Here is a 70980-nt window from a genome sequence, read left to right as displayed (position 1 = left end):
CTTCCTTCGGCCTTCATTAGCTTCTCCTTTCCCACACACCAGTGCGAATGGCATCAAGGTATTCATTCGAAGGCGAGTAATTAACACCAGGGCTGCGCTCAGAGTCTTTCTTCACTTAATGAGTTCACCACGACCGTCCCCTGCCGACCCGACGCATCTGTGAAAAAGTTAACTTTTGCAGAGTTCACAGACTTTAACACCGAGCTGCAAATCCTTCAGATGAACCTTCGCTCTGTTCTGGAGAGTTTGACGTAAAAGGACGACGCCGAGCTCGGCCTTTTCAGCAGCTTCTGTTTGCCTCACACATTCACGTTCAGCTGTTAAGCATGAACACATTAACATTGCCACTGTGAGCTTGTTAGCACGCTGACTCAGCATCTGGTTTGACCCACAATGTGCTGCAGACCCGTTTTTATTGGGTCACTAATCAGCAGTGAAACGTTTCCCTAATGGAAATGGATGAAGGGAGGACTGTGCACACACTCCCAGAGCGGGGATTGTGTTTACCCCCCTGCAGAGCAGAGGAGAGGCCTCGGTGTGTTTCATGTCAGCCAGAACTGACCGGTGGTGACGTCACTTCCCCTCTGCAAACATCAGGAAGTGCCCGCATCATCGTCACACAGCTGCTCTCATCTCGGAGGATATTTCATCCGGTTTCATGCAAGTTACTGAAAATTATTTTAAAAAATGTAAACTCCCATCAGTGCACACAGAGCTGTGTTATTCTAGTGTTGCTGTGGCACCGTGAGCGTCAAGTGTCATTACTTATCGATCGTTGTTGCCATTATCTCATGGTGTTATTAATACTCCTGACCACCAGAGGGCAGCAGCGACCAGTGTTCGTACCTGTAAAACAGACAGACCACATGACGCTGGATGTACACGTTAACACAGTTTTACTACAGTAGTTAATAAATGATTCAATTTGATGAACACAAGTTTCTTCAGCTCAGCTCACGTTGTTTGATCTGTCTGGCGCCACCATGAGGTCAGGTGACATCAGGTCACTGTAAAATCCAGGATGTAGGCTGTGTTTGTCTTCTGTCCTCTGCAGCTGCCCACCACTTTCTGGGCAAGACAAAAATAACGAGTAACGAGACCATTGAAATGAAATTTTGTTATTTAAGTTTTTTACATTTGACATTTTTTACATTACTAATTATCACCAAAAGCAGTGGAATTCCAGCAATCCTCCTCCAATCCGCACACGTTTCCATCATCACGACCCGACATTCGGTTCAGTCTCATCCTGGATGATCTTCAGAGGCTGGTCGACTTTGTCTTCGTCATTTGTTTCGTTCTTATCTTCAGTTTTAAGATCATCAATATTACAATGCTCATTTTAAATCACATATTTTTCTCTGGGTTTGTTTTGATTTTACACGTTTCCTCCAAAGTAAATTTCCCCTCTCATGTTTTATTTTCTGAATTTTTGGAGCTCTGTGTTTCTTGCCTGGATGTGACTTGTTTCTAACACTTTTTCACAAGGTACAAAAAAAAGTTGTTTCGTGTCTGAAATCAAAGACTCGGGCCTGAAAGGACCTTGATGTTGTAAAACCTTATCAAACGTATGTTCAGGGTTATTTGGGTTCTAATTCTTTACAAGCTCCTCTGCTCCTTCGCTCTGAAACTGATGAAGATGAGAGCAATCAATCCCCTTCACTCTCCTTTCTACATAAAACAAATCTGTGCTGCCAACTGGCACCAGCAGACAAAGGCTTTTGGATGAAGGCCGCCGCCCTCCCTCCTCTTCTGTCTCCCTTTCACCGTTCAAAGATGTTGAAAATCCTTAAGAATGGAGAGAACAACTGAAAATGTCCACGTGAGCTATTGAAAGTTGTGAGACTTTATGATAAAGAGTTCTGAAAAAGATCTTCAAGTCTTTGTGAAATCGTGAATTTCATCCTCTTTTAAAAACTCATAACTGCTCCTCAGCAAATATAAAAGAGGGATCTTCTCAATAACAGGAAACACTGGCCTGCAGTGTTTTCTCCTTGTTAAACTTTAATTAACAGATTTATCTAATCTAATAAAGGTGTGACCTTGTTCATGACTTGGTAACATTTATCCTTCACAATAAAAAACCATCCTGCGCCGACACGAACACTAAACCTCAAATATATCGAAATGTAAACGAAAAGTTCCAGTAATTTAGAGCTGAAACATCATTTAATCAATTAAAAACCACAAATAAAAGTACAGATTGTTTTATTGATTAGAAGTTAAAGCTGCTCTAATCAATATTTTAACAGAAAGAATCGTGTTCAAAATGGGCTCTAATATGTTCGAAGGAGGGTTTGATCAGTGTGATCAGTTACATCATGAGAAATATGAGATGATTATGTATTGATCAGTGTCATATGAGCTTCATACAAATTGTTGGATCCATATTTAAACAGAGATTACAGAGGAAGTATTTCTGCTTCATTACTTCTGGACCAAAAACTAATGGATCTCAGGATTTAATTTACTTTATTTATTGGTTTGTTTGAATGAATCTAAAGAGTTTGTCCTTTCTTTTCTGCAGATGAAATTCCAGTGAGGGTGAAGTGCAGGTCAGGAGGATGAGGCTGTGCGCTGCACACGGTGCATATGTGATGCTTTTACCTAAATTATTAACTATATTTGAACTACATTCACCCATAATTTCAATCAGAAACGCACTCTCCTGTTATTTGATTAATGCGTTTTGACATAAGTTGGTGCAAAGACATTCAGTTTCTTTGATATGTGTGAAATGTCTTTGGGCTGCACTCATGCACTACATCTGATATCAGAGGGAGCGAAGCCGATGCCAACCAAGAGATGAAAACTTCTCCAGAACTCAGACAAGGACGGAGAATCAGAGGCGACGTCTTCAGTCGTCTGGTGGTGAAATGAAAGCCTTCGTCTTCTTACTGAAGGAGCTTCACGTAGCACAGCGTGAGTTCGATAGATGTAAAGATGCTAAACTTCAGGCAGAAGCTGCCATAAAGATTCGGCTCTGCTCCTCTCAGCTGTTATTGGATCCATCAGTGTTAATGATCTCATCTTCAGGGCTTCATATAAAGTCAAATGAAGTTATAATATCTTGTTTGAGCTACTTTCACTGGAGGACACGATGGTTTGAAAAATGACCAAATCTTTGAAATAATGTACTCCAGTATGGTAACACATCAAGTACTTCTACATGAATGAAGCTTTCAGGCCCTTAAAGCCATCGTTAGTGCTGCTGCTGCACCACATGCACGAGCCTAAAGCAGATGACTCATTATAGCTCCTGGATGAAGCCAAATATCAGCAAGAAGATCTTCGTTTCATTAACTGAGAGGAGTGATGTTCACATCGACACTGTGACTTAAGTGTCAGTGGTTTCCCACCGCCACAAAGCCCCCTGAACGCAGCATCGATTAGCACTCCCCTCTCTCATAAAGCACTTGTGAAGTATCATATTTAATACATGTGCCTTTGTGGAATTTATCACCTGTCACATGTGTTTCTCAGGTGATAAATCCAGGTGTGCTTTTTTTTTAAGGTCTGACATTAGCAGCACAACAAGAAGATGAAATGTTCCTGCTGATGAATTAGCTTTCTTTATCGCGACAGAGGCGAAATACTGTGTAGAAATACTCTGTTACGAGTAAAAGTCCTGCATTCAAAACTTTACTTGCGTGGTAATACGAAAGCATTTGCATCAAACTATACCTTTAGTGCAGGTAAAGATTGTTGTTGGTGAGAAAAGGCAAACATTAGCTGCAGGTCTGTGATTGGATGTAAACTCCATCCACCCTGACCTCCACCACCACACTGTCTGCCCTGTGGCATGCTGGGACCACACAGAAGCAAACTTCTGATGGTTTTTGAGGCGGTGAAAGAGGCTTTTAATTTGAAATTGATTCATTAATGTGCTGCTTCTCAATGTAAATCCCGCCGCCCCCCCATCCATACACACAGGTCCTTCCTCTAATTGACGCACAATTGATTTTCACCTGATGGATGAGCGGCTGCTGTGAGCCCGAGGTGGGCCGAAGGTCTGACATTAAACCAGCATCACTCAGGACGCTGCTGGCCGGTGTCAGGGTGATTGGTGGGCTTGAAATGAGAATCACTGGTGCTGCTCCTCTGACGAATCTTCTTCCTTTTAATTAAAGCATCATGGTAAACCACCATGCATGGAGTAAACTTTACTGCAGTAATCTTGGGTACACAGTTTCAAGTCTGTTGTACTTTTGCTCAGAAGCAGCTGTGGAGGTAGCTTGGGTTCGGGTTTGGGGAGGATCTCGAGGTGGATGGTTGGTGTCCAAATATCGGACACTGAAGCTAAAGACCGCGGTTCAAATCCAGTCTCTCACTGAACAATGGTTTCTCCAACCTCAACCAAGTGGTTTTAGCTGCCTCAGATCTTTATTCTGGGTGATTAGACATCGACTGAGGTTGAACTACGGTGGGAACTACGTGACGTCAGCACACTCCAATACGCCTAAAGATAGACATGTAATTTGTCACTTGTCCTGTCTTAACTTGGCTAATTATCGGCCTAAAAAGTTGATCAAACTGCTGTAGAAACAGTGTCTGATCACCGAACAAGAGAAATACATCTGAAACAACAGTTAACTGATTCATGAAAACATGAGCAGTAAGGCACAAAAACAAAGCTGAACGCATTTAAAAAATTAAGTTTCTCCTCTTATTGCGGCAAAATATACAGCTCAACACCGTGAATGTTTAATTCTCGGTTCTTTACAGTCAGTGCAGAATATTGGAGGGCTCTGAAAAGTGGAATCAGCCTCACTCTCCGTCTTTTACGCCGTCTTTGTCCTTCTGTCCTCAGTTCTTCTCCGACTGGGATCCAGCAGCATGTCTTCCACCTGGAGCCGTCTGTGCCGACACTGGTGGTAAACATGTTGCACAGCTTTGCGCTGTGATCAATATCCTGTTGATGAATGAGCTCCCAGTGCGAACAAAAGCCAGCCCGTCCTTTTAATAAGCTGTCAGAGCTCAATGTGCGACTACTCGATAACAGTAGGAATAATACATGTGAATCTAGCTCTAATACATCTGCCGGTGGGGGGGGGGGGGGCAGAGTCCCCCTATGAGAAAAACGAGGTAAGAAAAATGTCTGAAAAGGGGTCATTTCAGGTCTGTTTCCACTTTCTCCCTTTTCAAGCTTTTTCAGTCCAATAGTTTTTATCCGAGATGTTTAATATTGATCAGAACTATAAATTCTTTGAAATAGAGAAATGTGTCTTTCTCATCCCTTTTTAATAGAAAAAGATAAAGGTTTCATTTCTGAAAATCTTTCAGTTTGGTCTGAACTGAAAACTTCAGCGACCGCTTCCTTCCTTTTCTTCTGCTATCATCAGTCATCTTGAAAAAAGCTGCTGTCCCCTTTTTGTTCTCGGTTTTCAGATGAGATTCCTCGAGATATTTGACGGCTCATAAAGAAGTTTCTCCTCCCAGAGGTCGGTGATGAATGACCTGCCATCATGGAGCGTTTTTGCTGTCATTATCAACTGATATCACTTCCTGTCTACGGTCTGGAGACTGGCTGGCCTCGGCACGTGTACTTCTGATGAACTCAAATGAGCAAATGATAACAGTATTGGCACCTGCATACTGTCTGAATGAACTGTACACAGTATATTTACTTTTACAGTCAAACAAGGGGCAAATAAAGCCGCGCAAGCCGTCAACTTTGTGTGAGTTTAGTGAGGAGAAAATTCACTTTGCATTCCGTCTGAACTTGCGTACCGTACCGAAGATAAACAGAGGAGGGAACTTGGAAAGAAGGTAAAATGTACCATGTGGAGCAGGTTGATTAGAGCCAGACAAGGTTAAAGAAACAGTTTCCTTCCATTGATTCTTCTCCCTCTGGACACTCTCTGATGGACTCTGATAGACTCTATAATGCAAACATGCTGGTCTGCATCAACAATGAAAATCAGTGTAAATATAGCCACTAAATAGAAGATATTTACATTACAAACACACACTAATCTTCACTTCAGATGCCACCAATTGTTAGGTTAAATTGACATGGTACACATCTGTGCGAGGGGAGCGCGTCATTGGTTCCGATGTATTTTTGGGACTCTTGAAAATCATTTCCTCAGTCGTTTTATCTCACAGGGACATCTGGAGCTTATCAAACCTTTTCTGCCGACGGGTTCACCTTCCAACAGTAAACACTGGCCTTGGAAAATGTGCTTTCAGGTATGCTACTCTATCAATTATAGTCAATGCAGTTATTTCCACTCCAATAGTTTATAGAAGTAACATAAAAAATAAGAACTAAAATTGTCCATCAAAGATAAATTGAAGCCTCCAGAAGTTAATTACAAGATATTTTGAGGTTTGTCAGGTGACCGTCACAGTTTGGTGAAGTTCAGGCAACAGAACTGCTTTAGCGTGACTTCCTCCTTTGTTCCTGTCATAATTACTCCAGCCACAGACGAGCTATCAGGTCATTTTTACAGCCTGCATATAACACTTTTAACAGCACTGACAAACAAGATCAGAATAGGCTCAGGCAAAAGCCTCCATCTTTCTGCCGACTTCGTATAGAAGCGCACTGCTTCACATTCAGCCTGAGCAGCTGAAGGACTGTAAGCATCTACAGTGGTGATGCTTGTCGTTCATAACGATCATAAATATCCTCAACCCTGCTAAAAGCTGCCAACATTCATCAGTTCACCCGACTAAACATGATTTAAGTGGAGGGACTTTACGTGAACTCTCTGATGTCCCTGCTGTCAAAATCAGGGGTCACACTAATAATAATAATAATAATAATAATAATAATAATAATAATAATAATGATAATAAATCAGTCTTGTACAGTGCATTTCTAGGATCCAATGCGCTTAAGAACAAAGAAGGGGAAAAAAGTCTGTAGCAAGCTGGAGGAGCGAAGGGTGCGTGTGGGCCAGGATACAGTGATGAGTTCTGATAGGTAGGAAGGACTGGTGGAGTGGATGGCTTGGTAAGTGAGAACAAGGACCTTGTAGTTAATTCATTGGCGGATGGGGAGCCAGTGAAGACAGATATGCTCATGAGGAGAGGTGTGAGTGAGAAGCCTTGCAGCACAATTTTGGACGTATTGCAGCCAACTGGTGGTCTTGTCTGTTGCCCCCACAAGAAGGGCTTGCAGTAGTCATTCCAGGAGGATATGGAAGCGTGGGTGAGGCGCTCTGCGGCAGGTTGTGAGAGAAAGCAGTGAATCCGAGCAATCTTCCTCAGATGGAAAAAAGAGACTTTGGTGACATACTTGATGTGAGCCTCAAATGAGAGTTGGCTGTCAAGGTACAGTCCCAGGTTATGAACCTGGGTTGAGGGGAGGCCCTTACGCCATCAATCTCAAGAGAAGAGTTGGCAAGCTGTTTCAGCGTGGTCTTGGTGCCAATTAGGATCACCTCTGTCTTGCCACAGTTAAGCTGGAGAAAACTTTGTTGCATCCAGGCTTTGATGTCCTGTAGGCAGCTGGCGAGGAGCGAGGTGGCTTTATGAATGGCACTGTTCTTCGTGGACACATAAAGCTGCGTATCATCAGCATAACAATGGTAGCCAAGGCCATATTTGTGGATGATGCTGCCCAGTGGAAGCATGTAGATACAGAAGAACAACGGCCCAAGGACCGAGCCTTGTGGAACACCTTGGCGTATCTCCATACTTTGACATACTGGACAAAATGGTGACATGGTGGGAGTGACAGCTTGGATGGGTTGGCACCTACTTTTTTGAGAACAGGAGTGACAGCTGTCTGTGGGATCATCTGGAACAATCCCAGTGCTGAGGAATGTATTGATAATGGCCGTGATGGAAGGCACCAGAGCACGTAGGCAGATCTTGACCAGAGATGTTGGGAGATGGTCAAGAGAGCAGGTGGTGTTCCTCATGTGGTGGGCCAATTCAGACACAGCAGACAAAGATGGAGAGACCAGTGACTGGGAGGACAGGAGATGGCAGCTCCACAGCAGTGGGTGTTATTGATGGAGTCAGTTTTGCTCTGGAAGATAATGAGTTTGTAATGAGTTTCTTCAGATCGAGGAAAGTTGAAGGAAAAATCTAATCTGTCATACTCCCACACTATCACATCAATCTCAGGTGTTCAGTGCTTTCCAGCATCTGTTTTATGATGAAGCCTTATTGCGTTTTTTGGGTCTCCTGCACTTCCCAGAAATATTTCGCCGACTCTCTGGGAGGAGTGATTAAACTCCCTGCTTTAAAAAAAACCTTTTCTGTGCCTGCATCGTATTCAGAGTCATCACAAGTTTGCATAAGCAGCTCAGTTTGCTTCTTCACGGGTGAAATGTTGAGGACTTTAACTTGGGATTTCCTAAATAGACATGAAAACTTTTGAAACTGGTGTTGGGTAACTCTCTGAAAATGATAAGGAGGCGTCATCAGACAGACTGGTGGTGGATCAGTCTGAAAGAGAAGAGCGAGGAAGTAACCTGTAGAAGCAGCTGCTGTGTTTGTGACATTAAATGGACACTGAATGATGCCATTTTCCTTCTATCCAGCAGCCTCACACTGCATAATGAGGTTCTGACTCGTGCAGGTGAATTCACATGAGCCGCTGAGAAGAAACATGTGACCTCGAACAGACCCTGCAGTGTTTGTTATACACATTAATTCACGTGGCGTTGATGAAGGTCACACAGGCTCGATCCATTTGGCTTCTAGCTAAACTCGAGATACGAAATGAGTAAACACAGCTCCTGAAAGTTCATTTTTCCAGCTTTTCCTTTATTAACATTTGCCTGTGGGCTGTGTGTGGAGGCATTCAATCGTCTGCCGCTGTGTTCAACACCTGATTCTGTTTGCCTGCATTACCACCAGTGTGTTTGTGTAAGAATTTACATGTTTGCCCATAATCCCTTTGTGCACATCATCACGTATCATGCCGTGTCACTGTGTGCAAATGAAGCTCCCCTCACCCCTGCAGACTTATTCACATCTCCTCTGTTGTAAACAAAGATCAAGGCACTCAATTATCCACCTGCCTGCCTTGAGCACTGCAGGATCAATGCTTGTGATTAACATGTTGCAGGTCTGAAGATAAATTAAACAGTCAGGGTTGTGTGACAAGCGGGAAACTGTAAACATGTTGTGTGTGACCTTTATGTACGCCGTATCGCGACAAATAACTGAACTGTAGCAGCTTCGATCACTACTTAATCTGTAATATTTTGTTAAACTTCTCCTCCTCTTCTCTGGGTTCACTAGTTCAGCCATGATGGTGTGTGTTTTTGACAAAAGTTGTTCTTGTTCTCTTTCTTCTGTGAGGTCCTTTTTTTTTTTTTGCCACACATGTGATGAGAGGTAGAGATCGTACCATCAGGGTAAAACCAGGCGGGGGGCTGATGGTCGACACCTCTGAGTGATTGTAGCCACATTTCTTTTCTTTTCTTTTTTGCTTGATTTACCTGTTTTGTTTTGTATTTTTAACACTGGCCCTGTACTTTGTGCCAATCAGGCCAGACCATCAGGAGGTCTCCCACCTCTCCAGACCCCACAAACCCACCTCCCCTGACTAAAACCAGCACTCACATTCAACCTGAGGGGGGCAGCCCAGTGGCAGTACAGGAAGAGTTTTTTCTTCCTGCCCTGTTTTCAGGGAATTTGTCACACAACCCGAAATCCCCATCTCTTATGTCCTTTGTGTGGTTTGCTTGGTGGAATAGCAGCCTAAATTTGAGTTGCTGTCTCTTCCCACATTCATAATTAATAGCTCACAGCATCAGCCAAAGTTGAGCTGCTCTGTTAGCAACCAGTGGCCCAGATGCTGCAAGTTTGGGTTGACTCTCAGCCCCTAATCAGCCTCCCCATAGAGTTAATATATGGAGTCATATATGGGCCAGAGCTGGCTGACATTTAGCATTCTGTTATCAGAGCGCAGCCGAACGTGCAGACTCAGCTGGTCACGTTGATCCACGTCTGAACAGACCAATGCGACAAAATGTTCTGTCTCCACAAAATGCACTAGTGAGAAACGCCTTCTCAGTTCTGTTGGCTCAAAGGACAGCTGGAGAGCATAAACGTCGTTCGGGCTTCTCAAAATATGCCACGTATAATTTGAATAAAGAGGAGATAAATCGCAGCAGTGAGAGGATCAGGAATTGTCATTTCCAGAGCTGCTATCGTGGGTCGAGGTCACCATCACCATGAAACCTTCAGCCTGTAATTCAACGCTACGTGAAGGCGTAATTACAGCTGTCATCAGTGATCCCATCTCAATGAAAGACAACGATGCCCCGAGGGTTTAATGGCTTGAAATGATCCACGGACAAAGGAACAGCCAGCATGCATCCTGAAATGATGGGACGGATGAGGTCTGCCTTAAAGGACACGCTCAAACAAACAGAATGTATAGACTCTAAAAGACGTCTGCTGTAACACAAACCATGGGTGAGCCCAGATTTGGCCCCTGACAACTCAATTTCATGTCAGGTGACCTCCATAGATGACTTCTGTGGTTACGTTTCACGCCTGTTTCACCTCTCACCTGTAACACTGAGTGTGCTTGGCTGTGGTCAGAAGTTTGCTCTTTTGCATCATTAACCACACCTAACAGCGACGTAACAGGGTCCTGGACCACACCTGTCCATCAGTGCAGCACGGTGAGAGGCCAAACCACAGTTATCCTTTAAAATAAACAATACGTACTCTCCATATATAGCACAATGTAGGAGATGGTGAAATTGTAAACTTAAAGCAGAGTTGGAGCAGTAATCGTAACGGTTAGCAGTCGAGCTCTGAAGCTGAAATCCATCTATCCAAAAGTTGAGATCTTTCAGTCTCATCTTCTTTGATGTCTTTGCAGATGTGGTACATTAAGAGGACGTTGATGAAGTCTGATCTGCTTTGTTCTGAGTCTGAGTTGTGAGTTTTTGGTTGAAACTCATCTTGGTGTAGAATAAAAATATCAAATAATGACATTTTACGTCCGCGTTTAAACAGTCTGATTTGGTTGTGTGACGATTCAGATCTTCTCTCTCTTCTGGCGCCTGGGGGAAGTTTCCACTTAAGAAGATTATCTTTTCATGCTCGATGCTACAAATGACCTCCGTAGGCAGAGAATCAGGTTTTAAGCAAAGTTAGAACTAAATTTAGTCAAAATACTGTTGATCTTCTCTAACAGGTGCTGCTGAGCTCCGTGAATCGACGTGATTTTCTGTTCATTGACTCTAACTGTAAACAGTTCTTTAAAGTTAGAATCAACTGCTCATTTGTATGAATAAAGTTTGAGTTGAGTTTGTGTCAACTCAAACCTGCGTCTCCACAAAATGCAGCAGCTTGGGTTAAAATGTCCTCCCAGTCATGTCGGCTCAAAGGAACTCGAAGGTCCCCAAAACGTTCTGTCCATCAAAGCAGGGATTACCCTACAGCCTTCTGCACCTTATTAAAGATCTATTGAAGCTAAAGATGGCCGAGTCTCTCCTGAGTTTCTGCTTCGAGCTGAACTCGTCATGTGATCAATGTCTCCGCTGTACATGTTGTGTAAGACGAAACGAATAAGCCAGAAATCAGTGGACCTGCGGTGGAGACTCAAAACTTGTTTTTCTCATCTTTTTCTGGTTTGCCCTGAACATTCAATATTCCTTCATCAGTCGTCTCTCAGATCTTTCTTGGCTTCTTTTAACATCAGCTTTCACAGGACTTAAAGTTTGTTTTAAAAGGCCGACACATCGCAGACGTCTCACCAAACTCAACGTCTGACACAAATGAGTTTGACACCAATACGTCTTGATTAACAACTGATCAGTGCTTGGGCATTGCATGGGGTGAGTCATGGATGACTCACACTTTAAAGGGCACATGCATCCAGCACATTTTGAATACGAATTACGGCAACACGCCTACAAGCTGAATCGTCTTTGTGTGCTACAAATATTAGTCTGCCTCCATCAAAAACAGCTTCCAGTCAGTCAAAACTGCCACGCATGCCAAAATATCAGCCGTCTCTATCAAATCAGGAAGATGGCCCAACAGAATCGGCGTAAATGTCACACCAACCTCTGACTGCACTGAATCGCCTTGCATCCCAGATATGGTGCTCTGCCGCTAGCAAATCCTTCTGCCAACCGGACTCGCTCTGTATGCTGCAAATACTGTCCTGCCTTTATCAAATCGACCTGCCAACTGGTCAGACCAGCACTGCATGCCGGAAATAACACCCAGTCTCTATCAACTCGACCATCTGACCAGGCGGAATCACTCAAAATAATATCACTGTGCCTCCTGCAAACTGATGTCTGACCAGACAGAAACGCCCTGCATCCCCAAAATATTGACCTGCCTCTTGTACCCACCATGACTGTCCTGTATGTCCCATAAAATCTACTGAGCAGTCAAAACTACCCCACATCCCAGAAATATCAATTAGCCTCTATCAAACTTTTTTTTATTGTTTGCTTTTATTTTACATTTAATCGTGTGAAGAATAATCAAAGAGCAGCTCCTAAAAACCTAAACCTAAACTCCTAAAAACAGCAGATGATGCAGATTGGAGGGAGGCGACATGCTCTGCAGTGTCACTAACCCGACTCAAACTGGGCCCGCTGGGACGCGGCATCAAAGGGCCCCAGGGCTCCAACTGAAACGCATCACATCTCAGACATCAAATAGCAGACTGAAGAAGGAGACGTCTGAGGCCCGGGGCTGATGAAGATCAGACGCTCTGCATCATTTTCCCCTGAAAGATCGTCTCCTCAGGTCTCTGTTGCACTCATAATAGAGGGTACAGATACAGAAATGAGCTGCAAATCTAACACATGTAACATCAGCGGCAGTCAGTTCAGGTCGCTTCATATGTAAGAGAGGACGTTTGCTGTCAGTGTGAAACAACTTGAATATTATTCAGGAAGTTAGCTGAGACGATCTGAATGTTTGTGATGGAACGACACAGATTACTTGTGTGCATCATTAGATACAATAAATCCAAGAGCGAGGGGAGGGGGAGCCAACGCTGGGCATGTAAAAATTACATTTACAGGGACGTGTCTGTGAAAACCGGTTCAAACAAACAACAGCAAAGACTCTGAGAGAGAGAGAGAGAGAGAGAGGGAGAGAGAGAGAGAGAGAGAGAGAGATTCAGCAAATGTTTATCAGGTACAATGTGGCAAATATTAGTATGTTAGCATTGTCGTTGTGAGCAGGTTAGCATTTAGCTCAAAGCGCTGTACCATTAACACAAATTAACCAACTGCACTTCTCAGTATGATGAGTATCAGACTTCCATTCCCCCTCTTGCTTTGTGTTTTTAATATTGTGATTTCTGTCATCTTATAAGTTGGTAAATATCAACTACACAGACCGATTGGAGTGAGCTCACGTTCAGACCAATATGAGCTAATTTAACCAATCAAATGCATAGATATCATGTGGATGGATTCATTGCAACCCAAACAAAATGTGAATTTAGATTTCTTTCCTGCTTTGAAAGTCTGAAGAGCTAAAATATAAAATATAGTTACATAAATGTCTTTTATCTCTCATCCATCTCACATCCATAAATAGCTGCAGCCTTGAAGGCCTGAAAGTACTGGATACGACTTTTGAAACACCTGGATTAATACTTCTGTGCTCCTCTGCAGGTGAAGCACTGTGTGTGTGTGTGTGTGTGTGTGTGTGTGTGTGTGTGTGTGTGTGTGTGTGTGTGAACACTACGACCTGAGCAAAAAGAAGAAATCTTTTGATGTTTGCAAAATTAAAACAAATCACGCCACTCCATCGAGGCAGTTTGACATTTCAGGCTCAAGCTCAAACCTGTGCAGTTTCCAGGTTTTCATTTCAGCTTTGCACACTGGAGAATTCCTCTACTGAGCAAATTCCAGCTTCCAAATGGGCCTCTGAGGCTTGAGCGAGCCATAAATAAGTGCAGAGGTCTGAGAGAGCCCGATGAGCCCTTTCTAACTCCAGTGTCACGCCTTCCCTACCAGGGAAAGAAAGCTGAGGCTGCTGCTGTTTCACAGCCATTTAAAGCTCTGGTAGTCACCGATATGTACAGCTAATGCTCATTTCATACTTTCATGTTCCTGAATGTGCTTCACTGTCAGCATTCAAAGCAGTCCATGTTTTTCAGAGAAAATTAGGAGATTTTGTGCTGCGAAGATGCTTCCAGCAGACAAAAAGCTCAAATGAAGTCAGAGTGGACACTTAAGGATTGACGCACTGTTTTAGAATGACTCATCATGAAAGCCAACAAAAAGAGGACGATGCAAAGAGGAGGAAGAGGAAACGTGGATGCAAATTAAATAACAGCCTGCTCTTTCTCTGCATCTACAAGCAAAGAAAAGTGGATATTTGAGGGTTTCATTCATGACTGAAAACGCACATCACGTCCAGGTGAGACAGAGAGTTTGATTTCACAGACAGACAGAGAAACACATGTGAAAACATCCACAGCTGCCTGTCCAGAGTTTTTAATTTGGGGAGTTTTTCACTGATTGTGAACCTCGCCTTCCCCTGAATGCTGCTGCCTGTCAAACACTCGCTGTGAGAGCTGGCAGAGCGAAGAGAGGAGAGCAGAGAAAAAGCCGACACAAGTGCTGGAAAATGTGCCTGCTGTTATTATTGTATTAGCAAAAATCACTGGAAAATGACAGTTTGGGTAATCATTGAAACACTTTGCCCTTTTTCTCCATCTTTGAAAAATGAAATGACACAGCGGAGTGCTTGCGGCGGTGCGTTTGATTTTTACCAGAGAGGAAAGAAAAAGGCCAGCAATCAAGATGAGAGAGGCTCCTCATGGACGCCGCTGAACAGAGAACAACAGGAGATGATGGAGCGGTGGGAGTGCGAGGAATGAAAAGAGGGAGGAGGTGAGATGGAAAAGAGCAGCAGCACACATTCATATTTCCAGGTGTTCAGGAGACACAAGCTGCTTCTAGAGCTCAATTATTACAGTCGTTACACTGCACGCTGAAAACATGTTGTCATTTATGACTGATCACCAATGACACGGCGAGGTGAAACACGAGGATCGATTAGTCTGAGACGCTTCACACTGATCCATCCATAACAATAATGTACGTAGGATTATATGAAGTAGTATATATAGTAATAAAAGTATGTAGGGTTGCTTCTTATTGGCGAATCTGACTGATGAAGTTAATCTTCATGTTTTTATTGGACTGCATCTGACAAAAAAAAAAAAGGGTTTTGAAGCAGGGACCTGTAGTTCGCTTTGGGCCTTCAGTTGGAAAGACTTCTCACACATACGATTTAAACACATCACGATGCATTTACATCACCCTGGGAAAGCACAAACACTGATGGGAAAACCAAATTTGAAGCCTGAGCTGAGCCAAATCTTTAAAAGCTGGACATCCAACAGTGAGTGAAAGGATGCTTTACAGATAAATGACTCCATTCATTCAGCCTGAGCTTGAATTTCACCATCTGTGTTGAGTTCATTCATGCAGTAAAAGCATGTTCGTGATCCAAACATGAAACAAAACTCACCTGCAGGAAACCTTTAGCATGACAGGTCACAGCAATGCTGTGTGCACAATGATGCTCTAATTGGAAACATGGAGTTAATGTATGTTCCCCTTAATCAGATGACAGAAGCCTCTTTGAATTAAGTGGCCGTAATGACAGTCGCTGTTAAGCAGCATCAAAAGATACTGTGATTAAGGAAACTAAACAGCAGCAAGAAATTATGCAAATAAGTCAGTACGCCACAGTGCTGCTGACATATTCCCCGTACAGCTCTCTTTTTAAATTACCCAGACAAAGGCAGAGGCTGACTAGGACAAAGGATGATAAACAGCAGGCAGACAGAAAAGAGATGAAATGAGAAGAACAAAGAAGAAGATAAAGAGGAGGACTACAGGTGAGAGTCCCTGAGCCGCTGCTCAGTTATTATAAAACTCATTATAAGCTAAGTGTCTATACTTTAAGACAGTAATTACACGGCATAATGTGTAATCATGAACATGCTTTACCTCAGACTGCACTTTCAAGCATCGGGCTGATGGCGATGCACTATGTTACCGCCACTGAGAGGCCGTTCCCTCTGGGAACTACCTCAGGAGGCGTTTTGAATATTTTGGCAGGTGTTTGTATGTCTGTCCGTCCGTCTGTGGACAGATTTTGTCACAGCTGACCAAGATGCAGTCACGAAACAGCTGGGAGATGCTCCTGGTCCGACCCATCACAACTCAGCACTCTGTATCAAATCCCAGTGATTTCATTACAAACGGTGTTTTCACACGGAGTGCAGAGACTCTGATGGACTTCTGTGTGTGTGTGTGTGTGTGTGTGTGTGTGTGTGTGTGTGTGTGTGTGTGTGTGCTTTGTGTCTAAAAACACTGCATCTCACACACATTGATCACGGATGAGCCAATGCTTTGGTACTACAACAAAGAGTTACTTTACGACAACTTTACGACCATGAAAGTTTTCAAGACTTTTCAAAAGCCAAGAAAATGCCAAGCTAACTCATGAGCGACCTTGTATTTTGTACAATGAATTAACCTTTGGACAAATACCACTTGGGCACAAAATAGCCTTGGCCTTTGGAAAATGCGGCCCTCTCTAATTGCAGCGCTCATCCAGGGGATTTTTCACCTGAACCAGAAAAGCCGAGCCGTCCTTAAACGCCTCCTGCTGTTCTGCTTTGTATAATTTTTTGCATGATTTGGCGAAGGTGGCGTGTTGCACACTTGAGAGTGTAACTTACATCATCCTCTCGACACATCACTGACTTCAGGAGTCAGAGAGATCATTAGGAGGGTCTGGTCTCACAGAAAGCCACACAGCCCACATGATGAGTCTGAAACAACCGAGCTGACCTCCAGCTGGTTGCTCCACTGCCGCTCTCAGTGCTTGAAATGACTGCACCACCCCACAGGGTTTGTCTGCACGCTGTGCAGCTGTTGAGTCACGAACACCAAACATTTTCCATCATTGCAGTGACTCAGAACAGCAGTGAATTGATTGAAATAGTCAGAATCTCACTCTGGCAGATAATTTAAGTCGAAAAATGTGATATATTCTGTTCTGAAGAGCAAATTAGCAAGAACTCTGTTAGCGAAGAGAAGCGCAGCCTGCTTTGCCAACAGTGCGACTGATGTTACATGATGTACTTTAAAATCCCTTCATGTTTGTGTCTCTGGTATTCAGACACTGACAAACAAGACTTCCAGACATCTCCTGACATTCAAAGTGAGTGGCTTTGTCTGCGCAGTGAAAACAAGCTGACCTGAGCTCACAGACTTGAATAAAGAGCGATTCCACAAAACACACCAGCAGAGTGAAAGACCCAAGAGATGCAGAACGAATTAAACTTCACAAAGGTGAGACTGTGCTTCGTCCAAGGTGTTTTCATCAGAGAAGAGACTGGATGCATGGAAGAGGCCGACCTGAGCGGGGTCAGGACATGCTCTTTGCAGACAGCCATAGAAGGATGAAGTGAGGCGTCTGAAGAGAGTCCATTGTAGACGGTTTAGGGAGTGACATTTCACAAAAGTGAGGCATTACAGCAAAGTATTAGCATTAGCTTAGCCCACCTATTAACCATTCAGCAACTAACAATGATGTTGATCCTTCAATAATCTGTCCAGCACGGCCTGATGGGAAATGTAGGCCATTGCCATAGCTCCAGTGTGGGTGTCTGTGTGTGTGTGTCCAGAGAGCAGCACACTCTACTCCAACCAGGTTGCACAAAGTGCAGAAATATGTTCATTTATTTTATCCGGTATAAACTCGGGGCACTCGTGTGTCAGTTTAGACAAATTACTGAATTCATTACATCAAATCAGAAGTGTCACACGACTATAGCAGGTAGAACTGGTTTATTCAGTTAGGAGGGGTAATGCTATGAGCAGTTAATTCCCTCTGCACACAGATTATTAAAAATCCCCCTGTGACATCTGCCGGCTCTGTACAAATGCCGGTTTATGTTCTGCAATCAGCTCTGGATCACAGACGACATCCTCTCTGGGTTTCTTTGTTCTGGTGAGCACATTTGGACACTGCGGCGACATGAAAGTGGTGCACTCACACTCAAAAGAGCCGGAGCGCTTCACGGAAAGGTCAATGTAACTTCGGCACAGCGAATGGGAGAGAAGAGGACAGCTGCAAAACAAACAATGGAGGTGCTGCAGCGCAGAAGGTGAAGAGCCCACCGACAAAGATGTGACACCTTCGGGTATTTTGTGGATACCTGTGGGGTGACATAACCTGCTTTTTATATGTCTCTTTGAGAATGTAATATTGTCATTATCAGTTTTTTGTTGAAAGTTTAGTTTTGAGTTTCGAGTTAAAAGGTCTGGATTAACATTCAGGGCCAAAGCAGGAAGCAGTGAGGCACTTGTATACTTCCACTACAGAGAGGAGAGAAAGGAGCAGATGGAACGAGCACGTAAATGATCTACTGTACCACCGAGGTATCGTCATTGGTGCTAATGTACCACAGGGGCTTTCACAGGATTGGTGGTTCGAGGTGCGCTGGAGCGTTTCTACTCACCTGTTTTTATGGGCATTTTCAGATGTCAGAAGATGTCAGAAGAGTAAAACATCAGATCTGTGTGGAGTGGAGAAAAGACATGAATCAAATGAATGTCCGAAACAGAAATATGGCTGTCATCTTTTTCTATGACTTTGTTCTTCACCGTCGATTCTTAAATTAAATCATCCTGTTGCTGCATTCAAAATGTGGTGACGATTCCCAAACTGCTCCCGATGGCGAGGACAGCGGCCTGCACGGTGGCTCGCTGCCACTGGTGTGCAGACGGTGAATGAGCTGTGAAACCCCATAAAGCCGTTAAAGTGTCCTTCAAACGCAGTCATTTCTCCCCGTTACCGCCGTGTGGACTCCCTGTGCTGTTTGTTTATGAGGTGTTTTTTGTGGTGGTGGTGGTGGAGTTGGGTCTGTGGGGTTCACACCATAGTGCCAACTAAGGGTGGGACATAACAATTCCCAGCTGCAGCTGGTCTTATCAATTGGACACAAGACCCCCGCTGACACAGATTCTCATCTCGTCCCATGAACGCAACACGTTGCATTAAAGTTTCCATGTCAAGTTGAGTGGTCCCTTTCCTCGCATGTGCAGCTCTAAGGACAATTCAGATATTTATTGATGGTCGGCTGCACAGAAAACAGAACTCAAGACCAAAATGCAAAGAAAATGAGATGTTGTTAGTGTGTGACGACCGATCAAACATGTTTATTGTAGCTTCTCTACAGTCTCCAAACTGATGAGGAACTGTAGCGAAAAGGAGATCAGTTGTTGACTACACTGTGAACAGCTCTTTTGTTTGTCCTCTGAAAACCTGGTCCACACATTGATCTCTCTGAGGATATTCAGGGTTTTATAGGTTTAACCTCTGGAGCTAAAATGACGCTTCCTGCACTTTTTCTTCCTTTGTAGAAGGCAGACAGAAGCGTAAAGGTCAGGTGACAGCGAACGGGAGGAAGGAGGCATTAAAAGGGAGCGTTCGTTCATGCAAAAGCTCTGCTCATACTTCATTTAAGTGGAGTCTTGCTGATCTACAGCCGGGTTCATGCTAAAAAGCTCACAATAACAATTTTAGAGATGTGACATTCTGCAACATTTTCACATCATTTTCACCCCAGACCTTCAGATGAAAGACTGTTTAACGATGTGAGCAGCACCCTGTCTTGTTCTCTGTAATTTAACGTCCCCCATTATTAGAGTTTGTCATCTTGTCAGGCTGCATCTTTCTATTTACTGTATTTAGCACATAGAAAGTGTGAGCTGAAAGTGTAGCCTTGATGTCACCGGAGTCCAAAGAGGACACAAAGAGAGACCGAAAATCTGTTTGTGCAAAATGCTCGACGCCTCAGGCTTGAATAAATGATCATTTTACCAGCTGAACCAGATGAAGCCATTTGCAGCTTTTTCGTTCCACTCTCTGCTCTCAGGTTCATAACTCGGGAGCCACTTAATGTCTATAAATGAGAATCGTATAATTAAAATCAGCAGGACTTGGTCTTTCAAAACAAGCTGGCGGCTTTGTTCTGCGACACTGATATAAAACTTTACAGTGTCGTTCAAACCGCAGTCCCTGCACTTGGCATTAGCCTATAATATCTATATTTATTAGCACTGGAGAGAAAATTAGATTTTTGCTGTTAATAGTCTGGACCAGAGGTGCAAATGACGCAGCTACAAAAAGCTCTGCAAAGACTTGACAATCATCTATATCCGCTCTTTCTCCCCTCATATTTTTTATGATGTCCATCTTTTTGCATGCAAGTTTCAATATTAATCAGCTGAACCATCACAGGGCAATGAAATCTCAACATGTGATTATGAGCTTTCTCTCCATTTTGAGTGATGATGCAAAGCAAAGACGCAGTCACTCTGTACGAAGAGTGTGTGGCATTGACACACAGACGTGATGGATTGAGGAAGAGAAGAAGACAAAACGTCCTGGTGGGTCTGAACAGCTCCCATCACGCTTTTATCCGAGTGGGTGAGTGGAGGACAGAGGCAGAGCGAGATGGAAGTGTGAGCTAACGATACAGCGAGGGAGAATCTGTGGTTCAGAGCTACTGAGAGTTCAGATCAACTCAGTTACGCTGAGTGACAGAGTGACATTTAAGCTGAGTGAGAGCGACTGAGTGTGAATTGCTGTGGAGAGATCTCATGCAGCAGTGAGAGGCAGCGGGATGGAAAGAGATGAACAGTGATGGAGAGTGTGTGTGTGTGTGTGTGTGTGTGTGTGTGTGTGTGTGTGTGTGTGTGTGTGTGTGTGTGTGTGTGAGTGTGTGTGTTCAAAGATGGAATAAAGAGGGAAAGGTGTGGTGGTATAAATATATTTTTTATCCAGCAGGTCCAGGTGGAACAGATCCATCAGCAGCACGCTCACCAGTCGGCCATGTTCAGCTGCTGAACACTAGAAACCTGCTAGAAACAGTGTTTGGAAGTATGGACGAGGGACACGCTGTATGTCTGCAGCTGGGAGTCGCTGTGAGCGTTTGCAGCTGAGTCACCGCCAAACGGGCTTTTAAAAGTTCATCATCGTGCCTGTTTGAAACACTGGTGTAACAAGTTGAATGAGCGGCAGCAGCTGACGGCGAGCGGCTCTCAGTGATGAAGAGTCCTCTGGACGGTCTCTGACCTCCAGGCGGAGGCGCTGCTTTGGGCTCTAAATGGAACGAATTCCTCTTAGATAGAGGAGTTAGAGCTCAGCCACTTATTGAGCCTTGAGATGTTTTGTGAATTCAGCCAGCAGTAGATTTGGGGGGGGGGTGCCCTTGTTAACCTTCATCCCCCCCTTCTCCATCCTCTCGTGGCAGAGAGTGCACAGCCAGAGGGCCAGTTAAGTTCAATGTGTTAGTCTGGTCTGTCTGACTCATTGATCCTTCATCTGACTGAGGTCTGTTAGAATCTATGAGCTCGGCCGCGGCTCTGAACATCAGCAGTCTGACCGCTGTGTATTGATAAATCCGTGGAGCTGTCCGTGGTGCTGAACGGGCAGACGGATTAGTAATTGCACATGTTTCTGTCCGCCTCTTCTTGGATCTACGATGTTGGTGTTGGTGTGGTGAGGTGTACGTAGGTGTGTGTGTGTGTGTTGGCTGGTGGTGTAGGGGCACGTTGGTGCTCCCATTGGGCCCCAGACGCCCTGTTACCTGTCTTTCAGCTTCTTCTGGAGGGTCCAAGGTGTTCCCAGGGTACATGAAATATGTAACACCTCCCAGTCCTCCTCAGGGTCTCCTCCCTGGATGTGCCTAGAATGCCTCCACATGGAAGCATCCAAGAGGCACCTTGATGAGAATGAAGCACCTCAGCTGGCCTCTCGTAGCACACAGGAGCTTCTACTTCTACATCGAGCTCCTCACCTCGTCCTCTAGGCTGAGTCTGGACGCTCTGCGAAGGAAACTCTACCCAGAGGTCATGACCGGATCAGCAGACCCTCACCTTCAGGTTCAGCTCCCTCCTCACCTTCAGGTTCAGCTCCCTCCTCACCTTCAGGTTCAGCTCCCTCCTCACCACAGCAGTCTGGCACAGCTCAGTGTTGCTGCATCCACCTGTCTCTCTTTGCCATCATGGCTCATGTGCAGATGGGTTGTTGAATCCAAACACAGGACCAAGGCCCCCTCTGTAAAGGGCCACGAGATAAAGTTCTTCTCTGCTGATCTGTTTTCATTTTCTGGACCTTTCTCTCCTCCTGTGCTTTGTTTTGTTAAATATTGATTTTTTTTTTTTTTTTTACCTCCCTGGCCCTCAAAGCATTATTTAAATGGAGCCGAGTTAAGAGTGGAAATGTCTCTCTGGAGAGTTTCTGTGGAGCTGTTTTCTTTGAGGCCCCTTTAATTTGACATTAACTAGAAACTGTAGATGCAAAACAAATGTGGTGAAGCAGATATCCAGTCATTATATGTAGAATAAATAATGCCTCCTTCCAAAGAAAAAATTCTGTGTAATTTTCAAAGGCAAACACACATCAAGGTCACGTGCAACTCTGTCAAAGGCAGCGTTGCCCTGCAGAGGATCGTGTCCTCCATGCTGCTACAGCGGAGCAGCGATTAAGCTGCTGGTGCAGTGAGCGCGGGGACAACAGTCGCATCTGTCAAACTGATGCTGTAAATAAGCACACGGAGGGAAATGACGTTCTTGGAGGCATAACAGGGCACGTTCTTCGAGGAAATGAATGAATTACGGTACGCGTATCATCATAATTGTATTTGTGTTGTTCCCCCGGAGTCCCTCATTTGCCTCTGCTCCTCCCAAAATAACACAAATGAACACACACACCAGCAGAGACATTTCACTCTGTCGTCATCACCTTTCTCTCTCTGTCTCTGATGATACCCACATATGTTATGATTGAGACTTGTCCTAAAATGGGCCATGGAAAAAGTCCTGCATTCAAAATGTGATTTAAATGAATGCACAGATGCACTATGAGCAAAGTGCTCATAAATATCAGCAAAGCGTGTTATTCAGAGCAGAGTTCTCCTGTATTTCAGTCAGGAGAGACGTCAGTGAAGATCAATGTTTATTAGAACAGATGATATGTGATGATGAAGTCTCGTTGAACGTCTTCAGACTCTGCAGGGAGGTTTTGTAATGGAGGGGCGTCGCCCTGCAGCCAGATAAATCCTCCATGGAGTCCAGACACCGGCGGCGGTGGCTGACAACTCTGCTGAGACCGAGGATGATGAAATGATGAAGATCTGCAAAGGCTAGGGAGGTGGAGGGGTGGACATCAGCACGAATGAGCTAAGGCAGAGAGAGAGAACCATACTTAAAAAGACGGCAGCGAGATGATAGGCTCACGGAGAAGGTGTGTCGCTGTGCTATTGGACAGATGTGACCAGCTGATGGCAGCAGCTGATGATGATGAGTGAATGTATGAGAAATAAGCACACCGAAGAAGAATGTCCCTGAACCTTCACTGGAGCTTCATCGAGTTCCTGATGCATTTTTTTTTTTGATTGCTCTTAAATGCAGCTGCAACCAGGATTTCAGGAAAACTGAATTTTAGCCCAAACCAGGATTTTTCTCTAAACCTAACCAAGTCGTTTTTGTTCTTTACCAAAACCTGAGCTACATCCTACAGAATCTGACAGACCGATGCTCAGATTTCTAAATGAGTGGACTGATCATGAACCCGAACAAAGTGTCCCGCTATGTCCTGATCACCGTATGTTTTATATATAAAATCTTAATCTGCACCATGACCCGTCAGACACATGTAGTGGAGTAAGAAAGACTGAACCTCACAAGCATTTCAAGGGTAAACAGCAGCCGCAGGGACTTTTGACAAAGCTGCTAACTGATCTATGAAGCTTGTGTAAATGAGGGAGAAGGACTGAATAACAACGCTGCTCCTGCTGCACACGTTCATCCAGCAGCAGCTTTGTTTTCTGGAGTGTATTCAGCATAAAGTCTTTTCTCCGTCTCGCTCTTAAACAAGAATACCAACAGAAAAAAGTACAAATACTCACACCTAAAGTCCTGTAAATACAGCAAAATGTCATGAAAGTACCTAAATGAAAAATGGCCCCTGGGACTGATATTCATTACATATTGTGTTATTGAATCTGAACTGGTCTACTGACACATCTGGTCATGGCGGAGCTGGTTTCAGCTACTTCATATGGAGTTAGGTGGTTCCCTGGAGGACTTCCACTCAAAAAGATGAGTTCTTGCGCTCTCAGCCTTTGTTTCCTTCCCACCATCTCGCTCCACCAGAGGTCCCCATTTACCGACAAATCCTCCTTCCCTGTGAATCAGTAAATGTTGAATTTGTCCTCCCTCAAACCATAACCTCTCATTTCATTTATTATCTAACGTCTTACAGTGCCACTCGTCTGCCTCAGACACTCATCTGTGCATGGTATCACCAGTGTCTATATCGATTCACTGTATTATTTTCAGTCCTGTTCTACAAACCACCACAATTTGAACCTCATTCACCTTCACTGTGTTTGGTGGGAGAAACTACCTGCATGTTGATATACCTAAAAGAGGAAATAAATGTGACATGGAATACTTTTAACGACATTTTAGAACAGGGCTGTGGTTCCTTTACAACACAGAAAGAAAACTACCAGAGAGGACAAACCTAAAAGCTTTCAAGGAGAATGAATGAACTCCATGAGGCGTCTCAGTAAAACTCAACTGAACCCCTGAATTTAACTTGCAGTCATAGTTTATTTACAGGCCGATAACAGCTGAGTCAACACCAAACCTGAGCAGGTGAGGCCTCAGTTCTTCTCACACTGTGCATGTAAAGAACAAATCACACCTTAGAACAGATGTGACATCTGTAAATGTGCACGGAAGCACCTGATGAAAGTCATTTGGTAGGTAAAGTACAGGCCACCTGCAGTAATTTGAAATTTACAGTAGTTTGCAGTTTCAGCCCGAGTGGAGTTCAAACATCTGTTGAACAACACTGCCCCCAAGTGACGACAGTGAGAAGAGCAGCAAGAACATCCACAGGCACAACATCCAAGTGAGGAAATAAAACTGAAAAACTTACTTCAGATTAACTGTGGCTTAGAGAAGAGTGTGAGAGGAGAAACTGGCCCTCTAGAGCAAAACATCACTAAAAACTACAGCATCTCAGCATTAAACTACACACACAGAACAACCTGCACGGCTCTTAAAACGTTCCTCTAAACAATCATGGATGTATGTGTATGAAAGCCAGTGAACCACAGCACAGGAAGTCAAAGAAACAATGACAAGAATCGATAGAGGCACAGATCAGAGATCAATACGATGGAATACATGCCTTCAATACTCCTCTCCCTCATCTTCCTCTCCGATACCATCAGGACCAACCTCCTCCACCGTCTCCTTGAAAAAGAGATTTCCAGTCTCAGTATATTTTGAGCAGATGTTTGTTGGTGTAGAACAAACTGTCAAAACTAAGTCTACAGTTTGCTCATTGGATTACATGAAGTGGGCCAAGATTCACAATTCATAAAGATGTTTAATTCTTTAAAAAGAAAAAGTTACATGAACAACACTGACGACTTCAAGCACTTCAGGAACTTTATTAAGAAGATTTAAAAAAATCTACAAGTTTTCATTTTAAACAATTTTAAAAAGCAAACACTTTTAAATATTAACACAAAAACAACAACAAAACAAAAACAAAAACTATTTTACTAATTTTTAACAAAATATTACTGTAGAGGAACAACATTTTAAAACAGTTTTAATTTTAAACAATTTTAAAAAGCAAACATTTTTTAACACGAACACAAAAACAAAAACTATAAAAACCATTTAAACAATTTTAAAAAGCAAACATTTTTAACACGAACACACAAAAACAAATTTGAACTACTTTTTATCAAAATGTACATTTTTTTAATACTCCTCTCCGTCCTCCTCCCCCTCACCCCCAAGGTAGTCGACTCCAACCTCCTCATAATCCTTCTCCAGAGCTGCCATGTCCTCTCTGGCCTCAGAGAACTCTCCCTCCTCCATCCCCTCACCCACATACCAGTGAACAAAGGCACGCTTAGCGTACATCAGATCGAACTTGTGGTCAAGGCGAGCCCAGGCCTCTGCAATAGCAGTGGTGTTGCTCATCATGCACACAGCCCTGTGGACCTTGGTCAGGTCTCCACCAGGAACGACAGTGGGCGGCTGGTAGTTGATGCCGACCTTGAAACCAGTGGGGCACCAGTCCACAAACTGGATGGAGCGCTTGGTCTTGATGGTGGCAATGGCAGCATTCACATCTTTGGGCACCACATCACCACGATACAGCAGGCAACAAGCCATGTACTTGCCGTGGCGAGGGTCACATTTCACCATCTGATTGGTTGGCTCGAAGCAGGCGTTGGTGATTTCTGAAACAGAGAGCTGCTCATGGTAAGCCTTCTCAGCAGAGATGACAGGGGCATAGCTGGCCACAGGGAAGTGGATACGGGGATATGGCACCAAGTTGGTCTGGAACTCTGCCAGATCAACATTGAGGGCACCATTAAATCTGAGCGAGGCAGTGATGGAGGACACAATCTGACTGACCAGCCTGTTCAGGTTGGTGTAAGTGGGACGCTCAATGTCGAGCTTCCTGCAGCAGATATCGTAGAGGGCCTCGTTGTCCACCATGAAGGCGCAGTCAGAGTGCTCCAGGGTGGAGTGGGTGGTCAGGATGGAGTTGTAGGGCTCCACCACAGCGGTGGACACCTGTGGAGCTGGGTAGATGGAGAACTCCAGCTTGGTCTTCTTGCTGTACTCCTCAGACAGACGCTCCATCAGCAGGGAGGTGAAACCAGAGCCGGTGCCACCTCCAAAGCTGTGGAAAATCTGGAAGCCCTGAAGGCCAGTGCACTGGTCAGCCTGAGGACAGAGAGGGAGAGACAATGGTCACATATCAGATACAGTTCTGTCTTTTCATCTCATATTCTGGAGCAAAATCTGCTCTGACTGTACCCACCTGTTTGCGGATCCTGTCCAGCACCAGGTCGATCATCTCTCTGCCGATGGTGTAGTGTCCACGGGCGTAGTTGTTGGCAGCATCCTCCTTCCCAGTGATCAGCTGGTCAGGGGGGAACAGCTGGCGGTAGGTCCCTGTGCGCACCTCATCTAAGGAAATGGCCATAAATTATAGGAGGGTTTGAATAACTGGGGGATGAAAAAAACATAACAAAATAGTAACAATTATGTCTTTTCTACATTCATTTCATTTCATTTTACCGATAACAGTGGGCTCCAGGTCCACATAAACAGCTCTGGGGTTGTGCTTTCCAGCTCCAGTCTCACTGAAGAACGTGTTGAAGGAATCATCTCCACCTCCGAGAGTCCTGTTACTGAGTATCTGTCCGTCTGGCGTGATCCCATGTTCGTGACAAAAAAGCTCCCAGCAGGCATTGCCAATCTGGACACCAGCCTGACCCACATGGATGGAGATACACGCACTCTAGAGGAAAACAAAGACAATTTGTGACATTCAGCATTCATTTTCGGACGTTTCAACCATTTCTAATTACATGCTCCAGATTGTGCATCATATGTTTAAGACAGTTCAAAATCTAAGATCATCATCATGTCAAAGTCACCTGACATGCTGTGCATTTATTCTCATTTTGAGATATAATTAATGAAGATATATTTAAGACAGAAAAAATGTCATGTAGAGAAAATCTTTAAACAAGATCTCTGGAGGAACATAATTTCAATTACACATCAAGTGATTGATTTGATGATTTTATTACAAACATCCTGCAGCAGGCAGGCCCTTTAAATATGGTTGTAAAGCAGAGGAATATGACAAGGCTACTAATATAACCCAGCTGGGCGTGTCAGGGTGTGCTCACTGGACTGACGCTGTTTTTATATCAGAGCCTTGTTTTTCTGTTCAAGCCGAACGTGATTGGTCAACTACATGGTAGCGTCTGTGTGTACGCACTGAGAAGGAGAGGGAGGGGCGAGGGTTACAAACACAGCGCGCGCACACACACTTCAGTCCGCCCGCCGCCGCCAAAATCTCACTCCGAACTCAGTTCAAAACTTGAGAGCCCTGATTAAAGTTACCTATGTAGCACACAATCTCAGAAGCTAAACGTTCAACAATTAGCTAGCTCGCTAACGCCGAAAAAGACTGTTAACTGCTCTTTAACTTGCAGGCGAACATTAGCAGGAGCTAAACTCAGCAATTAGCTAACTAGCTAACGCTGAAAAAGACTATTAACTGCTCATCACCATAAGACTTGCAGGCAAACGTTATCAGAAGCTAAACGTTCAGCAATTAGCTAGCTCGCTAACACCGTAAAAGACTGTTAACTGCTCTTCAACATAAGACTTGCAAGCGAACGTTAGCAAGAGCTTAACTCTCAGCAATTAGCTAGCTAGCTAACGCCGACAAAGACATTAGCTTAAACTGAACTTGAACTGACACTGGCTGTTAGCTTGGTTAAACCTGGTTAAATCAACATGAAACTTTCCATTATTCTCTACTCACCATCCTTCCCGACACTTGAAATGCCAATTCAGTCTTCTTCCAGGACTTTCTATGAGAGCTATGACTCAGTCTTATGCAGTCTTGCCGGAAAAGAATGGCGGAAACCGATTGGTTGAAAGTCACATGAGCTCTTTTCCTCTTTGCTGTCTAAACGAAAGGCATATCCAATAAAATATTTTGTCTGTTTATTTATCCAATATTTGCCATTTTCTAAAAAAAATACAGTCCTTGCTCAAGTAATAGATATTGATTTCTGTGTACTGTACAAGTTGTCCTCATACAGTTATTGTTTGGAGAGATTTCTCATGATAAGTCTGTTGCTCTTTCATTACTGTATTGACACTCTTTGGTTTATATGATGTTTGCAACATAAAACAAAAATATCTCATTTGTGTTTTAATGATCTAATAAAGAATTTATGCCCACAAAAGCATATTTTGTTAAGAAACCCAAATTCTACCAGAGAACTTTTTTCAAAACTTGTAGTAAATGAAATGAAAAGGTGCATTGAAACCATGCAGCACTCCAGCAATTAAGATTTTATTCACATTGTTTACCTGAACTGGTGTTTTCTACATTTCTAATTCTATTGTTATAATTGTTGTAATTACTGTGCATTGTAGTTATTAAGTTTTGTTATAAAGCTCAAAAAGAAGATGACTTTACACTCCCACCAGCCCCCTTATTAAAGATCCAGATTTTAGTTTCAGACAACTTTATTGATCCCTGTTTTGTTGCTGTACAAGTTGCTCAACACACAGTTATAAAGAAGGATAAAATACCTTAAAAGGTACAAAAAAAAAGGTGATAAACTACTGTGAAGATAACATCACCATAATAGTAATAATGTAAATATTAAATGAATGGTAAATAAAACAACAATAACTTAACTGTAAAGATAAAAAATACACAATATGGTAAAAATAATGCTGAAACAAGGTAGGAGCTCTACTTCAGCAGGAAGAGGACGAGTTGTACGGCTGAATGGAGCGACCTTCACCACTTTGTGAACACATGATTGGATGAAGGAGATTCCTGCAGGAAGTGGAAACAGACGACTTCCTCCTCTGGTGTTTCCAAGTGGTATTACAGTTGGTGCAGCTGCTGAAGACCCAGCGGTTGAGGGAATTACACAGTGAAAGCGAGACTAAAAGGGAGCCAGTTGTGATTATTATTAGGATTGTTTAGCATTTTTTGTGTATTTATGTTTATTCATTGATTTATTTCATTGCTTTCCTTGCATAGTTGAAGCGGTGTACCCTCTGAATGTTATGGAGAGGTGATATCTGTCAGTCCAGATGTTTTTATTTGTGAATTTGTCGTGTTGGACAAGCAAAACTTCAGAAATCAACGGTTTTAAAAAGCCTGAGCTCTCTCCTCGTCACGATGCAGCAGAGGCCCAGCAGGATGAGTCCAGCAGCGACGCCTGCGAGGCTGAAGCTGATCAGCACCTGTGAACAAACGCTGCTGATGAAGACGATCATTAACATTTGGTCATTTTTGTGTTTAATCTGGTTTCTGCACACGATATGAAAAGAGTGAGGAGCATCCACAGACCACCGCTCCCTGAAGCAAACCGTACTGTGTTAAGAAGAAGTGTCCAGTGGTCATGCTGGTCTGACAAGGTCTGGTTCTGCTGGTTTGCAGTAGAGTCCCACTGGGCCAGAGAGCTTTGGTAGTCCAGATTGAGAACCCCGACGGGCAAAACCCGGATCCCCCAGCAAACCCTCTTCACCCTGCGGAAGGTGGCATCCTGCACGTCACAGCGATAAGTGCCTGAAAATGACACCATCAGTTCAGGAAGTCAGTCTTTTTTTAATCAGGTGTTGACATTCAGCAGCTGACCAGAGGAGTTCACCTGCGTCCTCCTCCCTGACGGGGTCCAGGACCACTCGGTCCAGCAGAGGAGCGTCCCAGCGGGAGAACAGGGAGTCGTCAGAGGTGATTATTCCTCGGGCGTAACGCCAAGACACCCTGAGGGGCGACAGACAACAGCACAGTGAGCGCTGGCCTCTGCTGCAGTCACGTGTTCTACCTGACGAGGAAATCACCTGTTTGAGATGAAAACGTTGCCGTTGTTTAACGCAACGCTGTAGTCGTCTTACCTTTTGTACTTTTCCGTCAATATAATATATAAATTACTGCACATTACTAAATACATTTACATGTATTCAACTTATAAGCATCCTGAGTTTGGGAATCTGAAAACCACAGCGCGCGGGGGCATCGTCGTGGGTTAATTCAGCCCTGAGCAGAGGAAACCAGGCTGAACATTAGACTCCACTATGTCTGAGTCAACTAAAGAAGGACCTGAATGACTCCTGAATCCTCGGTCTCGTCGCCTCCAGCCTCACCTCCATGAGAACCTCCCCATCGCCTCCATGACTTCTCCCAGACAGTCGATGTCCACCGTCTGTCCTGAAGTCACAGTCATCGTCCTGAGGCCACACTGCCACGACTCCACACACTTCACCTTACGGACTCGACACTCCTCTGACACCTTGGACACGTGCAGAAGACAGTGATTATTTATTCCCTGTCTCTCTCAGTCGCTCAGTGTCCCGTGTTTAAGACGTCTCCGTGATACCTCTGCTCCATCTGTGCTGCTCACGGCTTCTTCCATCGCTGTCTTTCCGTCTTTCAGCAAACACAGAGTTTGAGTTTTCACACCCAGCCCACAGGTGGCGCTGCAGGAGGAGCTGTCAACAATGACCTCCAGCGGCGCTTCATCCGCCTCCTCCAGGTGAACTGAGGACAGAGGATGGAGGAGGAGGAGGAGGAGGAGGTGGAGGAGTAAGCTGGCGGTCACATGTTGCATTTTGATGTTTGATAGTAAATCTGCAGGAAATAAACGGTTTTTTGAAACCTCATCTGTTATTTGACAAATAATATTCAGAAAGAATCGACATATAACTGTACTAACCTGCACAACACTCGTCTGATGCTCTGCAGCCTCAGCGTTTAAAGGACCAGCTGAAGTCAAAGTGAGCTCACCTTCTTCATAAAACCAGTCAAACACAAAGTGAAGGTGTGAGTGCAAACTGCTGCATCATCAGATTTATTTTGAATTGAACGTGTGTCATTCCAGCCTGCAGGTTCTCTGAATCTCCATGACATCCCAGTCAGAATGAGTCAGAATAGACACGAGGTGCAGTAAATGACCTGTCAAATGCAAGGAAGTCACCTGAGAGCAGCGTTAAGTTTGGCCACAAAGTGCTTTTGTATTGGTGTTTATTACTCATTTCTCTGCACTTTACTTTTTGCATATATCACATCAAATAACTGTTAAGCTACAAATGAAATGGTATCTCATCTCAAAACGTGCAGAATTTCAAAAAGACACACAAAAAAACTTTCAATATTAATTAAAGAAACTGTGTACAAGAAATCTATTTGGAGCTCTCATGATCTCAGAATTTTTCTTGTTGACCAAACTGGTGAAAACCAACTTGTTGCACGTGGATGATGTTGCAGTTTGTAAGATGACCACCAGGTGTCAGACAAACACCAGACAGAGCGACAGACGCCCAGCACAACATGAACAGCTTCAGACAATCAGCTGCTGCTTTCAGTTCATTGATTAGATCGTAAATTTAGAAATGAATCAACCAAGCAGGTTTTTAACAAAAAAGGCAGTAAAACAATAAAAATCATTAAAGGTCGGGCACAAGAGACAATAACAATTATAATGTTTGAATAAGTTAAAGAATTAATAAAAACTGCCCTGGAAACTGTACAGAAAGGAGGTAAAGAGAAAAGGTGTTGTGTAGTTAATAATAGAGCGATTTTGTCACGTTTGTTCAAATAATCAACAGGTGATGGAAACAGTCTGGATCAGCTGTAGAACTCTGGCTGATTTGTTGAACAGATATTGGCTTCTTATTGAGCAGTGAACAGACTCTAATCAATACTCAGGACGGTGAGCTCTCAACAGTCTGTAACATGACACCAGAGTTAGCTATCCTGGTGATAATTAAGGCTTTTGATGACTGGAAGCGGCGAATTGGCCCTCTGGCCCACTGAAGGACCCACTTTCATGGTCCACTGCGCCCCCTAGTGGAAAAACTCCAAACCTGCCTGATTTTTCAGGCCCCAGCAAAGATTCAGGTTCTGTTAGCAGATTAACAATGGACTGGGTTTTTACAGGACGAGCTATTTTTAAAGCCTGTGTGGTTCTGCCACTGACTCTGGGAAAAGGACCAAGACAGAAAGACACACAGCAGGAAAAACACGCAAAGAGCGTCACGAAGATGACTCAGCATCAGCGGGGGGCTGAGACATGTTCGGCAGCCAGTAACAGTGGCCTAGTTGGAAGACCAGTAAAGCCCAGAGTGTGGTCAACACCGTGTGTGTGTGTGTGTGTGTGTGTGTGTGTCACATTGCAGGGACACAACTTCCTTCTGAGTTTTAGGGTGAAGACTTGGTTTAAAGTTTAGGTTAAGGTTTGGATAAGAGGCGAGAGAAGACGTTATGTCCTCACGAGGATAGAAGTGAATGAAAAAGAAGAGAGAACGAGGGGGGTGAGGAGGCGGGATGGGACAGAGGAGGAGAGGGATGCAGAGGAGGAGTTGGAGGAAGGTGGTCGGGGGTGAACAGGTGCGATGGAGAGAGGTGGAGGTGGAAAAGTGTGTGATTAGTGAGGTGGAAAACAACAGATCCATGTGTTCTTTGTGAAATCCAAGTGCGGTCAAATGATGGTCAACACACTGACTTGAATTTCAGCTGCATGGAGAGAAAGTTGAGTTTGAAGATCACAGCGGTGAGATGCATCCAGCTCGACAGTCATCAGACCAGCAGTCTGAGACACTGCCTGAGACATGAAAAACACAAACTTTCATCTGAATTCATCCAGTGTGGAGCCAGACTGGACAACTGATGCAATCTGAACGAGGCAGCACCACTAAACCCTCCCTAAAAATCTGGTATGTGTGATGGCTGAAAGGCTGGAGAGACTTCCAATCCACAGCTGCTTCCATGACTTCACTGCTGGAGCCCGTTTCCAGTTGTGTAACGTACATATTTTGTATGCCGAACGATGTGGCGCAAGAGAGAGACTGAGCTGCACAGATTCTATCAGCTGTTTGAGCTTCCTATTGCATGAAGGTGGTTTATGACACAGAACTATTTATGGCATTTGAGAACTTCCCTCCAGAACGCAAAACCAGCAGATCACAGCGCTGTGAGCGCAGAGAGAAGGACAGGCAGCAGTTTGTGGAGTTTTAGCTTTAGAGCTGGCTCAGTGTGAAGAAGCAGGGTTAATGATCCTCGAGGGTTTAGAGGCCAGGCAGTGCCTTTAACTGAAACACTGAATACTGAGAGGTAGTTAACATGTTTAGAGTCAGCAGATGCAAAGAAAAGCTGAGCTGAAGTCAAATCCAGGCAGGCTTTGGTGGAGTGTTTCTTCAGCTCCAGAGAAACAGCTTCGCCTCATGAATCACATTTCCTGACATGACGTTGTGAACTTTGAGCCACTGCTGCATGTCGCTGTTTGACCGAGGAGAGCGATGACCGAGCACCTGATGAAAATACTGATTGTTGGGGACGGAAACGTTGGGAAATCCTCCTTCGTGCATCGCTACGTCAACAGACAGTTCAGCAAGACGTACAAGATGACAGTGGGAGGTACGGCTGCCTGAGTTTCTCAGTGTTCGGTGGTGTGTGTGTGTGTGTGTGTGTGTGTGTGTGTGTGTGTGTGTGTGTGTAAATCCTGTAAATTGCTTTGTCATGAAGAAAAAGATGCAAACCAATGACTTCCTTCCCTGCACTCGGACAAAATCAAAGATCAGCACTTTTGTTAGCATGCTGTCTTTAGCATTTATACACAGCTGTGTAAACTCTTAATCCTGTTCACAAAAGGCTCCGTATGTGGAGTTTTAGGAAAATACTGAAGACCCAAACGAGGAAGTCAGACTGAGAGGCCAGGTTAAAGTTCAACCAAGAGCACTTTATTATAAGATCAGTTAGCGGTGGATTATGAGTCAGAGGCAAACAGGAGGACGGGCAGCGGCTGGAACCTTCAGGAAGAACATAGACTGAAAATACAATCAGGCAGCTTCAACCACAGCGAGAGGAAACAGGCTGAAGGTAGAACCGCTATGACACACAGAACAGTGTGGCCAAGTGTAGAGTGAAGGACGGGATTCATAGACCACAGGTTACAGGTGTGTTTGATGAGTGGACTGGCTGCAGGTGAGTAGGCGGGAGGAGGAAACTAGGTCACCACGCCCTGATTGAAACAGGACACAGCAGAGAGGAGAAAGCAGCAGAAACACTCAGGTGCAGTGTCCTTAGAGCCGCTGGACGCTGCAGCTTTTAGCTAAAGTGACTCAAACAGGAGTGAGCGGTGGGTTAGTGGGGGGTTTGTAGGGAGCATTCACAGCAGCTGGATAAAGTAAAGTGAACATTCATGGTTCGATTCACTGACCCCAGCAGGCTTTGCTTCATGATAAACAGCTCTGCAGTCCAGTTTGTTCTCCTGTCAGTCCTGCAGCACGGACAGTTTGACTAAAGTCTTCTCTCAGAATGAAAGTCTGAAAGTCTGCTGCTCGATTTTCCTCTTCTTTCCTTCCAATCTTGAGCTTTCTCTGTGAAACTGTTGTTCTGTTCTGTTCTCTCACTTGTCTCCAACATCTCTTAATTCCTCCAGTGGATTTTTCTGTGAAGGTGCTGCAGTGGTCGGATAAAGAAAAAGTCAGGCTGCAGCTGTGGGACATTGCAGGTACGAATCATTTCTCAGTCGATGGATGTATCGCACGAACGCAGGGGTGGATGTGAGCTTTATGTCGTCCTGCAGGCCAGGAGCGTTTCATTTCCATGACCAGGATCTATTATAAAGGCGCGTTGGGCTGTGTGGTGATGTTTGACGTCACCAGCTCCTCCAGCTTCCTCAGCTGTCGCCATTGGAAACGGGACCTGGACAACAAGGCCATGCTGCCTAACGGAGCCTCCATCCCCTGCATCCTGCTGGCCAACAAGGTGATTCAGTGCATCCACGGTAATGATGAATTTATCATGCTAGCCTTCTGGTTCAGTATTAATAAATGAGCCTTGTGCTGTCGCTGGATGGATTAACGGCCTCAGCGCCTGAGAAATGTTCTGAGTCAAATGAATAAATAACCACTTAAATGATTAGATTATTACAACATTATAAACAAGAGGTAAGACTGGTGTCTCTGTGTTTTTGGCTGGACATTTCATAAAACAAGAAGAAAGAAAAGTACAGATGTCACAAAAACTGTGCGTCACTTTTATTCTCCCATTCACATTCACTCTCACTGAAAGGCAGGAAATAGTACTCAGTATAGGCTCTGTGTGCCTACACAGATATACGATGAAGCTGTGCTCATCTTTGACCTGCTGACATCTATCATTGCTTGGTATCTTCACCGCTCACCCGCCATATAACTCCAAACATCGAGAAATGAATGGAACAGACCTGATGCTGATCCTTCACAAACCACAACAAACCGCTCACCTCTTCCCGGCCCTCTGTCTGTCTCTCCGTCCGCCTGTCTGTCTCCAGTGTGACCTAGCTCAGCGGGTTGTGTCGGCAGAGAGCATCGACAGGTTCAGTAAGGCCAACGGCTTCGTGACGTGGATGGAGACTTCAGTCAAAGACAACAAGAACGTTGGGGAGGCGATGAGGTAACTCGAGAAGAGGCTGAAAAAGTTCAGCTGGTGGAGGACAGACTGGAGGATGCTAACAGAAAAAGATGACCCACGAAATCAATGCAAACATACTGTGAGCATAAATCGGCCATTTTAGTGGAGTTTAAGGTCATTTTTACTTTCTGCAGCCTTTAGCCTTTATTTACTCCCTGAACGCGTGCGTCCAATACATCGCATGGTTTTATCAGCTGCAGTTTCTTTCAGACTTCCTTGTATACATGATGACGCTGTGCTAGGAGGCCATAACATAATATCTTAGGTCATAACCCAACATGTCTTGTATTGACAATTCACAACCAAAAACAGTGCTGCTGCTGCTGAGTGACTCGACAAGTGATAGTGGACATGTACAGCCTGTCTCCACTCCCTAAAGTCCTGTCAGAGCACAGCTTGACTTGTTTGGAAAAGTTTTCAGTGTATCTCTGCAGCCGTATACCCCTAAAGCCACTGAGACAGCAGCAGTTTAAAGGGCTGATTACGAAAGATTAAAACTATTGTGATTCATACAGTTTACATGTTAATGAAGTCACTGAATCTGTTGTTTGTCAGGAGGTTGGTGCAGGAGATTTTGTCGGTCCAGTCCAGCCTGGAGCCGCTGCAACCCAGACCTCAGGACAGTGTTTGCCCTCAGCTGGACTCAGACTGCAACAGCAGAGGAAGAAGCTGCTGCTGAAGCGCTGCCTTCATCAGTCACAGGAAAAAGCAAACACAGCCGGGAGCTGCTCATTGGCTGTTTGAGGAGCCACTTCACCCCAAGTACTGAGGCTGTTTGCTAATAGAGGAGGACAGAGGAGGCACCGCGAGGCTGCCAACTGCCAGTTTGATCTATGATTAGAAACGCTGAGGGTGGATGAAACTCCACCACCAGTTTTAATGTCACAAAGCCTCAATCAGGGTCTCTAAACCTTTTTCTAGTCCTTTAACTCCAGTTTCAGGACCCAGCAATCTAACAACCACAGTAACTAGAGAATAATGTTTAAGAGTGTGAGATTTATTTTTATTAAAACTTCATCAAGCGTCCATCAGTAAATCAAATTTACCTCAAATCAGCTGGCCCACATTCTAAAAACTGACTGTAATTTTCATGTTCTTTCTGTTCGAGTAAACGTCATTTTGGTCGGTATTTCTTCAGTAAATGTGAGAAGAATTGGATGGTGTGCATTTACATCACCTACAGAAACTCCACCATCAACATGCAGAAGGAAACATGTCACTCGCTCTGTGAGGTGTTGGCCTAAACCTTACACACATCAGTCACTACAGTCTCCAACCAACAGACTGGTCGCTGTCATTTGGGCGATAGAGAGAGGCAGACAGCCACATGAGGAGGAGCAGAAGGAGCAGAGGGGAGGTGTGTGTGTGTGTGTGTGTGTATGTGTGTAAGCTCATTAAATGGAAGAGCTCTCAGTGTGAGAACAAGGTGTGGAGTGCCGAGCCGCCTCCTCCAACAGGCTGAGTCAGGCGGACACATGGCGTCCTCGTGCTAATAACCTGTGTGTGTGTGTGTGTGTGTGTGTGTGTGTGTGTGTGTGTGGACATGTATTACTCATGTTGTGAGGACATAAATGTGATTACCCAGCCACATCGTGGGGACACAACACTAGACCCCATAATGTAAGTCACTAATGTTCAGGGTGAAGACTTGAATGAATGTAAGTCTATGTAATGTCCCCGAAAGTGATGGAAACACCGCTCTGTGTGTGTGTGTGTGTGTGTGTGTGTGTGTGTGTGTGTGTCTGTGTGCCAGTGAGCCACATGGTGTGTAGGTGCTGTTGTGTTTCTGTGTGTGTGTCAGATGAAGGCACATGGATGTGCATGTGCCTTGAAGACGTCAAGAGCACACACACACATCCTGTCGACAGGATTTGTGGGTAAATTCACACTATTTTTAAGTGAAGCGCAGTCAGTTTTTCTGAGCAGAAAGAGGTTAAAAAATGATAAGAATCTCAAACATCGTCTTTATTAATGTCGGAACTGCATCCACTGGCGACATAATCATAGCAGTAAAACACAGAAACATGATGCATTAAGCTGCAGTAAATTCCCAGCATGAGCTTTTGGTTAACGACACCCTCAGTGCGCTCAATCAGTTTGACTTCACCTTGTTTGTGAGGAGTCTCCGTCATGACAGATGGCTCTAAATGCTGTGATAACCACGAGCCACAGCCAGTGTTGCTGTGGAGAAGAGGTCAGTCAGAGAGGCCAATCAGAGCTGCAGCAGCAAGAAAACTCAACCTGACCCAGAATCGAGACGTCAGCGTATTCAAACAGCTGAAAGGGGAGCAGTTACTCATGTTCTGTACTGTCAGCTCTACTCACAGCAACAGGTTTGTTCCTAAATGTCCCGTACATCCATACAGTGGATGTGAACAGAAGCAGATTCAGCACAAATTAGGCAAAAAAACCCTCTTCATTGATTCAGGGACGTGAGCACAGCGTGAGCTTTCTTATCTTATTCTGTTTTACACTAATGGTAAGACCCTTTAAACTCACACAGACACGCCTTCGCCTCAGTTCACAGTGGTGCATCCACTCAGCTCTGAGACGGACTCCATTTTTAGAGACTTACCATTGTGTCCAAAAGTATAAAATTTGTCCTGATTGCTTTGAAACCTAAAGAACCACGCAGAGCATGAGTGTAAAGCACCAAATTTCATCAACCTGCCTGTTCGATAATGGGACATTTTGCATTTAAAGGTGTTTATTTTGACCTGAACGTGATGCTGGAGGAAAGGTCGGGGTGACACACACTGACAAAACAAGTGTTGTTGTAATTTGCAGCCTGCAGTACATTCATGTGTGTTGCTTAAATTCAGTTTGAGTTGAGTGTGTGTTTGCACGGCGGTGTGGGTGGAGGCTTCTATTCCTATCAGTGAGTTGGAGGAAGGCCGGAGCTCTTGGCCGTGAGTCAGTCGACCACACGGGCTGCAGTCACGGAGAAGCCTCAGCGAAATGACCGGATGTTGAACAGATGGACTTTTGTCAGAGCGGCCATTTGTCAGGATGCAGTCGTCACTTCTTTCATCATTTTATTTTCTATTCATGTAATCACAGCCTGTCAGCGGTCAGAAGGGCGCTCCAGCGGGACTCGTTGGAAGTAAACGGGCACATTTGCGGTTGTGGAGCTTTTCAACCCTGGAGGCTTCTCTCTGCTCTTAAATGTCACACTGTAAGAAGTGGTAATCGTTTACTGCGCTTGCCAAGTCACGCTTCGCCCGTTTGACACCAAATAATGAACACTGAGAGCTGAACCGTCCTAAAAGTGTTTGGCTGTATCTTGGAGTTGGTGGTGATGCTGGTTAAATGAATCTCTGTTAGCATCTCCATACAACGGGGCCACACCAGATCTACTGATAAATGGCACAACAGGAGGACGCTCTGGGTTTGACCCAGTTGATCGTGATATCCCAGCTGGCAGACTCCAGCAGTGGACGGTTGGGTCTATCTGTGCTAATCCCCGTACCTTTCTGACTTTCCAATAGCTGTTGATAAATCCGTTTTATTATTCTCTCTTCCTCTTATGTTACCACAGCTCAATATCACCTGTACCTGGTCACCTGAGCGCAACCTTCATGGACTCTGACATTTAGTCCAGCTGGATCTGTGGCCACTGTGGGTCTTTAAGAAGCAGCTCAGGACTCTGAGGCTGTTGAAAGGTGCCATAAAAACACATTTTCTTCCCGTCCTTCTCTTCGTCACATCTGTCCTCAGTGAGGAAGAAGTTGTGATTTCTGGCAGCCAACGCTTTTAAAGTTGCAGCAGTTCTCCCTTGTTGCCATTTGGGGCCGCCAGTGAGCACCTTTGCTTAATGCTGCTGGTGAATAAGAAAAATGTGACTGTGTTTTATCATAAATTAAACCACCTAAAGACTTTATCTCTTTATATTCAGAAAGAAACAAAAATCTGACTTTGTTTCTGAGCTTATCAGCGTTTCTCCACGACATCGAACATTTATTTAGAGCTTCGTTTCATTGCCAGATGATGGCATCAGCACGTCTCTATTCCCGGCCTCAGCAGCGTGGGAAGCCTCCCACCAGCCTCCTGTGGGCTGACGGGCCGCTCTCATGCCAAAGCTGCCTGTTGCTCTCAAACAGAAAGCCAAAGATAGAAGGAACTGTTCGTCCCATGTCATGATCACAGGTTTGCTCCAAAAATGACAACTTTGTTTGTTTTAGATTTTCATACGTTGGCTTTATTTCCTCCAGTCTCATATCTGTTTAGCATCATTTATTGCATATATGGCCAATGTGTTTGGATTTAGCCTCTGGAGTTCATGTTGTGTCTTCAGGGTCATCTGATGATGAAAAGCAAGTAAGCAGATTTACTGTTCAAACCATTAAATTAATCCCAAACTATTTCTCTGATTCCAGCTCCTTAAATGTGAATATTCTCTGGCTTCTTCACTCCTCTATGAGAGTAAACTAAATGTCTTTGGGCTGTAGGCAAAACAAGACATGTCAGGACGTCATTTTGGCTTTGGGAAACACTGACGGACAATCTTCATTTTTCTGACATTTGATAGACCAAATAACTGATCGATTAATCAAGAAAATAATCAAAAATAGATGAATCAACAGCAAAAGTAACGTTTAGTCACAGCTTTACTGTACTTTATGTCAAATTTAAGCATTATTTCAGATTAAACCAACTGGACAGCTTCACCAAACAGACAATTCCCCTAAAATGATCCTTCATTTAATAGTACATCTATATTTGTTGATAATACTTTTGCTTTCTTTACCTGTAATAGAGTATTTTTACATCATTGTTTGATACTTTTACTGAACGTTAAGGATCTTCCATCACTGGCTGCATCACACAATCAAATTAACCGAATAAAAACAAATTGGTTTTATTCGTGTAAAATGGAGCTGATAGTGTTGCATGAGCCTTCCAACGCCAGTCCACAGAGTTTATTTTGCTTATTGTGGTCTGAAAAGATGAATTTACTGCTTCATGTGATGTAGACAAAAATCACACTCACTCACTCACAGATTAAAACAACTGCTCGACCTTTCCTCAGCGCTCACTGCTGCTCTTACTTGGGGAGTATTGGTGACTGTGGGTGGAGGAAAAGGTCCCCACAGATGTCAACTACAACACTTCAATGGAAGAATTTGCTGATTTTGCAGAAGCAACGTCAAAACTCCACGAGGCCTTGAGACGAGACGTCAGCGCCCCAGTGGCTCCTTCAAGGAGCCGCTGGAGGAGGGACGGTGTTTACTCCCTTTACCTCTGACCCTCCTGGAGAAGCCCAAGCAAACAGACGGTTGCATCATGAATTACGTTCGACATTTTTCATGACTGACGTTATCTGGATCATCCGCAGGTGTAGACCGCTCTGGTGAAGGTAGCGTGACCTAAAGCTTATCTTCCTGATGAAAGTGAAATAAAGCAGTGACGTTAGTGTGCTGTTAAGTTTCCACAAAAAGTTTCCACTGTTGTTGTAAAAAATGAGATACCAGTGTTAACGACTGCCACTTTTTGTGGGTGAAGAATAAAATGCATCAGTCGTGATCAAGGAAAGCTGATGATTGTTCACGGGGGTTGACGATCCACGAGTGGGCAGAATGACAATATGTCTGATGACGCTGCCACAACAAATGTAGGAAGTCTCACTGGGGTTTGTTTGCGTCGGGGTTCTTCATCCAACAGATCCTCCACCATCTGCCGACAGCGAGTCACACAGACGGCAAGCAGAGCCAGAAAAAATAAAAGACCAACTATCCAGGTCAAGAAGCCTTCATGCTGATCCATGCAAACATCATAACCAGGTTAAAGTAACCTATTAGGGGATGAATGGTAGAAATTAATGGAGGTGTTGGTGAGGGGCAGCCTACAGCGCATCTGACATTTGGACAGTTTCCTGTAGATTTGTTCCTGCGTTGTGTAGCATTGAGCGCTTCAGGGAACTGGAGTCTAACTCCTCATGTGTTTCAACATACTTACCCAGTTGATTCTTATTGTTATTCTGATAATTAACCTTTGTGGGAGAAATCGTGCACCAGCAGCCACCACAGCAAGGCAAAGCTCTGAACGCAGTTTCTGACAGCATGTTAATGAGATGCTGATGAAACTGTGACCAATGATGAGTTTCAGAACATCAGCCTCCAGCGAGGGGAAACCTTTGGCTCTGCACCAACATCAGAGAGTGTCTTTAAATATAAAGGATAACCTCAAGCTACAGAGCAAATACAGAGACTTAGCTGTGTGTAAAGACTAGCTAGACCTTTTGTTGCAGGACTACTGAAAAAATTAACAGGATTATTTCTGGAAATGGAGAGAAATTCTGCATTTATACGTGGATACATGCATGAACACTGAAGCAGGTGAGAGACAGACAGAGAGGACTGGATTTACTGAGAAAAAAAGAGAAAAGAAACACATAGAGTGAGCAGACTGATGGCAGCAGAGAGCGCGATAAAATAAGTGAGCGAAGCCAAATGATGGTGGTGTCATCATCCCCCGTTACTCTGCGTGTGGATCTTACACATCTGACAATAAATATGCCACAAATGCTGTGATTCCAACAATGTGCCAGGCAGCTATTAAAAAGTGCTGAAGTTATTTTAGTGCCATCCAAACCTTCTCCGTGTTCACTACAGCACCTGTTATGGTGATAAAGATGCCTTTTGGAAGGTTAACTGATGTATATAAGATACCCAACGCCAAAGAGCATGTGGTATCAGTCATATGCAACACTATAAAATACTGATAATTTAAGAAAGACAACAAACGTTTTGCACATTCTACACACCTACATCATATATTATAGCAGAAAAGAAAAAACACATCGTTGCAGCCAAATCATTAATAAATCATATATTAATCTATGATTATCTGTGATTTTAAACTTGCCCTAAAAAAGGCCTGAAGCTGTAACTGCTGCCAAAGGTGCTTTGATAAAGTACTGATAGGCCCCGAGTACTTTTACTATTTTTTTTTAGTTTCAGAGTCATGTTTATGGTGTTCTTCTATGGAAAACCTAAACGTGCCATAATCAACGTTTTGAGGTTTCACTCATTAAAATAATTTGAGGGCGTTTTGTTTTCGCCATCACAGCTTCAGACGCTGTTCCTGACACGGGTGGCTGCCGCTCGCCGCTGTGTGAATGGATTTCCGCATTTCCATGCCTCTCAAACGTGACCCGGCATCTTAGAAGTTATGTCAAACTGACCAATGGGAGCGCGGTATTGGAAACACGTCGCAGTTCACGTTTGACAGAGGCCAGTGCTGCATTCCTGTACAGTAGGAAATATGACAAACCAAATATTTACAACATTGTATAACGGTTCGCGTAGGTTCTCAAGTGAAAAATGAAACCAATCAAGCATTTTCTCAACCTAGTCTAAGTCCTCTGATTCTGTTATCGTGAAAATAATGTGCACAAAAGTACATACAGTTGTTTATTTCTATCAAATGAAACAAATGCGCTCAAGCAGAATCTGCGGATTTGGCCATATTTTGTGGTAACCATTAATATTACCTGTAATCATCTCCCTATTCGCAGTTATATAACGTCAATAAATGCTCTGACATGCGGACGCGTACATCAGGTGGCTCTTATTATTCTCTCACCGCTGTTCCACGAACGCAGCACAGGACCAGAGCAGAGTCCGACGCATGCGCAGTGAGTCAAACTCTTATGAAACAAACTAGTGCAGCGGTAGAAAACAGGTAGAGGCACACAAGAGCGATTCAGAGGCTACAGACGACTACCGACAGCACAAGACGTCCCCGCACATCTAAACCAAGTGAAGAAATGCTTCTTTCTTTGGGCTTGACATAAATATCACCTCCGGGGAGCCAACTCACGGTAAGACGGGTCTTTTTGGCCGCTTTCTGGCTTTAGTTTTCGCCTGTACTTTTATACACAGCGCCACCGCTTACATAAGCGGTGCTCCGGTGACCCCGTTTTGGTCCTCAGAGATGTTGTTTCCTTGCCAGATACTTGGACTTAAACTCAGTTATTCGTAGATCTTGTTCCAGACATTAATTCCACTTTACTCGTTATTTGTGTCGTTATTTCGTCGGTGGATGAGGTTTAGAGCAGGTACATTCAATATCAGCCCACCATTCAGAACAGACGATGTGACCTAATTTCCATTTGCAGAAGTCACAGGAGCCATCAGTGTGACATGAGACTGAGTGTTCAGCAACAAAACTGCCTCTTCTCAACATCACCTGCCTCAAGGTTCGATGGTGAGAGTACAGATTAATTATTGATGCTGCTATTGATATAAAAATCAAAGCCTTTAGACCTTTTGCATTACAGAGGATGCTCATGTTTACAGTGTTCCATGAAGGTCACATGAGTGAACTTTCCAAACATTCCCCTCATTTGCTTCTATATTTGCTAATTGTTTAGTACTCATTTAATGAATAACTGTGATTTGAGCAGTAGCAGTGTACTACAGTAATCACAGTCACATTAGTGAGGCTGATGCCAGTTTATCAGAGCCCTCCACCTGTCCCATCCGCCCTCCCTCCATCCCTCATCAACCATTTGCAGCTATTTTTCAGGGTGTTGTGAACTGGATTTGTTTCTGTGTGGAGAAGATGAGCCACCAGCACGCTCAACGCCGGTGCTGAATGTGCTTCACGTCACAGAGGCTCCTCCAGAGATCAGCTCGCCGGCTGTTGGCGGTATGCTGCAGTGCCAGATCAACCAACGCCTCGCATTTCAGATCTCACACGCTTCAAATCAGCAGCGTGGCAGAGAGCATGATGGGTTGTGTTTGTCACAAACGAGCCCTGAACACATCGCCGCTGTGTTTGCCTCCCAACGCTGGCTCCCTGTTAGCTTCAGCGTTGATTTTAATATTGTTCACTTTTAAGGCCCTAAACAGCCTTTCTCCTCAATTCATCTATGATGTATTGACCCTCTTGGGTGTTAAGACCCCTGCCGGTACCTTCAGGTGACTGGTGATGACAAAAGGTCATCAGGATTTTGCTAAAACTTTGCTAAAAAAAACTCTGCCTGCTGACACAGGAAGCCTCTGTTTTCTTAAAATTTTGCATGAAAGCTTTTGGAAATATTTGATATAATGCTATTTATTTAATACGAACTGCAGTGGGACCCTAACCCCCCTAACCCCCCTAACCCCCGTCACCCAAAGGTCTGAATGTCTTCAACCCTGCTGTGTTTTCAGTGACACAGTCTCATCAAACTAACTCCGTCCGTTCAGCCAAACTTCTTTAAAATTCCTCTGGAGGTTCCAAAGTTTCCACAGAGGAAATATGGTTTAAATATCCAGGGTGGACGGTTTGGTAGCATCTAGTGGTGAGGTTGCAGATTACAGCCGGCTGGATAGACCTCGCTCTGAATATATGCATTATACAAATACAGTTAATTATTATATGCAGTAATGTCAGACAGTGTCAGACTTTTGTGCTTAAGTTTTAACAAATGCTGACCATCTGCGGTGTTTCAGCAGCTTCTCATGACCTTCATCAGAGGATGGAGATGCCTCGTGCTGTCAGGTGTCGTCACTTGATGACAGGCGGTTGTATGTGGGGTCCTGTGTGTGGATTATGTGTTATGATGCTGATCTTACTCGATGGTTTAATGACTGCTGAAGTGTGTGAGTATTGCTCAGCTTCTGTGATGCTGCTGTACCTCTCTGGTCCCTTTTATTTCCATATTTATGTCAAAGTCTACTCTCTCGGTCTAAGGTTAGCACCCTTTACTAAATATCCATTTATTGGTTGTACAGCAGTGTTTGAAAGGGAGGAAGAACATCAAGAGATCTGTGGTGTTGTCGTGGTTGTGGCATATTGCCAGCAGTAAACTTGGCTGATTTAAGTTAACCCACGACTGGTTTTCAGCAAACCTCAGACACGCTCCACAACAGCTGCTATTTTTCTGCTCTTGCTGACAGTCGAATGGGGGAAAGTGTGGGCGGTTTGCTCCTCTTAAAGCCCTGTGAGCATGGTTTTCTTTTCAATGAGGCACGCTGGGTGCAAGGTTAAAACCGGGGTCCGATCGGTCGACACTTACAGTAGATGAAGTGAATTAACCTGCGGGTGAGTCAGCTGGCCACCCGCCTGTTCGTCTGTCAGGGACGCTCGTTTTCTTCCGCTGCCGTCAGCTGTCATGTTTACAGACCGGCGACTGAGGGCCAAACGGTCGTAGTCATGAGAGTCTGGACACAAAGTTACCTGAGGGGTTTAAAATGAACACCTGCGAGGCACCAAATGGCAGAAAGAGTTGTACTATATATGGCAGGTAAATCCCAAAGTGTCACCTGTCTCGCTGGCTGGTGGACGGTTGAGACCTTAATGTTTTAATGACTTATTGGCTTTCCATGACACAGGCCTCAGATGGTAGAGAGCGTTGCCGTCCGTTGTAATTATAGACACAGCTGACATTGATCGCTGGCAGGTAAACCCTGTGTTAGTCTTTTGAGAAACACCTCCAGCGCTCTGCATAGCGCCTCCTCTAATTCATTCATCCTTCTGCTGTAAATGAAATGTGTAAAAACCTAAAACCGCTCTGTAATCTTGTAGAAACAGCCCCCATCAGAGCGCGCTGCGGCGACAAAGCAGCACAATACCGTAAAACCAAAGCTGTGTCAGGTCTTTGTGTTGATTATTTTGATGGATCTCAGCCTTAACAGAAGACAGACAGAAGGAGTGGGACAGAGATTGGAGGTGGATGACGTGCAACAAAAGACGAGAACAATGCTGGATTCAAGCCAACATTATTACATCGTTAGCGCAGCGCCACAAGTAGCTGCACGCATGTCGTTCCTCTCGTGATCGAACATGCTCAGAGTGTCGTTTCTGTTGGTCTTTCCTTTAGCTCTTCAGTCTGTAAAGCATGAAGTAACTGATGATATCCAACTACAGTCAGTCAAAGAGCTGGACCCCTTTCTGTGGTTTGTCTGTGGCGATGCCTGCCTCTGTGTCTGGGGTTGGAATAGATGATTGTTCATGTTGCTGATCAATAAACAGCCTGTTTAAAGGCAGTCTGATGCTTCAGTGAGTATTGTGGCGATGTCATGGGTTAAAAACGTTCCTGTGTCAGTAGACACCTTGAAGATTAACTCCATGGTTGATCTTATATGATGATGATATCTTAACTAATCATTTCCTGTCTCTTGATTAATCACCTAATCGCACTTCTAAACTCGTCAAAGATGTCTCTTTGCTCTCCCATCTTTCCTGCCTGTGGCTGTCCGTGTTGGCGCTCTCAGAGCTGAGTTTTGCTTCACAGTCGATCTATTTCAACAGGCGCCAAACGCCTGAAAATGCCTCGCTGACGATAGAGAGCGTGAAAACTCTGCGGCCACGCCGATGGGATGCTGTTCTGCTCAGATTGTTCTATTATTGGCGCGTCCCACACTGTTGGCTGCTGTTACAACTCGGATGCTGCGGTCTTCTCTCCTGTTGGGAGAGTTTTGTACGAGCTGTGACTGAGCCGAGGCGCCGACGGCGTCGTGTTCTGCGCAAACAGAGCGGCCGTCTTCATTCAGCTCGGCAGAAGGCGCCTTCGCCGCCCGTCCCGTGGTCGTCGTCTCATCGCTGATCCCTCTTCTTCCTCCTTGCTTTGTCCTTTCAGAATAAGATGGCCCCAAATTCTATCCACTGGTTCCGGAAGGGCCTTCGTCTTCATGACAACCCGGCGCTACGGGAGGCGGTCAGAGGGGCGGGCACGGTTCGCTGTGTTTACTTCCTGGACCCCTGGTTTGCAGGTTCCTCCAATGTCGGGGTCAACAGGTGGCGGTAAGACGACTTCTTTGTTGTTCTTTATTTATATTTTTCTGTATTTGTTGTTTGAAGCACCTTCATCCATGTGTCACCTGATCTTATCACGAAAACATCTGACGCTGGTCTTCTGTCAGCGTTTGTGGCTCCTGACATGTAGGTCAGAGGTAAACCTCAGACGGTTCCAGGGTCAGCGTCACGAGGAAAACACGTAAGACAGAACTCGTCAGTCGTAAGCGATCAGTGACGAGGGCTTGCAGGTGAAAGTCTGTCGTCTCAGAAAAAAAGATGTGGAACTACTGTTTTAATGAATGACTCCAAGTTTTTTACACTTTACAACAAACAATGTAAGTGATCTTTTCATGATAACATCTGTGGCTGTGGAGCTGGTGGAGACCAAAGACAGAGCTAAAAGAGAGAGAATACCCAACTCAGATTCATCAGGTGACACAAACATGACTCTAAATGAACCATCGTGCTTATTGGACGTGTAAATCAGCAACTGTTTACTAACTAGTTCACCATTTGAGCTTAGAAGGCGACGATGAGTCAGATTCAGACGCATTCAGAGAAAAAACAAGCAGGAAAAATGAAGTGCACATCCCTAAATGTGAATTGCATATTTTCCTCCTCTTGCACAGTCAGTCACAGACCTGCTGGAAGCTGTGACTCACACATAATAAGGAGCTGATGGGGAAAAAAAAAAAAAAAAGAGCTGCCGGGCTGCAGTTCCTCAGCACGCAGCAGGATGTCAGCATTTCTCTGCTTTTCAAACACTGTCGCCCGGAAGCCTTTCAGAGTTTGGACGCTCTGGGTGTCCTGAGCTGTCTGGAAAACTTTTGCATGGCAGTCCAAGTCAGAATGAGTCAGAATTTGGATATTGGAAATCCTCCTTTTTTGACTTGTTCCAACCTCTTTTGTGCCATTAGTCGTGGTTTAAAATGCACCACAGAAAGCAAGATTGTATTAAAAGTTCCCCTTAATTTAAGGGGATTTACCGGGCGGTATAAATAAGGGTTTACAGCTTTGACCTGGATACACCTGCTCAGCTGGTTTCACAGCCACAGGGCACCGTTTTGTTTTAGCCTCCTCTCACATCCACTAATCCCCGTTATAGAGGTCAGCCGGCAGGTAGTCTTAGGCCTCGGCGGCTGGATGAGTAGGTTAGCCAAGGACTGCCTTCCCTAAATGCAGCAGGCTCAAGGGGAGTCTGAGAAGTAGGTTATGAGAAAAGATGTGCAAACTGCTGGGATAAATGGTGTGTAAGAGGCTGTGTGTGTGTGTGTGTGTGTGTGTGTGTGTGTGTGTGTGTGTGTGTGTGTGTGTGTGTGTGTGTGTGTGTTGTCAGGTGAAGCTCGGCCCCGTGTTGATGGGCTGCGTGTAAGTTCACGTGAGCGTCGAGTTTGTAAAGCATCAGATCTGCTCTGCAGGGGAGGAGAGTGAATATCGCCCAGCATGCATTGCTCACTGGCCCATTTTTGCTCTTAAGCGCTATTTGTGGTCCGCACAGGAATAGTCGATACTGAACCAGTGACCGAGTGATATCCAGCTGATTGTGGTGCTAAAAATGTGAACGTGTGGCTGATTTTGGCGGCTGCGTCCAGGCAGGAAACACATCAGAGGCAGACGCCTGGTGGCCGCTCGCAGAGCCCAAACATCATTTATATATAGGTCACCGCTGAAGCGGACGCACTGAAGTGCTAACGTCATGAAGCTAACTGTGCTCACTGATCAGTTGATGCAGAAACTTTGCTTTCACTTTGTGTCGCAGGGCCGTATTTTCCTTCAGCAAAGATTGTTGAAAGGACCTGTGTGGTTTTGCTCTGATTGCAGGTTCAGTTGGAACACTTATTTCCAGTGAAGTGCTGCCTTAACCCAGAGACTTTTATTGAACGCAGCAGGTCAGCTGAGCATGCAAAAGCTTGTTTACATGACAACAATTAATAAACAATAATACTAAGTTAGTCTGAACTTTAGTCGAAAATAAAAACACAAAGCGCTGCAGCTCTCTGAACATGCTGCTGTTTGGTCATTTAGAGGGCTGCCAAAGTACTTAAGTGTATTTAAGTATTGTGCTTCCAGTACATTTCTACAACTTTACATAGAGTGAAAGCATGCTGTCAATGAACATCTCATCTTAAGATCAAACATCCAGAACGCTGTTTCATGCTGTCAGTGACGTTTAAAATGGAAGGTGACACGCTGTCAGACTGAAGGGCCTGATGCTCTGAGGTCCAGCTAAACCAACAGACCTGAGCTCACTCAGCGAGCAGGTGAGGCGGACCAAACAGATGTCTGCAGCATTAACGCTCATCACATGCTCAGGCAGGGACACTAAACCCGTCCAGCTGCCCCGACACCTGCAGGCACGGCACACCAGCATCCAATTAGAACTGTTATTCTAACCTTAAACCGGGACTGTCCTGTCTGCTGTCCCAGCCTTCAAAGGCTCCAGACACTGTCCCAACTGATGCCTGGGAAACTGGCAGCGAGCGACATCAGTCCAGCTTTTACAGACATAAAAAGACATGAAAACAGACATGAAAACCTCTGTCTGTCTCTGTGAGACACGTCTTAACTGCCGTTTGTCTTTCTGACAGATACAGTATTGATTCCAGTAAATAATGCCCTCAGATATTAAGGATCCTATTTTAACGAAGTAATAAGACGAGAAACGACAGGAGAAGTCTGGATCAGAGCCTGAAGAACACTAAAGTGTTTCACTTTAATTACCACTTAAACTCAGAGGCCTTGATGCAGCGCGCAGCAGGTCAGCTCAACATGCCAGAAAATCATTTTATTGTGTTTATTGTGGATGCAGTAGAGACTGAGTGCAGTTAAATCCACTTATCAGTGCCCTCTAGTGGACAAACTGTGTAACAGTGACACTTTCGAAATGAATTCAAACCTGTTCAGCAGCTCTGGACTTCAGGTTTGGTCCCTGAGGACACGTCTGTCCACACATGGACCTGTAGTGTCCACATCACAGCTAGAAAGATTCAACAAATCAGATCAATGAAAGATTCAAATAAAAGTGCATCTTCGTTAACATGTCGTTATTCATGTAGCGTCTCATCATCAGCTGCAGTAAACAAACCGTGACGATGACTCAGTGAGCCTCGCTGCTTCATCGCTGTTTTCATCATTAATTCATTGACACCCAGTTTATTGCAGGTTTATTTATCTGTTTATCTTGTTTTAAATGCCCGTAAATAAGATTTAAAGAGGCCACGCTGGAGAACCGTGTGCTGGAAGAGATCTGTGAAATCATGGTTCTGTTAAAGTGAATGAAGAACAAGGTCTGACCGACGTTTTCTCATTGAAGTTAGAAAAAACGTACACGTTAGTTTCCTGTTTTTGTTTAAGGACTTAGGAACCGTCACGTAATTTGGGACGCGGCCTCTGTTTTTAGCTTATTTTCCGTAGCCTGACACCTGTCAGGTGTTCTTGAACTGCCCACATGTTCGTTGTCTTTTGTGTTACCAACATTTTCTACAGACTCGGCTGTATTGTCACTTGATTCCCGCCTAACGGGTCACCTGGGACTGAAAACCGGACAGCAGTCCTGTCAGAACAGCTCAGAAATATGATGTCAGCATGTGAAATGGTACAAAACGCAAATGTAAAAGATACACAAAAAGGTTTTTACCTCAGAAATTCCAGTTATGTGCGTATTTTTGCCACAGCGAGCACACAAGAGATGAAGAAGTGCTCTGTGTCCCCGCTGTGCTGATACATAACCCGGGAGCTCTGGAGCAGCACAAACCAATCAAAGAGAAGGTAATCAATTGTTTCTCAGTCTGGGGGAAAATGTGAGAATAGTCGGAGCAACAGATGTATGTAGGTTAGTGTGCCACTGCGTGAAACTTGTGAGCGGTTATGTGATCGTGACCTACTTGTGGAAAGGCTTTCTCGCATGGCTCGTCAGCCGGCGGACACACGCTGGAAAACCCTGGAGATGCACAGATAAAGTGCGTGTGTGTGTGTGTGTGTGTGCGTGCGTGAATGAGCCGTCGTTCGATATCTGCAGAAATTGATTGAGAAACTGATTTGTGTATCAGTGACAGAGAAGACCAGCTGGTCTGTCCTGCCAGGGCAGCCGGGAATGAGGTTACTGGGCTCGGTGGTTGTCCTGTGGTTGGTCCTTGCTGACTGTGTGTGTGTGTGTGCGTGTGTGCGTGTGTGTGTTCTGACAGATGTAGGCCAGAGCAGTTATATAAGGATTGATGCATGACCAGGCAGCCAGCCAGCCAACACACACACACACACACACACAGGCAGCCAGCCAGGAACATCAACAGGAAGTGGCTAACCCGCAACACACACACACAAGCACAGAGGAACAATCAGAGGCTCACGAATGTGGAAGCACACACTGATATTCACAAGTCCACGCACACGCACACACACACCCCTGACAGGCGTGCGCACACTGACGTTCATGTTCATGCTCGTGCACACAGACGCACACATGCACACGAGAAGATCTGAATGAATGCACGTGGGCACACATGCTTACCCACTGCACGGTAGGCTGCGCGCGCGCACACACACACACACACACACACACACACACACACACACACACACACACACACACAAGAGCTGGTAGCATCTCTGACATTATTCAGATGCTTTTTGTCCACTGGGACAGAAGGAGGGCAGCAGAAAGACACACGTTTTGTCGTTTTGTCTGTCAAAGTGAAGTGGGAGCGAATGAAATTGAACTGTTTAAAAGAATTAAATAAATCATTTTGCAAACTTTTCTGTGTGTGTGTTGGCCCCCAGTTTTTCTTTGGGGGGGGTGGGAGTCTAAAGGAACTGATCAGTCTTCTGATATGATGTGTTTGTTATGTTTGAATGTGTCAATAAAGCTTGGCCTGTTAATGCAGACAGGGCAGATGGAGGCGTTGGCTTCAGGTGTTGAGTGTGTTCCTGTGCAGAAACATGACAGGACCGTGTGTGTGTCATCTGATCCCAGTTTGCCTGCATGAAATGACTCAAATGACCAACAGGCAGAATTACTGTTCGTGTTTTTCCCCCTCAGGTGTTTTGATCTTTGCATTGTTTCCTTATGAGAGTTTCTTAAAGGTGAACAGTGCTCGTATCTTAATGCCTAAATTAGAATCACCGTTTAAGCTGCAGCTGCAGGCTGAGCTGGCCGTGCTCATGAATAAGCAGACACGTGCCTGAAGTGTGCGCGACCTTGCCGCCCAGCTCTGCCCGTCTGCATGCGGATTGGGAGCAAGCGGAGCTTTGGCTGTTAGCAAGCCCTCCTCTGGTTAAATGATCAGGCTAACGAGGTCAGACAGGAGGCGGCAGAACGCCGTCTGCTCGGCCCGCCCGCTGTCTGCTTTGCCCGTGATCCTGCCAGATTCTGCGATCAGACACAACACGATGGGTGACGCTCAACCGTTTGACCTGTGGCGGCGAGCTGATGGCTGTTCCCGGGCGCAGCGGGCAGGTTGCGTAGCGGACGTGCTGTGGCCATGAATGGGTTTGTGAGGCTTGTGATCGCACCTCGCTCTGATTGAAACTGAAAAGTCAAAATCATTTTGCCAGGCACTGCTCAGCGGGTCAGGGACCGCTGTCAGCATCTCAAAACAAATCCTGAGCCGCTGTGATTGGTCCGTTTGGAGACCGGACGTCACAAACGACCTTTGTGAGGTCCTTCAGAGGCAGAAACACCGAAGCCTTTCAACCTCTCAGTTTGTAGTGGTTTGCATCCCCACGAGTGTCTGAACACAGGCTGGTTTATAGAGAAAGGTCGTCCGCCTCCGGTGCCTGCTCGTTATGGTAATCAGGCAAACGAGATCATCTCTGGCCGTGGACAGTCGTCATCTGATGGACTCTGTTGTCCCTGGATGAAGACGCCGCAGCCCGCCTGTAACTGTTCTTATCAGCGAGTGTCGTCACTCGTCTGCTTCAGAAGGACGAGCGCGATGGAAGCAAAACACATCTGATCCGAGCACAAGTTCAGGGTTTGTACCAGCAGAAATCCTCAAAGAGTTCAGAGACGACACGGCGAACGACTCTTTTATCTTAATTTAACACCAGCTGAGTCTTATTACTGTATTTTTTCTGATGCGTGCAGATCCATTAAAGCTTCAAATGTGCGTTTGATGCTGAAGGAAATCAGTTTTCACTGGGTGGTTTATGCGTCATGAAGACACACACACACACACACACACACACACACACACACACACTTTTACCACAGGGTATTTTTAACATAGACTATTCCAACAGAGTTTCTGTACCAAACGAGCTGATGGCCTTTTGCTGTCAGAGCTTTTGTAGCATGACGTCAGGCCAGACGTGAAACTGAACTGCAGCAGGAACATGCAGTGAGGAGCAGTGAAGGCTCTGGGAGTCATAATCAGACCGTTGGTAATGAATTCGCTGTCCTCTCCCTTCTTTGTCTTCCCTCTTCAGGTTTCTCCTCCAGTGTTTGGAGGATCTGGACGCCAACCTTCGGAAGCTCAACTCCCGCCTTTTTGTCATCCGAGGCCAACCAGCCAACGTGTTCCCGCGGCTCTTTAAGGTCAGAATCTTATTTATTAAGCCAAGAAGTTGTAGTTTCCAGCCTCTCAGATGTTTTATATCGTTGCAAACTGGGTTTGGGGCTGCTGGTGGGATGAAGCATTCAACGCGTCACCTGGTGGACGTTTGTGTCTCTTAGGAGTGGAAGATCTCTCGGCTGACCTTCGAGTACGATTCGGAGCCTTTCGGGAAGGAGAGAGACGCTGCCATCAAGAAGCTGGCCATGGAGGCAGGGGTGGAGGTCATCGTCAAGATATCGCACACCCTCTACGACCTGGACAAGTGAGGAAAAGACTCGGAAACACAGTGAAAACATGCATGTTGGCTTGTTATTCCAGTGTCTCCACGTGCAGTGGGAGAAGAGACTCCCTGCGTGGTTTTCTGGACGGGCGAGCAGTTTCAGAGTTCTTTGTTTTACTTGTGCACACAGTAAATTTGACCTCAGGTTAAAATGTGTCCCCGCCCCTCCCCAGGATCATCGAGCTGAACGGCGGTCAGCCTCCTCTCACCTACAAGCGTTTCCAGACCCTGATCAGTCGACTGGATCCTCCTGAGATGCCCGTGGAGACGCTGTCGGACTCCCTGATGGGTCGCTGCGTGACCCCCATCTCTGAGGACCATGGAGACAAGTACGGGGTCCCGTCCCTGGAGGAGCTGGGTGAGAAACCAAACATACACCCCTGCACTTTATTAAGGACGTTGAGGTGTGCAGGCAGCAGGGGGAGGGGAACATACTGACCTCAGACCGACCGCTGCAGAAACAAAGAGCAGAAATCAGCAGTGCAGTGAGGAAGAACACTGAGCGACAGCTGGAATTCATGGCTGAATCGATGTGTTATGTGAAATCTGACCAAGTATGAAAACGAATCCACGATGAAGATAGATGAAGATAGATGTTTCTCTGTTTAAAGGTACACCTCGCCTCCACCTCCAGCATTAATCAGGTCACATGCTCGCCCTCTCTGAGTTTCTTTCACACACGTTTACAGTCCATTCATGCAGTCGCACCACAAACTGCCCTGCAGCCATCTGCCACCTGCACCTGACTGAGATATTTTCACTCCTGGTTTACTCCACTCAAGCTGTTATTTGTCCCCTAAATTAACCAGGTAACAGATTAACCGTCTTACCCTCAGTTAGTCAAGGTGTCTGGTTTCCATTCACAGGAGGCCACTTTCCATTCACGCTCTGCAGCCATCTGCCGCTCACACCTGCACCCACTGTCCCTCATGAGCTAACCGGGTCACCTGCTAAGAGCCTCTGCATTAAGAAAGCCGTACCAGACCTCATGATTAGTGGAGCTCAGTCGATGTAAATTGGTCATTTCTAAAATGCTGTGGATGTGAAAGGAGTTCCTCGTTTAACCTCCTAAATCTGTTTGAGTGATGCACGGCGAGCTGACACTGAGTGGACGGCAGTCAGTGCTGATGATTCCATGTAAAGCGCTGATCAATATGGATCGCTCCACTCAGGCTCAGCATCTGTTGCTTCACCTGCAGGCGGCAACCCCAAACATCAGCTTTGAATAAACTGAAAATAACAAGCAGGACAGAGAACGGTCACCGACTAGTTCCTGGATTCAGCCCAAATGAGGCAGCCAGTCACACAGGTGCTCACGGTCTGTGTGAATTATGAGCAGGTGGGAGTTTGTGCTGAGGGCCGACATGAAGGTGTTTCAATGTTTTCAGGCTTTGACATCGAGGGCCTGCCGACAGCCGTGTGGCCGGGAGGAGAGACGGAGGCTCTGACGAGGATAGAGCGCCATCTGGAGAGAAAGGTTAGTGCTGCACCTCCTGTTTGAACACTCTGTGGGGATTTCACATTAGTTGTTGTTTTCTTTGACATGAAGAGAGCTGTGGAACATTTTAGACCCTCAGGGACCCTAACTGATATCTGACATTCAATATGAAGCCAGTATCGGATTGAATTCAGAAACTTTATGAGTTTCATTCTAGTATTGACATTTTTTTTAATCATATTCTCTAAAATCGTCTTTTTCTCATCTGTCCCATCGTACCTGTCTCTGCCTCCCTCCAGGCCTGGGTGGCTAACTTCGAGCGTCCCAGGATGAACGCCAACTCGCTGCTGGCCAGCCCAACAGGCCTGAGTCCATACCTGCGCTTCGGCTGCCTCTCGTGTCGCCTTTTCTACTTCAAGCTCACAGACCTTTACCGAAAGGTCAGCAGACAGCTCGTCCAGTGCAGCTCGATATGAAAATACAAATATCTGGCTGCAGAGAATCGTCTCACTTAATCTCCTGCCGTGTTTATTTCTCTCCAGGTGAAAAAGAACAGCTCCCCCCCGCTCTCTCTGTACGGCCAGTTACTGTGGCGGGAGTTCTTCTACACCGCGGCGACCAACAACCCACGCTTCGACAAGATGGAGGGCAACCCCATCTGCGTCCGCATCCCCTGGGACAAAAACTCCGAAGCGCTCGCCAAGTGGGCCGAAGCTAAGACGGGTTTCCCCTGGATAGACGCCATCATGACGCAGCTGAGGCAGGAGGGCTGGATCCATCACCTGGCCAGGCACGCCGTGGCCTGCTTCCTCACCAGGGGCGACCTGTGGATCAGCTGGGAGGAAGGGATGAAGGTGAGGATGCGGGTGGAGGGGGGATGTCTCGTCGCAGAGCAGCTGATTTTGACCTCAGTTTAATAGAAATATTAAACTTCTAGTGATATAAGAGCATCATCTGCAGTAAACAGCTGATAACCCTCCGTCTCTGCGCTGCAGGTCTTCGAGGAGTTGCTTCTCGATGCAGACTGGAGCGTGAACGCAGGCAGCTGGATGTGGCTGTCCTGCAGTTCATTCTTCCAGCAGTTTTTCCACTGCTACTGCCCCGTGGGCTTCGGCCGGCGCACCGACCCCAACGGGGACTTCATCAGGTGGGTACCTTTCCTGCCATCGCCCCTTGGTGAACTGCTGACCCTCCACCTGGATGGCACCCTTCCTCCCTCTGTCTCTCCAGACGACACACGTTCAGGCAAACAGTTAGAAACCAGTGAGAGGGCAGGAAGGAAGTCAGACGTGCAGGGAGACGCAGGGCGGACATGAGAGTGACACTCACAATGCTAGACTTGTATCATCTCATAGTACACACAAATACTTAAGCTATTTTGACCACAAATAACACACATGAATACACACACACACACACACAGAGCTCCTACACTATCCCAGGTGTAATGTAGCAGTCAGCAGCAGAGAGAGATGGAGGGATAAAGGGCGTCCCCCATCCAGATCTCTGGGTAAGTGACTGAACGAGAAACATCCTTCCCTCCTCTCTTCTTCTTTGTTTTTGCCCGTCAGTCGTTTTCTTTTCCGTTGACACTTCAGCGCTTTAGTTTTTGGAATCAGGCATGTCCTCTGTGATAATGTCAGTGTCCACAGTGTACTTCTTTGCGTACCTTTTAATTGCTTGTGAATGTCCCTTTGGTGATTGTGTACGCGTGCGTATCTTTAGTTCAAACATGCGTAACTGTTGCCAGCAGATGATTTTCAGCTCACAGAGTCGATGAATTCTTCTGTCTCTGGATGTGGCTCTGTGTCTGTGTTTTTGGGGGATTGGGGGAACAGTTCAGCTATCCCTCTCCTCTTCGTAGATTGTAGCTGATTGCTTTTAAGATGATTGGTCGTTCTCGCCCCCTCGCCCACCCAGCGCAGCCGGGCCGCCGGCCGGGGCTGCCTTGGATGGAAGTCGGGGACTGAGTTGAGAAACCGGTGGTCATTTGTTTTTACTCACCTGTGCGACCCCGAGGGACGGGACTTTGCTCGCGCCCCAGCGGTACCCTCTGGGCAGGTTTGTAACTCGGTGGCGTCTCATTTCGTCAAAAGGGATTCTGACCGTTTGGTAGGGAAATGCAAACGCCTTGCTTGCATTCATTAGGTAGGGGACTATGAAGCATTCCCCAAAGGGTAGTGAGGAGAGGCGTTGGACCAGCTGTTGCTCTGCCATCGCAGTGAAGCACGGTTGGCGCCGGTACTCGTTACCTGTGCTGTGCCACGCGAGTGGGTCTATTGTCCAGGCGCTGGGCAAAGCCCCTCATCCGGCCCTTTGTGAAATGTTCAGTGGTGCTCTGCTTATGTGAATGCAGCCTTGCTGGTTCAGGTGGACCTGGAGCAGTGGCTGGTTAACGTAGGCACTGAGAACACACACACACACACACACACACACACACAGACATACACGCAACGAGATGCACACATTTAAATTTATCAGCACTTCCATCGTAACGCGCTCGTTAGCGTTTCCCATTAAGTTGTATCAAACAGCTGGGTGAAGCTAACAGAAGCTAACAGAGAAGTCGTATCTCCGTCACTGTTTCCACGTCTTCTTCCACCGTTTGAGGTGTGCGTGGCGCTCTGTGGTGGTGGAAACACACATTACTTTGCGCTTCCTTTTGCCCGTTTTCTGTAAATTTGGTTAAAATTTGTGGATGGAAACCTGAATCAGGTTCAGTTTTACAAAGCCTTAAAGGCAAAGAGAAAAGTCATTTTTATTTATGTTCCAACGTCCTCACTAGTAAACGGCTCTTCTTCTTAAATCATTAATTGCAATTAATTCAATGACAATCGTCTACTAAAATTTCACGATGGTGACAGCCCAGAGATTTGCTTTAGGTCGCATTAGGAGCATTTCGTCTCTTTAAAGCTCTTAAACTTCATAAAGAAAAATATGGATTACCACAGCGCGCGCGCACACGCACACGCACACACGCACACACACACACACACACACACACACTCTCGTCGCAGACGCAGACACACCACCCGCTGTCCTCTGCAGGGCCACTTGTTACTGGCAGGTCGCGGATCTTCCTGGCAAAAGGGTTGTCGTCCTTTTTGGTGAAATGAGGGGGCCCTCTAGTGGGCCGGCCCAGAGTGTGGCGCTGTGGTCGTGGGAGGGGACAGTCAGTCAGACCACTTAAAAGACAACCACCACAGTCTGAGGGACAGGGGGAGCAGGCATGAGCTCTTTTCTCAGTCCACCACTGTCTGATGGGGGTGGGGGCCTGGAGCTGTGAGGTATAATGGAAGACTTCTGTCATTGTTAGTACCTGAGTGTCATTTGAAGTAGACGTTTAGCTTTAGTCTCTTTTGTCTGGACGGACATCAAGTGAGGACACAGGGATGTGAAGGCAGAGCTTTACGAAGATTAAACCTGTAAATGTTCAGATACGGGATGTTTTCCAGCCTCCGCTGCCCTCCGTCAGCTCCTGATGGAAGGGCGGACAACAAGGGAAGTCAGAGACCAGGAAATAGTTTTTTTGGCCCGTGGTGCGAAAGAAAGACGGAACAGATCTCTCAGTGGCAGAACTTTTCCATCATACACCTGCTCTGGTCGGGGTTGGGTGGTGGGCGGGTGGTTGGGGGAGAGGGTGGGCGGGGGTCAAGACACTCTGCTTTCTAACCGCGTGTTACAGTAGACGTCTCCTAGCATCCATCAACCCAAACGGCAGCGAGCTCTCTAGCGACGGAGGCGGTCTCTTTAGAAACCGGAGCGCCGCCCGTCGTGTGTGTGCGCCGCCCACACCCCCACCCCTCTCTCTGCCTCTCAGCGCTGCGCCTTGCCGCTTCCCACAGCTCCACTCGCCCACCCTCGTCTGTCCTGTCTGTCTCCCCTCCCCGGACTCGGTAAGGTCGGACCAAGCGCAGTAGGTAGGTGGCTTCTCTTTGTCACACGGAGCAAATCCACGACAGCCCAAAGGGGGCGAAACAACGTCCACAGGTTGGAGTGTTGACTTCTCTGTTGTTCCTGTTGCAGTCAGGGTTTTATTGGCTTCATCTCTTGGAGGAGCACACTTTCTGTCTGCGGCGTGGCTGCTATCACACTAACTCACAGTAAATGTTCTGTGTTGTTGGGACCACGGCCCCTCGTTTTTCCACCACGTTGTGAACTAAAGTCCTCCTTGCGCACTGTGGTGGTAACTCCCTTCAGTGCCACAGCCTCTAAAGGTTCACTCTGTGCTCACTCTCATGTACTGTAGCCATACTGTGCAGTGTTGTGGTTGTTTGTAGCATTCATTCTGTAGTGCTGAAGACCATTGAGACTGAAATGCATCTTAAAAACTCTTCTCAGATACATGCATCATGCAGAAAATGCAGTTTTAAATCACGATACATTTCAAACTATTTGAAACAGAGAAAACACAAGTTGTTCTAGTAATATTTTCACTTATCTTGCTGCTATTATAAGGTATATTTTCCTCTCCTGATTCTAAAGAATGATGTTTTTCACCCCCACGTCGCTCCTGCCCCTGATTTACTCTGTAACCTTCCTTGTCTTGTCGACACAAGCAAGCAAATCTAATGTCTCCTTGTGCTGCCAGACGATATTTACCTATCCTCCGAGGTTTCCCTGCTAAGTTCATCTACGACCCGTGGAACGCACCGGAGTCCGTGCAGGCCGCCGCCAAGTGCATAATCGGCGTCCATTACCCGAAGCCCATGGTGCACCACGCGGAGGCGAGCCGGCTCAACATCGAGAGGATGAAGCAGATCTACCAGCAACTTAGCCGATACCGAGGACTGGGTGAGAGATCGAGCACTAAACATCTGATAACCAGCGCGAACAAACAAGTGCTGACTGATCGTCGTCACAATATGAACATAGAAAAACTTCATGGAAAATCTTTTACTATTTGATGTCAACGCACTGATGAATGTTTGCATGTTAGCATCCACACAGAATCCTGCTAACTGCTCACAGTCAACGTGTTAGCGCTTAAAATGTCATATAGCGTGCTTGCTAACATGCTACCATTAGGTTTGTAATTTCACAAGCTAATCCGCTAACATGCACACATTTATCATGTAAACATGGATACAGTGGTAAAGCTCAAATATTTGAAATGGTGACGTAAAATACTCTAATACACTAATACATTAGCATGCTAATGTTAGCAGTGGGAGTTTTAGAGCCTTCAAAATAAGTACTGAAACACGGTTTGTGTCTTTCAGGCCTGCTGGCATCAGTGCCGTCCACCAATGGGAACGGAAACGGAGGAATGATGGCCTACTCTCCTGGAGAGCAGCAGCCAGGGACCAACAACAACAACAACAACTCACACCGTGAGTCCGTTTCATGATAAGAGACACGATGGTTCACGTGTGTTCAGTCAGTTCAGTCGGTCACGTCTTTGTCCGCGTGATTCTTTTTTCAGTGCCTGGAGTGTCAGGGAGCTCCGTCGCAACGGGTAACGGCAGCGGGAGCATCCTACTGAACTTTGACAATGAAGAACAGACCAGCCCGAGCAGCGCTGGACAACAGCAACAACGACTGCAGCCACTCCCACAACAACAACAACAACAGCAGCAGCAGCAACAACAGCAGCAACAGCATGGTAGGATCCCCCGACCGCTGTTTCCCTTAGCATGTCCAGAACCTTTCAGTGTCAGCCTCAAAGGGCCTCAAAGGGCCTCACAGGGCTCATCATCGTGTCTGCAAAAGCGTCCTGGTTGCTGCTCCTCAACCAGCAGGACAGAAGAGTGCTGATGGTCATTATTGGGTCTCCTCTGAAACACTGGTTCAGATGATCACAGTCCTGATCCCTTAACCTTTCCCCCTTCACCAAACGAGGTTGAACATGTTGTTTTACCTGTTCGCTGTTTTCATTTGAGTGTTAAGTTGCTCTTTAAACCCCTGCAGGGATGATTTGTGCCATTGTTTCAGAATGAGTGTACGATACTGAACTTTGAGTCTGTTTGATGCGTCTCTCTGCAGGATACCACTCAATGCCAGACGCCAGCCAGACCATCACCAGCAGCCTGCTCTACCACGAGTTTGCTGTGCCTCAACATCCAGGTAGGAAGCAGAGAGGATCCTCTGCAGATGTCCAGCTGTGGATGGAAATGATGTGCAGAGACTCACAGTCTAACCTGTAATGCTTACCTTTGTGAACTTCGTAAATCAATACTTCAATCAATCATAGTTTGGTGTCATTTCTAAAATAGAATTTCAAATGGAGACGTGAAGGTATTAGTGTGGTGTGTGTGTGTGTGTGTGAATGCTGCCACAAGAGGGCGTCTCTGTTCCTCCCCATTAGTCGTCACCTGCATCAGGCGCTCAGGTAATGATAACGCTTCTGTTCTTGCTCACTGGGACATTCAGGACTCCTCCTGCACACCAGAGGTATCACAGGAAAGAGGGAGCGCGAGTCGGAACGCGAGGGGTCGGGGGAGAAAGATCCGGCGTCCTGCTCCGTTCACAAGATGCAGAGGCAGAGTGCTGAGGTCAGGCTCCTGCTCGCCGTTGTGCCCGGTGGCATTAGAACTGTCAGGATGAGTGATCATGTTTTCTGTTCTGCTTGAGAGCTGAAAGCTTGTGGATATTGTTAAAATAATCCAAAAGAACAGTCGCTGAATTTCACACGTTTTGTCTCCACAAATCCGTTTGAAGACCAAAACCAACAATGTGTTCAGTCCCAGAACTGTTTGCTCCACTTCAGTCTTCAGTAACAGTTCATAACTTCAGGGTTTCCTTTTCAAAACTGCTGCTCAGTCGTGTTTATCAAACGTCACGCAGACAGAGGGACGTTCGTTGGTTGATTAATCCACGCTTTGTGAGTGTTTGGGGCTGCAGGACAGTGAATGTGGGGCTGAGGTGTATCAGGCCTCAGCTCTGCAGGTGATGCTCGTTTACAGGATCTTGCTGGTTTTGGTCTTTGCAGGCAGTTTGTTGACAGTAAAATAAAGCAGCTCTTCACTCGACCAAATCTCAGTGCGTTTTCAACATTCCACTGTTTTACAGTCTTTGGTCTTTTCCCTCAAACCTGCATGACGGGACCATTTATTACATTAGGCTGCATTAGGTTTAGCCAGGCGTACCTAATAAACTGGCAGGTGTAGACCCTGAGATACTATAGATTTATCAAACTGTCAGAGTGTTGTAAACAGGTGTTAGTGGGTAAAGGTATTTTCATACCTCTCAGTTGTGTTCGACCGTTGCAGGCGACGCTGTGTGCTGCAGTCTTGCAGCTGAGCGTGCTGATTGAGGGAGTGCATGGAATAAAACAGCTGTTCTTCCAGAGGATTATCAGCGATAATGTCCTGCTGCAGCGTGACACATGTCGCCCCCGGTGTGTGCTTTGATGCCGCTGGTGTATTCGCCCCTCATACTCCACGATGAATTATAAATGTGACCATTGAGATGTTCGACTTTTTTAATTTCCAGCAGCGAGCTGTGAAAGTTCAAATGAAGGCAGCTGTTTATTGTTCAGGCTTCACGCTGCTTTTGAAGAGGCAAATAAACTGGAGAGTTTAGGCGTGCTCCCACTGCAAAGCAAACACTTTTCAACATCTCGCAGCCTGTTGGCAGCGCAGAGTCACCTATGGAAATGTCAGTCTGTCATGAGGTTGCCATGCTCTCAATAAAAAATACAAAACAGATGTTTGAATTCAGGGCGCTAGCTATGCAAAACAATGGTTTGAGTCAGCATCGGAAACTGTGAAAGGAAGCGTGCAGGAAAAGAGGAGTCACTCTGCAGAATGAGCTTTTCTCTCGGTAAAACTCTTCTTTTCATCTTCCCTGCAGACTACCTAGAGCAGGTGGACCTGGGAGCGCCTGGATGCACGCTGGAGTCACCACCCGGCCGGCGGAGAGAGAGGAAATCCCACCGTCGCCGCCTTCCCTCCAAACGCTCGCCGCTCCAGGCGCCACCGTCTGCTCCTCAGACTCAGTGCGTCTCAAACTGCTCTCTGTCTTCACCGTCACAAATTCCCCGGGGTGCAAACACAAAGGTGAAAATGTGATTTTTGGCTCTTGACACAATTTCTAAAAGGGCTTTCACACGGTGACGACCTGAGGGGAAGAAAAAAACGCCTCAAAGTCACAGCGCGGCGAATTATTTGTACAAAATGAAAATAAAAATAAAAAACTGTGTATTGTCTTAAAACTGCTGCCACCAGCCAGTGTGTACTATATGACCTCTGAAGCAGCTATCAGTGTAAAATAATGGAATATTTAGTTTTTTTAAAAGCTGTCAGCCATGAACCTTCGCTGACGTGAAAGCAGGCGGTTGTGTCGGAGCTCTGCAGGATCTGCGTCTCGACGTGCTCCGTCTCGTGGCGTCGCTGCCGCTCACCCTCAGAACATGTCCTGTAAGCGTCTTAACGTCGGAAAAACACTGTTCATGGTGATATTTTTATGTTTCTCTGCTCGTGTTGTTGAGATCCAACGTCTGTAAATAAGATCATAGTCATCTTCAAGCTGTGTGATTAACCCTGATCTCTCAAAATGACCAAAAGCTCACAGTAACAGCCGGCAGCTCGTTTCAGGGACTCCGTAGAAAAGTCGAGCTGCGGCGATTCGTCGATCGAAGCGAAATTAACCTGCAAATATTTTGATGATCGATTAATCATCTCATCTTTCAAGCAGAAATGTCAGACATTGGCTGGTTCCAGAATTTGCTGCTTGTCTCTAGGAGTTGAGGAGTTTTTGCTTTGGACTGTAATCTGAAAAACAGTGATGAACAGTTTCTTGACATTTAATTGGCTGCTAATGAAAACAATGCTTAGCCGAATGTGAGAGTCGTCTCTCAGCTCCAGTCTCACCAGTTCGTGTGTACACATGAAGTCCCGTAGGCGCTGGAGGTCCAGCTGGCGAGCGAGCGTCGTCTCCTTTTTGACACACGCGCGTGTGTTTGCGGTTTGTTTGTCGGGAACATCGGCCATGTTCGCTCACGTGGTCGCTCGTGTTCGTGTCGGCAGCTAAAACAACGATTGTCTGACTTTAAGGCGTTCAACACCGCAGATGACAAACAGCTTGTTAAAACATGTTTACAGTGAATAAAACCGCCTTTAGGCAGCAGCATTATGGGTAACAGAGGTCTCATGGAGCTCATCAGGACGTGTCACCGGACACAGGAAGTGAAACTCTTCTTAAAGTAATCAGTTTTTTCTCCTTGGAGAGTCGTTGAGTTGAACATCAGTCAGAAGTGAGCAGGCTCTGCTCTGTTCACCGGCTCTTTGCCACCGGCCCGTCTTCATCGTTAGCGTTGCTTTGTCATCCTCACTCCGCTTCTCGTTGATAATCGTCTCTGTGGTTTCACACCGGTGATGTGATGTCGAACAGAACTTTTTTATCGCTCAGCTCTCTCGACGATCCTCCTCCAGTGCTTTTAATTTGACTTCCCTTCAGAAGTCGGTCACATTTTCACCTCTCTGTTTCCCCCGCCGATCCTCGTCGTCTCCAAAACGCCTCAAAATGCCTGAAGGAGTTGAGAAGCAGTGACTTTGGAGAATCTCTGAGGCTCTCTGGATTGTTTCTTTGCTGTACAAACAACCAAAAAAAAGGTCGGTTTGGGAGAGGATGTGGTCAAACCTGTCAGAAACCACCAGGATGGAGAACACCGGCAGCAGGCTGCAACTCCTCTTTCTTTCTTTTTTTATATCATTTATGTGCTTTATGAACATAAATCAGCAAAGACTCGAACGAACGCAGACAGACGGTAAAACCAACGAACGGAAAACGATGAGGTGAGAAAAGAAAGAAAGAGGCGACGCCTGAAGCCTGGTCCCTCGTTCCCAGCGACGACGTGACAAGCTGTCAGAGAGGAGGTCTGAAAAGATCTCACTTTTTTTAAGATTTCATATAAAAACCAAAAAGTTGCAAAACAAAAAGGAAGAAAAAGAAATGAGTCGACACAAAAACACATCCAAATGAGCCTAATTCTGTCAGCGCAGCAGAAACCAACATTCCTCAGAAACGAGCGAACCCTCCCGATGAAGGATTTCTACTACTGTACGAGCAGTTCAGCCACGCGCCGCCGCCACAAACCGACCACGACCTGAGGGGTCGCAGGAGGGCGGGAGCGCGCGCAGCTGAGGCGGGAGGATGTGCAACAGCGTCGGAAAGATGAAGCTGGTGTCTTATTTAGGTCCCATCCCTCCTCCACTATCACCTTTACTCCTGGTGAGATGAATGCAGTTGAGTTGAACCAGAGAATGTATGATTCCCCTGTAAAATACACCCAGCAGCTGATGTGAATGCGCGCGTGCACACACACACACACACTCTAAACATTAACCTCACAGATAAACACTGTAAATTCTCAAAGCCGACTCCATTTTTAAAACCAGTCAGCAGCTCCCGGACAGCTCGGTCTGTTCTACTTTTCATCATTCTAAGCTGCCGTCAATCACTGTCAGCACTTCCTGTTGATGTTTCAGAGTAAAAGCTCTCCAGAGAAGGTTAACCGTCTGACGTGCAGGTGGAAGAGGCGTGAACAGCTGCAAGAGCAAAGTTCCTGTATGTTCGAGAGTTTATGGCACATACACACACTCATATTGATCATGAATTAGTCTTTTACACACACACACACACACACACACACACACACACACACACACACACAACCTTCTATGGTTAGACAGGAGAGAAGTGAAGCCCCAGTCTGACGCCATCAATCACCACGAAACTCCACCTTTTGCGTGAACTTGTGTTTGTGAGCCATAAAACCGTCCCGTGACGTTTCCATCTGGCCGAACGCTCACTTCCTGCTGTCGGCAGATGCTGTAGAAAGTGACCAATCAGAGCCTCCGGACAGTGGAATTAAAGACCGGGCTCCCCGATGAAGGCCAAGCCGATCGGGGCTGTAGATGTGCGATGGCGGATTCTCTCCTGAGAAAGTTCTGGTTTCAGTGGAGCCGTGATGACTCGTGTCTGTGTACAGTACTCGATATTTGTCCATCCGTGGTCGTACCAGCCTCGGCTTCAGGAGTAACTTAGAGGGTGGGGGTAAATGGGAGGGGGGAGATAGAGTATTGTAGTGGTTCTGTGTTATAATTCTATATGTTCTCGAGGGGATTTGGGCATCAGTAGTTTTTTGTAGCTTTATCTCTATGGAAACAACAAATTGAACCAAGTTTTTATTCTTGCTTTTTTTTTTTTTTCTGTTGTTCCTCCTTCTGTGACACGAAGGCGAAAACAGATGCCATCTATCATCTCTGTAATATTATGCTCTTTCTCTGTCTCTCCTTGTGTTGTGAAAGGCTTTTCTTGTGCTCGATCAAGTTCATGACAGGAAATTAAAATTGTTACAACCTGACGTCTTTCCTGTTGTCGTCTCCATTCGCTGCCTTCAGCCGATCTGACCGCACCGACCAGCCGCATTGTGTTGATGTTCACCCTGGTGGGTTTGCTGCAGCTCCTGGGTCTCACCCTGAAGTGAATCCTGTGTGGGTTTCTCTGCCGGCTCTCAGCTGGACTGAACTCTCACTTCTCTGCCTCCACCTGTGTCCTCTGGTCTTTTTCTGCCTCGAGCTGCTGAACTGACCCTCCTGCACTCAGTGTTTGGCTTTAAATGCCTGATTATACTGGGGTACTTGCTTGTTTGGGAGCTGCAGGCAGGGTGCTTTCAGAGATCCGTATCTCACTCAAAACAGCACGGAGGGTTTTATTTCACACTTTGTATGCGTGCGGCAGCACCAGAGACCCAAAATAACACCCCAAATCCCAGAAAAAGTGAGTTTTTCATAATATGGGACCTTTAATAACATTAAACATTGATATAAAGTATTATGCGGAACTGTCCTCACTACGGTGGTTAAAAACTGAAATTGGGCCTCACAAAGATAGCAGTCCAAACACACACACAGCAACCCCAGCCAAACACCACCTCAACCACTACAGCTTTTTAGCCGGTGAGTCAGCAGAAGTGAAGCGTGTAGCAGCTTGGACCAGTGAGGTAATGCTCGATGTCTCGTCTCACCCTTTGACCTCAGAGCCAGACATCTTTGGAGGACGCCGTGTGCGATGAGGGACTTGTGGTCGGTCAGTTAAACAGTTTTCAATGGCTTTACAATTCCAGAGGGAGATTCTAATATGGCGTGTCCCTCAAAAATGTTTATTCTGGTTGGGTCGAGTGAAACCCCTCAAAGCAGGCTGAGGCAGGCTGAAGCCTTATGTCACCACTGAAACGTCGCACGCAATCAAATCAGGCGTTTTGGATAGCCCCATCGTCATTATTCAATCATTGTTTCAATCTGACATCATGGTTTTATTTTTTTTTTTCAGGTTTTTTTCAGGTTGGTCTGGTCATCCCCGGACTTCTCATCTTTCCCCACCACAGGGTCAAAATGTAATCTGCCCGTCAGCTAATTACCAAACATTAGCATTAGATTAGACTAGATTAGATTCAACTTTATTGTCATCATCAACGAAATGCAGTTTAGCATCTAAACATCCCCATGTTAGCATCCCTGTCAGTGTTAGCATGCTGCGTGCTAAATGCACCACAGGGTTGAAGTAGAGCCGGATCCACAGCCCGCTTGTAGTCTGGCTTTGTTTAATTTTGTCTTTTGGCTGAAGTTGAGGTTTTAAGGTATCCTGCATGTTTTCCTGCATGATGTCTGGTGCTGACAGCGAGGATTTGAAAAAAATACAAATTCTACTTATTGCTGTTATGGTTGAAATGAAGTTCATCTTTTAAATCAGTAATTATTTCACTGTGTCTCGAGCAAGTCTCTGAAAATGAGTTTTCATAGAGGTGGGAAACTAAAATCCAAGAAGCTATGGCAAGTTCAACGTGGTCCTTTAAGTTTAAACCGACACCTGTGGTGGAGATTTAAGTGCCAGTTGTTGATATTTTGTATTGAGAGTAAATATTTGTTTCAGCACAAGCATTTATCCCCGCCAGGTCTACTGAAACTGTTTGGTTGCACCATCCTCAAGGCCATGCATGGCAGGTTTCAGCTCAGGTTTCACAATCTGACAGCGATGACACATCTGCTCCTTTAACATACTGTAAGACTTTCAAAATGACGAAATTGCATATTTTTATTTGGCCATTCCATTTAAATCCACACATATAATGACCTCAAGCGCCTGAGGCAGGAAAGTTGAACTACTCACAGATTTACAAAGCATACCACGATGAGAGCTAAACAAGCAAAGCAAGTTTATTCATGTTCAAGTTTCAGCTGCAGGGCACTTCAAAGTGATGTACGTGACATAAGAATAGAACAGAGTGTACAATGAAACAGGACAGAAATATAAATTAATACTGTAAATCATAATACTGTGCTTAAATACAATAGAAATGCGTTTTTATGCCCATATCTCTACCTTTCTAAACATGGTCAACAGTTAAGTCAAGATATAGCCAATAAGTACATAGTACATATGATGTTGGGAGGGGAGGGGGCAGTTTGTGGAGTAGGGGTGGGGTGTGGAGGTGCCCATGTTGTGAAGAAGCTGCTGCAGAACCTCGCTGAGCTGGTCCTGATGCTGTCAAGCCATCTGCCTGATGGTGGAGAGGTCCTTTACTGTGGGTGAGGCTCTGTATGCACATCGCAAATCAAGATTTTACTTTCCATTAAAAGATAGCTCGTTGTCATTGCACCAGTTCACCAGTTGCTCCACTTCCTCTCTGCATGCTGTATCATCATTGTTGCTGATGAGGTCCACCGCTGTCATGTGTCTAAACTTAATAATGTGATGGTATAAGTGCCCATAAGCGTCCACGTGGGATAGGGCTGAGTGCAGGGGGTAGGAGATGGTGTCCACAGCTGGGGGCAGTATGTACACTGGAGAGGGTTCGGTGAGGTCGAGACAGTGGGTTTGATGTGTCTCATGAGCCAGTGCCACAGGGCGGTAGTCACTGAGACGCGTCACAACTTTGGCCACAACAACAATCCTTGGCACCAGGATGAAGGATGTCTTTTTGAAGCTTTCCACGAACGACAGCCTGGCTCGGGGAGATGTTACGAATACCCGTGAGGACATCTTCCACCTGGTTAGCACTGTCCCCGCACACGTGCCCAGGGGGATCTTACTCACTGCCGTGTCATTTACAGTTTCACGCTTAGAAGTCGTTAAGTGTGTTAGGGAGGTCGGTGTCCCTGTCGTTGGGCTCTGGTGTGGTCTTGCAGCCTGTTAAGGCCTGGGTGTCCTGCCACATGTGCCTACTGTCCCTGGTAACACACTTTTGCTCTCCTGGTGGTGCAGGAAATCTGAGCCTTGTGTCAACGGTTCAGGCAGGGGGTGATGGTGTAATGGTGTGGGAGATATTTTCTTGGCACGCTTTGGGCCCCTTCATACTAATTGAGCATCGTTTAAATGCCACAGCCTGCCTGAGTGTCGTTGCTGACCATGTCCACCCCTTTATGACCCCAGTGTGCCCATCTTCTCATGTCTACTTCCAGCAGGAAAATGCACCATGTCACAAAGCTCAAGTCATCTCAAACTGGTTTCTTGAACATGACAATGAGTTCACTGTACTCCAACGGCCTCCACAGTCACCATATCTCAATCCAGTAGAGCACCTTTGGGATGTGGTGAAACAGGAGATTTGCATCATGGATGGCATGCGTGATGCTATCATGTCAAAATGGACCAAAATCTCTGAGGAATGCTTCCAGCACCTTGTTGAAAGTATGCAACCCGGTACTTGCAAGGTGTACCTAATAAAGTGGCCAGTGAGTGTATATACTATGTATATATATATATATATGTGCAATATATACAAAAAAAAAGTGTATGAAAATAAAGTTGCTTCAGAGGGATGGCTCAGTTTCCTGAATTGCAAAATATAGTGTTTTGTACTTAACAAAAGAGAATGTATAACACAGTAGAAATCATTATATAAGCACAGTAAAAAAAAAGTATTTTTGCACGAACGTAGTGGATATTAGCAAAATGTTAAACATAAATAATGCAGTAATAGC

The 70980-nt window shown here is 45.6% G+C and overlaps 3 protein-coding genes and 1 pseudogene across 4 annotated transcripts; 2 read left to right on the top strand and 2 right to left on the bottom strand.

The window, feature by feature from the left end:
- Nucleotides 1-25459: 25459 nt before the first annotated feature.
- On the bottom strand, nucleotides 25460-27384 carry LOC143327511 (tubulin alpha chain-like; annotated as a pseudogene). The gene is made up of 3 exons (XR_013077743.1): nucleotides 27132-27384; nucleotides 26872-27020; nucleotides 25460-26774 (listed from the first exon to the last, which is right to left on the bottom strand). The product of XR_013077743.1 is annotated as a tubulin alpha chain-like (transcript).
- Nucleotides 27385-29098: 1714 nt separating this feature from the next.
- tmem81 (transmembrane protein 81) lies at nucleotides 29099-31213 on the bottom strand. Its single transcript, XM_076741958.1, has 5 exons — nucleotides 30983-31213; nucleotides 30750-30895; nucleotides 30254-30369; nucleotides 29978-30171; nucleotides 29099-29846 (listed from the first exon to the last, which is right to left on the bottom strand). Exons 1-5 carry the CDS (start codon nucleotides 31211-31213, stop codon nucleotides 29736-29738), a joined length of 798 nt encoding a protein of 265 aa, XP_076598073.1. The 3' UTR covers nucleotides 29099-29735.
- A 2659-nt stretch (nucleotides 31214-33872) lies between these two features.
- On the top strand, nucleotides 33873-36876 carry LOC143327350 (ras-related protein Rab-7L1-like). The gene is made up of 5 exons (XM_076741644.1): nucleotides 33873-34017; nucleotides 35042-35113; nucleotides 35189-35370; nucleotides 35918-36039; nucleotides 36613-36876. Exons 1-5 carry the CDS (start codon nucleotides 33900-33902, stop codon nucleotides 36734-36736), a joined length of 618 nt encoding a protein of 205 aa, XP_076597759.1. The 5' UTR covers nucleotides 33873-33899; the 3' UTR covers nucleotides 36737-36876.
- Nucleotides 36877-43708: 6832 nt separating this feature from the next.
- cry3a (cryptochrome circadian regulator 3a) lies at nucleotides 43709-67361 on the top strand. Its single transcript, XM_076740856.1, has 15 exons — nucleotides 43709-43879; nucleotides 47627-47790; nucleotides 54208-54316; nucleotides 54455-54597; nucleotides 54789-54973; nucleotides 56004-56092; nucleotides 56353-56493; nucleotides 56596-56907; nucleotides 57049-57200; nucleotides 60645-60847; nucleotides 61276-61386; nucleotides 61479-61658; nucleotides 62039-62119; nucleotides 62426-62547; nucleotides 63848-67361. Exons 2-15 carry the CDS (start codon nucleotides 47633-47635, stop codon nucleotides 63854-63856), a joined length of 1995 nt encoding a protein of 664 aa, XP_076596971.1. The 5' UTR covers nucleotides 43709-43879; nucleotides 47627-47632; the 3' UTR covers nucleotides 63857-67361.
- The last annotated feature ends 3619 nt before the right edge of the window (nucleotides 67362-70980 follow it).

The sequence above is a fragment of the Chaetodon auriga genome, chromosome 10 (assembly GCF_051107435.1).
Source record: "Chaetodon auriga isolate fChaAug3 chromosome 10, fChaAug3.hap1, whole genome shotgun sequence".
In the NCBI taxonomy this organism is placed as follows: Eukaryota; Metazoa; Chordata; class Actinopteri; order Chaetodontiformes; family Chaetodontidae; genus Chaetodon; species Chaetodon auriga.
This window is presented reverse-complemented; position numbering and strand designations above follow the sequence as displayed.

Coding starts and splice junctions, on each gene's coding strand:
- tmem81 (XM_076741958.1), bottom strand. CDS start 31,213: ATGCAACATGTGACCGCCAGCTTACTCCTCCACCTCCTCCTCCTCCTC. Junction 30,896..30,982: donor GCAGCACAGATGGAGCAGAG/GTATCACGGAGA, acceptor CACGTGTCCAAG/GTGTCAGAGGAGTGTCGAGT. Junction 29,847..29,977: donor GGACACTTCTTCTTAACACA/GTACGGTTTGCT, acceptor GTTTGTTCACAG/GTGCTGATCAGCTTCAGCCT.
- LOC143327350 (XM_076741644.1), top strand. CDS start 33,900: ATGACCGAGCACCTGATGAAAATACTGATTGTTGGGGACGGAAACGTT. Junction 35,114..35,188: donor GCAGCTGTGGGACATTGCAG/GTACGAATCATT, acceptor GTCGTCCTGCAG/GCCAGGAGCGTTTCATTTCC. Junction 36,040..36,612: donor AACGTTGGGGAGGCGATGAG/GTAACTCGAGAA, acceptor GTTGTTTGTCAG/GAGGTTGGTGCAGGAGATTT.
- cry3a (XM_076740856.1), top strand. CDS start 47,633: ATGGCCCCAAATTCTATCCACTGGTTCCGGAAGGGCCTTCGTCTTCAT. Junction 56,908..57,048: donor GCTGGGAGGAAGGGATGAAG/GTGAGGATGCGG, acceptor TCTGCGCTGCAG/GTCTTCGAGGAGTTGCTTCT. Junction 62,120..62,425: donor TGCTGTGCCTCAACATCCAG/GTAGGAAGCAGA, acceptor TGGGACATTCAG/GACTCCTCCTGCACACCAGA.